This window comes from Artemia franciscana, chromosome 15 (assembly GCF_032884065.1).
Source record: "Artemia franciscana chromosome 15, ASM3288406v1, whole genome shotgun sequence".
Taxonomy (NCBI): domain Eukaryota; kingdom Metazoa; phylum Arthropoda; class Branchiopoda; order Anostraca; family Artemiidae; genus Artemia; species Artemia franciscana.
In genome coordinates, this window is record NC_088877.1 from 8,168,648 (window position 1) to 8,219,618 (window position 50,971).

The following is a 50,971-nucleotide window of genomic DNA, read 5'->3' on the forward strand; positions in this document are numbered from 1 at the left end:
CCAAATTTCATTATTAGCTCATATCTTCGATCGAATAAAGTGGGCAAATTCAAGAGCTCATGGGCACTTTCGTCATTGCTGAACCTGGGTCCAAGTATTATCTTAATAGCGTGTTTTTGACCATGTTTTAGTTCATCTGCCATGTAAGCTGTGTTCTGAGTTTGGGGACCCCAAACAGGACAGCAATACTCGAGAAAAGGCCTGATGCAGGTTGCATACACAAGCTGGAACTGATGATCAGAGAAGCCTAACTTGTACATACTTGTTAAACTCTGGATTGAGAAGTGACCATTGTGCACGATATTGTCTAAATGCAGCTTAAAGGAGCAGTCACTTGTAAATGTTACGCCTAGGATTGTTGCAGAGGAAACAATTGGAAACAGAGCATCTGGGGTAGTGATATCTCGCTTGAGTGAATTAAATTGTAAACTTTTTATTTCCGATCATTCACTTGTAGACTATTCGACTTACACTAGTTGATGAAGTCTTTGAAGATAGTTGGGTCAGACTCCTGCCTTGCTACTGCATTTTCGACTATATAGTTGAGAAGTGCAGACAAGTCATCAGCAAACTTGAAAAACTCTTCAAACTCTGCAAATATAGGGTTGATGACGACAAGAAATAAAAGAGCAGCTAATTTTGTTCCTTGGGGGTATCCACATGTTAGTTCTGACCACTCAGGGCAGGTATCTTCTGAAAACAAAGGGTAAACTGATTGTCGTCTCCCCTGTAAAAATTCTCTCACTAATAGTAGTATGTGTGTTTTAGCTCCCATTTCTTTCAGATTATCTAATGCGGTCATGTGTTCGATAAGGTCGAATGCTTTTCAGTTGTCTGCCAGAAATAAGTCGACAGTACTAATAGAAGTGTCAACCACTGGAGGATTAAGTGATAAATTTGCACTAGATATGTTGCCGTGCTACTGCTTCGTATGCAACCATATTGGTACGGATCGATCACATTATCAACTTGTTCTAGCAAAGAACGGTAGATAAGACCCTTAGCTACTTTTGCTAAGTTAGGAGTTATCGATATTAGTTTCAGTTGGTCACGGCACTGGGATGTCTTGACTTTCGGTATAACACAGACATATGCAGCTTTTCGAATCCTCGGAAATGATTGTTCTGAGAAACTTTGGTTTATCACTGATGTGATAGGCTTGGCTAGGAAAGGTGAGTACACTTTCAGTAATTTCACGGGGAGTTCACCTGGGTATAAGGCACAGTGGTTATGTAGTCGTCCGATCGCATAGTGAACTGCCATTTCTGACACCTCTACGATTTCATCTGTACTACTGTTGTTAATGATGTCACACATTTTTTCATCACTTACGGTTGGCTGGGTAGTACAAATCTGAGTAAAGGTTCGTTGACTTCCAAGGCTTTATAAGACTACCATAGGAATATTGATTCGTTTTTTTTCCTTTCTTTTTCCCACTAAGCCGTTTTACTGAGTCATGCCGGCTGTGAGAATATAACTTGAGGAGTGGTGCTGTTTTTCCCGTACAGATCTTTTTTGGGAAGCTCGGATGGTTGAAAAGACTTTGTTTCTTATCTTGTTTGCGTTCAGTGTGTCTCCTGTAGCATGGAGTTTACATCGTTCTTTGATAAATTTTTATATTACTATCTAACCACGGCTTATCCGTCTCACATATCGTGCGTTCTTTAACTGGAAAACATTCATGGTACATTTGCTGCAGAATCGAGTATAATGTCTCGACCTTTTTTTCAATGTTTGTTATAACACAATGTGGATCGAAGTCAAAGTTGGCAAACCACCTGCCAAATGCATGGACAGATCTTTCACTGATGGGTCTGTAAACTACTTTAACCTTTTTTGGTATCGGTATATGATTTCTGCTCTTTGGTTTTCACCAGAAAACGTTGCGTTTGGACTTAGCAAGTGGTCCTGGGGAAACTGCTTGTTCATAAGATACCTCAAGAGTCGTTAGTATGAGGTCTAGTGTGCTTCCACTTTCATGAGTGTGAATATCGACCACTTGTTTTAGATCCAACACACGTAAAATCCACTTTTTGTCAGTTAAGTTGAAGTCTCTAGCTACGATGAAAGCTGGATTACTGAATTGTTTCCGAAAGTTTTCAAATTGATGCTGCAGAAACGCTACTAATTCACGTTTGTTACGAGCACCTTATGGATAGTATACTACTGCTAAAATGATACAGGAGTAAATTCTTGGTAACCCTCTTGGTCTGTATGACTGCTTGATTGTTTCATGACGGGAATCTGAAGGATTATTAAGTTTTCTGCATGGCAAGTCTTCATGGCAATAGATGTCTTTTCCACCTCCACATCGTGTGTCGTCTCTGTCACGCCTGGTACTGAAGAAGTTCAGATAGCCTTTTATAGCGCCTGTTTCAGTAGTAATATCCCAACATTCTGTTATTACTGCTAGTGATGTCGAGTTGATACGTAAGACAATTTCTAACTCGTCTACTTTATTCGTCAGTGATCTGGAATTGTAAAGAATCAGGCTTGGAAAATTTGTTTCGGCAATTAGAGTGGCAGGTTCTAGCACAGGAGGGGGGTTTTCCGAGTTGTTCGAAGCTCCGTTGCTGTAGTGGGGCTTCAATGTTGGTATAGGTTCTGAGGAATTTATAGTAACTAAGTATGTCTCATAATGCTTGTTCTTTGACTTTTTTGTTCCGCTGTCATTACGAACTATACGGATTATTGGAATACTGTGATTACCGTTATAAAGTACAAGGCGCTCTCTGCGTTCTCGAACCCTTCTACCTGTGCAGTTGCCGTGCCATATCTTTTTCCTTTTTGGCTTAAACCGAACAGTCGTAACATCTTCGTATGGTCTATACAGTTGGTATACGATAAGAATTTTAATAATATATTGTGCCAGCGGTCCAGATTTTAAACGCTTACTTTTTAGAATGCTTTTCAGGCTAATGTTAGCTTCTTTTGTTGCCATTTTTCGATATATTTGTAGCAACACAATCACTGCATAAGTGGTTGGAATTATCGTAACTTGAAAGAGGTATATCTCAAACACAAACAAGCTAAACTAAAGTAGCATGATATGCTAGCCTCAACTGCAACCTGATGGACCTTTCCTCAAAAGCTGCGGAGAACTCTCAAACCCAGAACCATAGTCATTCGACCAATGGTATATATTGTACGATATAGCCATCTCAAGACTTAGATTGAAAGGAAAAGGGGAAAAGGGTGAGTGGGGATGGTTTCCCCTCAGCTACTGCTGACTCTTAAAAGGTGAAATAGAACTTTCGATTTTCATTCGAATCAGCAAAAGATAATATGACTACCCCTAGAAGACAAATATTATATGTTAACAATGGGCAACTTGCATAAATAATTGTCCTTGCATTAGAGCATGTGGGGGGTTTTGTCTACCCAAGAAACATGGTGATTTGACCTTTAGACTATTTTGAACAGATATATATCTCAAAATGTTTATTAAATGAAACTGAAGAAATGAGGGTATGTCTGTTTGTGAGGGGGGGGGGGGTAGTTATTTGTCATCCAATCACTTTTGACTTTAAAAAAGGACACTACAGATTCTGATTTCCAATTGAATCAGCCCCTACAAACTTTTTAGGACTACTCGTTCCATAAAAATATGAAATGCCCCCGGAGCATAACTTACAACCCCTGCTTTATGTTTTTAGGGGTTATGTGGATTGAGACATTGTTACACTATCTGGGGACTATTCTGAAAAAAGAAATACTATCTAAAAATTTTGATCTAGTAAATTTTCAGAAGGGGATGGGCTAGTTGCCGTCCAATAATTTTGACAGTTAAAAAAGACACTGGAAATTCCTGTTTTCATTTCTTTTAACTCCATCCAGAGTTTATTCAAACACACATTCGAAAATAACTTTATATAGGCCTACTCATGGGGCACAGCTTAAAAACCTTTTTACCTGGTTTCTAGGGGTTGTTTTAATCATTGTCACTGTTACATGATCTTTGGACTATTTTCAACAAAATGGCTATCTCAAAATTTCAGTGATGAAAACAAAAGTCTGGTGAAAAATAAGGTTTTCCTTAAAGAAACAACCTCGTTTTTTTAAATTATTTTCGTTATTTATGAAAACTTTTTAAATAAATCAGTTTCCTTTAAACTGAATCACATTTTGTTCTTAATTAGTTTTCAAAAGTTTGTTCTTCATTATAACTTTAACATAAAATTCATTAATCAAATATTTTAATATATTCTATATAGTCTATTGGTTAAGATGGCTGAAGTTTATCCAGTTGGCCTGACTTCAATTTCTAGTATGGGAATTTTTTTTATAATGGCAATTCAATTATAAGTTATAATTACTTATTATCGTCTAGCGGTGAGGATGACTGACTTTTATCGAATTGGACCGAGTTTGGTTTTTGGTATGGGAAATTTTTACTTCTAAATATTTCTTAAGGAATGTGATTAAAATAAAGTTGTATTATACTGTCATTTCTAGAGATAAGTATGTGGTGCATGATCATCTAAATAATGATTCCTTTTAATATAATTTTGTTCTTTAGAGTAATCAGTTCGGTTAGACTTCTTTCTTAAATGTAAGATTGACCAAAAAAGCATTTATAATTATTATTTCTCATGTTCATTAAAGCTTTTTTATTGTTTACATATTCAGGTAGTTTTTTTAGTATTTCCTACATAAATTTGTAATCTTGTCATTTGATAGTCAATTCCATGAACTTTTTTAAATTTTAAGCTTGATCTGGGTGTATTATCAAGGAGTAATGTGTGTATATTCCAGTGATTACTATTTAGACAGCTTTGTTCGATATTGCTAGTATTATTGTAATTCTAGGAACAGGTGTGATAATTTATAAGTTCAACTTCTTCATTATCCTTCTAAGAATAAAATGTTACACATATTGTCAATTGAAATCTACAAAAATCTCTATAATTTATTCGACTTTCCAAATCTTTAACTATTTAGCTCCATTTGCGTTCCTTGAGATATTAACTGACAGGAAATTTTCTAGAATCAGTTTCACACATGAGCTATTATCTTGTTCATCATATTTAAATATATACGCTGGAACATGTTAAGCTTCTCGCATATTTTAATTTATTTATAAATAAATTTGAAATACCAATATTCCGTTCTTTCTTCAAATTCTCTCTACAAGTTTTCATCTGGAATGAGTTGTTTATTTTTATCAACATCCTTTTCATTGATTTCTATTTGATTATCAAAATAATTTTACAATCACTTTTACAAAATACTTCGCTTCATCATAATTTCCAGCACTTGAAATGCGTTTTGATTTTAGACATTTTTTTTTAGATTGAATAGCATCTTTATTTTGTACGCTATTAAATTGAAGCTTTAAATCGGAAATAATTTTAATCCTATTTTATTTCATTTTCTAAATTTACTTTTAATTCAAGTTTAATATTTTATTGATACTGATTTTTGTCTTTTGCTTTTTACATTTCATGACCATTGAATATGGTGAATGTAAATTGATATTTTATTGTTAAGAAGATTATTGATTGTATTGATTATTTCAAATTTTGGCCAATAATCTTTAAATTTTGATCTTTGGTAAATGACCGCAATTCTTTAATTGTGTAACGCGATAGTTTATTCTTTATCTTGACAAATTTGGATTTATGTTGTAAACGACTTTTAATTACATCTGCAATGTCAGCCATTTATTAACAGCTGATTAGATTAAGGAACATTCTAAATATAAAAAAAATAGTCTAGCTTGAGCAATTTTATTGCCTTTTACATACGGTTGCCTGAATCAAAACTAAAATCAAAAAAGTCTTACAAAGTCAAAATAGGTATGCTTTACACCATCTAGCGTATCATACATTTAAAACAAGACATTTTTACGTTCATAGTGTCAATGATAAGTGGAAAGCAGATTTGGTTTATATTCAGGAGTATAAAAGTGAAAATGATATTTTTTATAGATTACATTTTTTAGTTAAAGCAGAATGATCCCTTTTAGCCAAAAAATGGAATCACATCTTTGTGAATAATGTTTATTTCTGCTAAAGTAATAGAATATGTCGGTAGCTTTCCTCTGAGAAATCAAACATTTTCATAATCAAACCTTCCTCAGACTTGGGAACTGGAAATTTTTATCAACCATTTATAGCGACATTTATTATGCAATCCACTATCATATTCGGTTGTTCGAAGGAGCCCTGGGTGCTATGTTGTCATAGAGTTTCACAAAGAATACGAGTTAATAACGAGTTAATACGAGTTAATACGAGCAAAAGAATGAGACATGAATAGGTTAATTTTCTGTTTTAAAAATCTAAAAAGATTGCGTTGAAAATATTGAAAACCAAATATTGAGAATTCGGTAACTATTCGGGGATGGCTTTTTTCTAATATAACTGTCCCTTATTTTTGCTATATAATAAAATAATTCAATATTTTAGGTTGCAAAAGCAAAAGTCAATTTTTCATTTTTAGTGAATTAAGGCTCAAAGTGTGTTTCCAATATTTGTTTGTGCAGTTAAAATTAGAATATTTAAACAAAGAGCTTAGAGTTCAGATTCCTAGTTCTTTGTTAGCATCAGCAGTAGATTGGAGCTGGGAGTTCAAAACTTGTGTTAACTGAGTTTGAGTTTAGCGGCGAACACAGTCTTCTTGCTCTAGAAGGGCAGAAGCTTCTTCCAATGACCCCTGGAGACGTTGGCACGACGTTCATAATATTTGCGCAATCGTTGCATTACTTCAATATATTCTCGGGTTTTCTTGATTGTTGTTTAGTCTCTAGACACATGGAATTGATCCATATTGGTCACAAAATAAAGGTCTGTAGGAGGGCATGGAAAGAAAAATGCAAATTAACCATCTTTATACGGCTAGAAATATCGTGTCAAATTGTCTAGTTTACTTAAATGTTCAATTCCATTACAATATTATAAAAAGAAAAAATTACAATAATTTTTTGATTCAATAAGGATTATTGAAACTCCAAAAACAGGTATCTCAATCCAAACAGAATTATAAGCTTCCTAGTTAGGAACCTGTTGGAGTTCTTATGGCCTTGAACACCTGCTTTAGCTTATGCTCTCAGAGCTCTCAAATTAGCATTCCGAAGAAGTTTAATTTAAGCATCGTCTTTTTATCTGAATGGCGCTTGAACCCGTTCTCTTATTCCGAGGCGATGGATAAAATTTGCCTATTCTGGGTTTATAAGTTGACTATTCAAGCTTTCAGTTTTGACGTTGGTATAGGACAATTGACCTTGAGGAATCTTCAAATGCATTGGGTTTGTATTGATACGGATTTTTATTTCAAATCTCGGTTTTCATGAAATGCAGCAAGAGAAACAAGATGATGTGTGTCTATCCAACCCTGTATTGCAAAATGATACTGCTCCATTATTTATACACGTTATTTTAGTTTTTCATCTTTTCGCTCTATTGGCCACAGTCTCGCTTATAGGATTTTTATTCAATAGTTTCATCTATTTTTATAGTGTGTTTTGCCATTATTGGTCAATTTGTCTTAAACACTTTCATAAGTTATTTGTATACGGAACTTTTAACCACTTCTTTAAATTTTTAACAAATTAAGCCTCATAGCTTTAAATCGCGTGTCTTTTGAGCAATAAAAGGGGCGTTTTGAGGTGTCCAATGACTTAAATAATGTCGAAGACCTTTTAAGGTATAACCTTCCATCAGACATTTTTATGAAAATTAAGGAAACTGCCGTCAAATCTTTTCATCATGATTTTCATCTGTCAAAGGTTTGATCGGCCTACAAGTTTAATAGACTTTAGATTGAGAATAATGAGGATTCGGATGATATTTATCCTCGCTTTTGGCTGGGTTCTGCCATTAAAAATTTGTCATCTAAACCTCTTAGTAGTCAACAAGAGGCAACTATCTTCAATGTTTCTAAAGTTTGCTCTCACCACTGATTTCTTGTTTAAAAATAATCTCAAAGATGGAGTCAGGAATTATGGATTTTGTTCAGACCTATTTCAACATGTTACAGGGGGGGTGGTTTATTTATATGTTATGTTCTCGGGGGTTTATTTTTATGAATGTTGCTGGGAGTTTTTCTTGAGTCTGGGGAGCTTAAACGTCGGTATAATATAAGTGATCTTCAAATCAAAATTATTTCATGGGAACTTAATAGTGGAGATATTACGATGGAAGGACTTTGTTGACAATCCTCAATGATCTGCGAGACAAAATCATCTTAGCGATGTTCGGGTCTCCTAAATTGTGTAGATTCCCTTGAGAGGGTGCCTAAGGCCACAGGAACTGTACCTGGTGCCTGGGTTCATAAACAAAGATGACTAGTAAACAATAATTTTATTTCAGTACTCGCATACAACTTTAGACAAGATAAATCCAACATAAGATTGTATTTGACTATATTGCATCGACGCAAGTGTAGAACTAACTTCCCATCTTGGCACCAACGCTTATTATATGAAGATAGGATTTCTAAATCCTGTCTTATTTGTGTAGTTCGTACTCCTCTAAAAGAGGTATTGTAGTTTTGCAATCCAACTGGTATTTCTTAACAATAGTATGTGGTTTGACCTCCACCAACAGAGCTATTCACCTTTCACAATAACTAGTATTTCTCGCTCCTACTTACTTGTCCCGTTTTAGAATTAACAAGTATTTTCTCATTCAGTTTGTTAGGGTCAAATAAACTAGTTGATTTCTTTTTGTAGAAATTCGATTCTTATGGGTTAGTTCAAAAAGGGACACTTTTGTTTGCTGTAACAAGAACAAAAAATAAATCGAAACCGTACCTAAAAGCACTTTCTCACGGAATAATGAATTTAACTTTAAAGCCTTTTTGAAATAACCCTATTTTGAAATTTTCTAAGGGGAAATGAACGAGGCATTCGGTCATGCATTTTATAGGGGGGATATTGTAGGTCTGTAGGTCACATATCACCTTTCAAACAAATACAAAGTAAAAACAATAGGGAAAATCTTTTCAAGACAGTGGAAATCAGTTATGTGAATATTTTGGCCGCATGTCCAAGGGCCGTCTTCAGCAAAATACGAAAACAAGAGAGAAAATATGTATATATAAATAAACATACATTAAGTTGTAAGAATTAAAACTAAATAGTACTATTTAAAAATTTTTTAAAAACAGCCCTAGCATTCTTACTTATACGAAGCTCAACCATGACTGAAAAAAAGAAAGAAGTGAGAATAAAAACTCATTCAAACTAAAGAGAAGGAAGTGATTAAATGCAATTTCTCAGAGCCAACCTTGACTTTTTAGCAGCCTGTCTCAAAGGCCTTTTCGTAGATGGTTCCTTACTATTATAAATCGATTTAGTAAAATATTTTGTTAGATCATTTTAAATCTAATTTGAGTATAAAGAATTATTCCTCGACCATGGTTGTGCCGAGGAAGAATGCGATTCCTCGGCACGCTTTCTTTTGGCATTATCTCTTTGAGCCGCAAGCCTGTTTTCACGTTGTTCTTGTGTTTCCTCGACATGATTTTCTTAGTAATTTCTCTTTGAGACGCAAGCCTGTTTTCTCGTTGTTCTTGTGATTCCTTGGCACGCTTTCTCTTGGTATTATCCCTTTGAACCGCGAGCCTGTTTTCACGTTGTTCCTGTGATTCCTCGACACGATTTTTTTGGTAATTTCTCTTTGATACCTAAGCCTGTTTTCACGTTGTTCTTTTGATTTCTTGGAACGCTTTCTTTTCTTGCTTTCTCTTTTAGCCGCAAGCCTTTTGGCATTAAGTCTTTGAGCCGCTTCCTCGGCTGTTACTTCTACAATTGTAAGTTTTATACTAAAATCTCTCTTTGAATTTACTCTTTGAGCAGCTTCCTCGGCTGCTTCCTCTGCCATTCTAGGATTTATACTGAAATTTCCTTTTTGAATCGCCCCCTTATATATATATAATGGCGTCATTTACAAAGAATTATATACTTATAATGACGTCATATGATACCTATAATGGCGTCATATAAAAACACCAGAAAACCCCAAAAAAAACAACACAGAAATACAAAAAAAAAACTAAATACAAAATAAGAAAAAAATTCATAAGAATTTCATTAAATTACACTATATTAAAATTGCAATAATTAAACTGCAATGAAATCAGATTTCATGAAAATTACAATAAAATATATTATATTTAAGCAATATAAGGAAGCTTTCATTTCAGTAATTTGAAAAAGCGAAAATTGAGGCTCTTTTTAAATCAAACAGTTCGTGGTAACGAACTGTAGTAAGGAGTGACCCGGCTCAATAGTAAACGAAACTCTAAAAAACGAAATTTCGATGCTAAAAGATATATCAAAAGAATTGGATTTTTATGCTGATTTTAAATATTTAAATTTCATCAAATTTAGTCTTTGTCATCAAGAGTTATGAGCCTGGAATATTTGCCTTATTTTGTAAAATAGGGGGAAACACCCCCTAAAAGTCATAGGATCTTAACGAAAATCACACCATCGCATTCAGCTTATCAGAAAACCCTATACAAAAAATTAAAAGTTCGAATCTACAAAAATGTGGGATTTCATATTCTTTGCCAGAAGACAAATCACGGGTGCGTGTTTGTTTGTTTGTTTTTTTTTCCCAGGGGTCATCGTATTGACCAAGTGGTCCTAGAGTGTTGCAAGAGGCCTCATTCTAACGGAAATGAAAAGTTCTAGTGCCCTCTCTAAGTGACCAAAAATAGTGGAGGGCACCTAGGCTCCCTCCCACGCTCATTTTTTCCCAAAGTCAACGGATCAAAATTTTGAGATAGTCATTTTGTTTCGCATAGTCGAAAACCATAGTAACTATGTCTTTACGGATGACTTACCCCCCACAGTACCTGGGGGAGGGGCTGCAAGTTAAAAACTTTGACCAATGTTTACATACAGTAATGGTTATTTGGAAGTGTACCGACGTTTTCAGGGGGATTTTTTGGTTTGGGTGTGGGTTTCAGGGGAGGGGGCTATATCGAAAGATCTCTCCTTGGAGGCAAATTTCATGGGGGAAGAGAAATTCAATGAAAAGGGCGCAGGATTTTCTAGCATTAATAAAAAAAACAATGAATTTATAAACATGAAAAAGTTTTTTTCAATTGAAAGTAAGGAGAAGCATTAAAACTCAAAACAGAGATTATATACGAACATAGATTATTGCGCATATGAGGGGTTCTAAAAACACTTTAGCATAAAGAGCGAGGTATTTAGGAGGACATAAATACTTCGCTCTTTATGCTAAATTATTTTAAGTAACTATTTATTCTACGGCCTTTCTGATTCAGGGGTCATTCTCAAAGAATTGGGACAAAACAAGATTTTGTGTGAAGAGCAAGGTATTAACGAGGGGACAAACCCCCTCACATATATAATCAAAAATATAAGAATATAGAAGTTTGTTACGTAAGTTAATTCTTAAGTTACGTATATTTTTTACTAATAGAAACGTTCGTTAAAAATTAAAAGTTCTAGTTGCCTTTTGAAGTAACCGAAAAATTGGAGGGCGACTAGGCCTCCTTCCCCACCCCTTATTTCTCAAAATCGTCTGATCAAATCTAAAAGAAAGCCATTTAGCCAAAATAAGAATTAATATACTAATTTCATTTTAATAATATATGTACGAAGAGCCAAAATCCGACATGCATTAATTCTAAAAACTTTCAGAAATTGAATAAAAAACAAGTTTTTTGAAATGAAAGTAAGGAGCGACATTAAAACTTAAAACGAACAGCTTTCCTCCTCAACACGCCGCTCCTTGCGCTAAAGTTTGATTCTTCCTCCCAACTCTACTTTTGAAAACAACAAAAAACTTTAGAGTAAAGAGTGGGGTGTCGAGGAGGACAAGCCCCTTTCATATACGAAGTAATTTCTATTCTTTTAAGTTTTAATGTTGCTCCTTACTTCCATTTCAAAAAACTTGTTATTTTTATTTAATTATGAGAAAGGGCCAGATTAGGAACTTCCAATTTACATCAACAAAATTGTGTCGAGGAATCACCATAGCAACGCGAAACCAGGCTTGCGGCTCAGAGTGAAATTACCCAAAGAAGCCGTGTTAATGTTTCACAGGAGCAACGAGTGTCCATCCGATGATTATAGATGAATCGAGATGTTTCAATTGGACCTATGTCTGAAATTTGTCCCTTTTGCAAAGCCTTGAAATTTAATGGCGAAACAAGGGGAATGTGTTGCGCCTCAAGACAAGTTAAACTTCCTCAACTGGCTGCACCACCAGAGCCATTGAAGACTTTACTCACTGAATATACGTCTGAATAGAAGCGTTTTTTTTCAAACGTCAGGAAATATAAACATGTTTCCAAATGACGTTGTTTGGTGCCCAAATCAAATATCAAGGTCATTTACTGCCTGCTTTCAAAGAGAATGGGTGAATTAATCATAGAGCTTGTTCACTTCTACCATTCTCAGGTGATCATTACAAATTTTTACAACTGTACTTCATCAGTGATAGCAATGCTGAATTGAATGCACGTTGCAGAATTTCTCCCGATGTTGAAAGAACTGTCGTTTCTCAGTTGCAGCATGTTAACGTTATTTCAATACCGTTTTGATATATTTTATTAGAAGAAATATTCAAGATAGATTTCATTTATGTTTTCAGTTCCAAATCGTTCAGGTTATTATGAAAACTGCAAAAAAATTATGTTGTCTTAATAAAAGTTTTAAAGCACCTAAAATTTATAATGAATCATTTTCTTTCTTTTGATTCAATAAACTCGTCAAATAATTTTATAGTTATCTTTATATTAAATTCTTATTATCTAATAAATTAATAACGTATGAAATTAATATTATTATTTAACCTGATTTCTATGAATGTGGTATTTGCTACTTTTTCTGATGAAAATGCAAACTTTTGTAACAAATATTTAAATGGTGAAGATATTTTAACCAGACCAATAAAATATATTGTAGAAGAACAAGGAAAAAAAACTCCGTATTGTTTTTGTTATGTTTATCTCAAAGGAAAAGTTATTGATGGAGTGGAAAAACAAGAGAAAAAAAATTATACAGATGCTGAAACTTGGTGTAAAAAGCTACCAAATGTAAAAGATCCAGGACTTCCGGCTGCAAATATCGAATCCCTTAATGGTCTCTATGAGTTCCGGAAACATTTAAAAAAAGAGAAATTATTAACAAAATATAATGCTAATAAGTTCTGGGTATCTGAACATAAGAATATTGAATCAAAAACTGAAGTAAAAAGGTGTTTAATCGCTTCCTGCAACAAAAGTTGTGTTCGAAAAACTGAAGATTGTAAACTAATCCGTTGCGTGGCATGTCAACTGCTCATAGGTTACAACCTTCCTGACAGTGAACAAAATTTATGCAATATGAAGGATTTAGAAAGTCTTAGCAGAAGAAAAACCCAGAAAACTCGTAGGAAGACAACAAAATTTACTACTAAACATACTACCCTACCGATTAGTACAACGACTACTACACCTACTACTGTATTTACTACCATACCCAAAGCCACACCAACTAAACCGACTACATTGACGACTATATCTTCTAGTACGCCTACTAACACGTCTATTACCACACCTACTACCGCATCTTCTGCTATTTCAAAGACTACGCCTACTACTAAATCTACTACACCGACTGCAACAACTGCTAGGACTTTAACTACCCCTTCTACTCCATCTACTACTACAACTAATGCTATATCTACTACTGCATCTACTATTAAACAGACTACAGAACTTACCAAACATATTACAACATCAACTATTACACAGACTACTAAACCCACTACTGCATCTAATACTGTCACTACAACCACACCTACTACAAGAGCTACTACCATGCTTACTACTACATTGAATACACCTACCACTACAACGACTATTGCCACACGTACCACCATATCTAATCCCATATATGTTACAACACCTACTACCATTCTTGCTACTACAATGTCTACACTTACTACCGAACCTAAGCCAGGTACAACACCAACTACGGTATTCAACATTGTATCTAGTACTAAACCAACTACTAAAACTACTAACCCACACATTACCACACCTACTACCATATTTACAATCACACCTACAACTAAACTGACTATTACACTTAACACACCGACTGCACCTTCTAGCATACCTATTAAACTGACTACCAAACTTACCACACATATTACCACATCAACTATTACACCGACTACTAAACCCGCTACTGCATCTAATACTGTAATTACGACCGCACCTACTACAAGAGCTACTACACCAACTACACCGACAACTACTTCTACAAATGCACCGACTAATACAACTGCTACTACCACTACTACCACAGCAACCACTACAATCACTACCACCAAACTTGCCACCACGTCTATTAAAACGGCTATGACTGTCCTTACTACTACATCGACTACACCTACTACCATAGCTACACCAACTACCACACTTAATGTTGTATCCAACACTGCTTCTACAGCTTCTACCCCGATTAGACCGGCTAATAAGCCTTCCACTACAACAACAACCACCACCTCTAATACCATATATAATACCACACATCTCACCACACATACTACCATGCTTACTACAACATTGAATCCACCTACCACTACAACGACTATTGCCAAACCTACCACCATATCTACTCCCATATATGTTACAACACCTACTACTATGCTTGCCACTACAATGTTTACATCTGCTACCGAACCTAAGCCAGGTACAACACCAACTACGGTATTCAACATTGTATTTACTACTAAACCGACTGCCAAAATTACTAACCCACACATTACCACACCTGCTACCATATTTACAACCATACCTACAACTAAACTGACTACTACACTTAACACACCGATTGCACCTTCTAGCATACCTTTTAAACTGACTACCAAACTTACCAGACATATTACCACATCAACTATTACACCGACTATTAAACCCGTTACTGCATCTAATACTGTAACTACGATCACACCTACTACAAGAGCTGCTACACCAACTACACCGGCAAATACTTCTACAATTGCACCGACTACTACAACTGCTGCTACCACGGTCACTACTACCACAGCAACCACCACACTCACTACCACCAAACCTGCCACCACGTCTATTAAAACGGCTATGACTGTCCTTACTACCACATCGACTACACCTACTACCTTAGCTACACCAACTACCACACTTAATGTTGTATCCAACACTGCTTCTACAGCTTCTACCCCGACTAGACCGGCTACTAAACCTTCCACTACAACAACAACCACCACCTCTGCTACCATATCTACTACCACACATCTTACCATACATACTACCATGCTTACTACTACATTGAATACACCTACCACTACTACGACTATTGCCTCACCTACCACCATATCTACTCCCATATATGTTACAACACCTACTACCATGCTTGCTACTACAAAGTCTACATCTATTACCGAACCTAAACCAGGTACTACACCAACTACGGTATTCAACACTGCATCTACTACTAAACCGACTGCCAAAACTACTAACCCACATATTATTACACCTACTACCATATTTACAACCACACCTACAACTAAACTGACCACTACACTAGAGACACCGACTGCACCTTCTAGCATACCTACTACCTCATCTACTACTGTATCAAATACAATACCTACTGCCACAACTGCTAGACCGACAGCACTGACTGCTGCACAGACTACTATACCCACTGGTACATCTACTACTAAAACTACTACTACACCTTCCAAAGACAAGAAAGTTAATCCCACAGAAAACGAAACAATCTTGAACAAGTGTATTAGCTCAGCAGAACTAGACACTTTTCAAAATTATCTTGATAAAGATATTTTAGGCACACATGATCCTGAATTTTTATCAAAAATAAGCAGAACTCGACATGACATACAGAGTGCTTTGGAATTCCTTCAAGAATTGGGTGGGTGCTTTCAAATATTTGATAACAAACACTACTTGGACAGCTTCCAGTTTAAACTCGGAAAAGCATTTAAATCAATTAATGACTACAGGAAATATCGATCAATGTTCAAAGAAACACGAAAATATTATGGTTGTCATATAATTTTATTTTATATTTCATTTATTATATGCGTTAATTTTCTTATTTTCTATTTCATGTTAGATTGGAGCTTCAAAAGCAAAAATAATAATATAATGTTGCCTAAACTTCCTATTTGAATGTGTTTGGCAGCACCACAATATTCCAAATTATCTACTGTTCAATTTTGGATTATACACAGCGTGTTCGAAATTTCGAACACTTTAGTAAGAAGTTAGAATCAGAGACACCTACAAACTTTCTTCTCCTTCTTAGACAATGTTTAGAGATGTTTTCCTAGAGATTGATCTTAGTCAGCTCGAAATATAGAAAAATGGAAGCACAAAACATGTGATTAAAATCTATATTTTGTGGATTTTTTGGTATTATTTTCTCTCAATGCACATCCCGTTTTGAGTATTGATTTAGTCTTCGAGCTGTGAGGACCTAAACTCGATTTAACTCTGAGCCTAATTGGATTGCGAGACTAGTGAAATTGTGTAAAGTAAGAGATTAAGAAATATTATTAATTTTGATGATTAAAAGATTGTACTCTGGAATTAAATTAAGTGACAATTTAAAGAACTTTTAATACGGGTTCAGTATTCACTTTGCAGGATATCCTCTCTGGCCATCATGAATAATGAAAGTTACAACTGAGGGTGACGGAGATTCCAAATACCTTGTTTTCGGCTACGGTCAGCATAGTGAATATATAGTCGCTGTGTCAAATATCATTTCCAAAAAGGCTAAATTTCAACAGGCCTCAAAAAATAAATCAAAAGGAGTATATAAAGCTTTCGCTAGAGCCGATGACCGATATATATCGTAGAAGTAAGACTTTTGCCACTATGAATCTTACTCTGGCTGACCCTGAACCTGCGACTTCAGGTCTACTTGGCCAAGTGGCTACGTTGCAGGCTGAGTTGGAAAAAACGAAGTTGAGTCTAAAAAATGATATAGCCCGTAAAGTAGCAGAAATGACTACTGGTGGTGGCTCTGTGGATACAATTGTCAGCAAAGTGTACGACTCTATTGCGGTTGAATATAATCCTAAATTTGAAAATCTTGAAAAGCTTGAAGATTATGACCAAGAAGTTCTGCTTAGTAGTCTCGTAATCCATGGAATGAAACAAAAGCCAGGTGTTAACCTGAATACCACTGTGATTGATTCGGTTAAGTAGAAGTTAGGTGTTAGTGATATAACGGATGGGCATATTACGAGCGTATTTCGATTCCGGCAGAATATGATCAGCGCTGATGGTTCTGGTAAAGTAACTCCCATAATGGTGAAGTTTCAGAGCAAAGATATTGTCCGAAGAGTCTTCAAAGAAACAGCAAAATTAGCCTGTACCGGTGTATACATCACTGAGGCGTTAACAAAGCGTCGAAGAGACATTTTGAATGTGGCGAGAGACAAATTTGGTGTGAAGTGTTTTTGGACAGACCATGATAATGTCCTTGTATAAAGGCCAAGCGACCCTTCTGTTCGAAGAATAAGGTCACTAGTTGATTGCATGTGATTTTGTTAATTTATTGTTTTTTCTTTTTATTTTTCAGATATTTTTTTATTTTGATTTTTATTGTTCGATAGTAACACCAATATTTACTATTTTTTGTTTTAATTGGTACTGATCTACTACGTTTACGGCTTAAACGACATAAACAAGACCTATTTGATATTGACAAATATTTATTATCTAATCTTATGGAAGGCAGTCTACTTTAAGTTTTCTCTCGGGTCGTTTTAGCATGCATATTAATGGACCTGTAGACATTAATAAAAGAATAAATGAGTACCTTGTGTGCACGTGGAACTGCCACATTACGTCATCTTATCATGATATTGTTCAGTTTATGTATGCAAATGATTCTATTTAGTTGCTTGCTTTATGTGAAACGTACTTGGGTAGGGATATTCTTTCTCGTTCTATAGTTTTCCAGGGTATTTTTTTAGAATCGAAAAACCGTTCAAAAATAGGCAGAGGAGGCCTGGCGTTTCTAGTAAGAGACTGTCTACAGTATAAGGTGTTTGATGATCTTAATGTTTGTCTAGAGGGTGAGTTTGAAAGCTTTTCTTTTGAAGTTAGATTTGAAGAAAATAATTTTTTCTTTTGTATTATTTATAGACCACCAAGTGCTATGTTTGATCGTTTTATATTTGGTTTTGATGATTTAATGCTGAATCTAAGAAATTCAGGTTTAGAATTTATGATAATGGGTGATTTTAATTATGATTTGAAAATACTAGCTGGTATGATCTTGATTTTTTAAATTTCATGTCATCTCACGATCTATACCCTGTGGTCACAGTTCCAACACGGATCACCGAGCATTCTACGACCTTTATTAACATACTTTCTTTTTTCGTCACGTCAAGTGGCAACGACATGTGCAGACGTTATAATTTCGCCTATCTCTGATCACCGGCCAGTCCTAGTTAGATTAGGACTTCACATAAAAAAAAACAAGTAGTGAAGTGTAATATACAAATCTGAGATCTGAAGCCAGCGAACGTTAAAATGTTTTTAGAAGAGCTAGGTGCTGTAAATTTGGAGATTACTATCATATACTGATACATGACGAACATAGACAAGGTAACCGATAGTACGTAACAGTGCTGTATCAATTAAAGCAATACCAAAACAAATTCCACTAATTGGTATCACAAGTCCACAATAAGACGTTCAAAATGGAACTATAAAGCAGCAAAGCCTTTCAAGACCCAAACCAAAAGCTGCGAAAAGCCATTGATATTGTGGACAAGACTCTGCAAATCTAACAGTGATCACTACACCAAAGACATGTGGTATGAAATCTGGAAGCCAAATCATGCCCAACTACCATTGTTCAATATGAGGCATGGTGTCCAGCATCCAGACAGGTATCGTTGGTTCTAAGAATGCAAGAGAAACATTTGCTATAACTAAAGCTCCAGAACAATATGCAATATAAGGATCATTCAATAATTTCCGGATTGATGTTCCCTTTTGATGTGGACGAGGCTTAAAATCGTCTCCTTGTACTCTATGGAATCCTGTTGGTCTCATTACTAGCTTAATCATACATCCATCAACCAAACAAACTAAAGAGAGTATATTGAACGGAAATTCTTTTCCACAGAATTAGTAAAGAAATGAACAAAAGAGTTTAAGGGAGGATAACCCATCGTTGGTAAAGAGTTTAAGGGAGGTAAAGTTCTTAGGTAGGATAACCTATCTTTGGCTTTTGAAAAGTTCAACACCACGCTGCACGGTATTTATAACTTGACATGCCCACTGAAAAGCATGAAAATGAGAAAAAAACTTTGGGTTGATGATGAGCTTTTGCGAATGATTGATATAAGAAATGCTTTGTATACAGCACACATCAATGAACCAAATGAGTTTAGTTCTGCAAAGTTTAAGGATCAACGTAATCTAGTTAACTCTACTAGACGAAAGAAAATGAGAAACTTTATGGTGAAGAATTTAAGAAAAATGCATCAAATCCTAAAGCCACTTGGAAAATTATTAATGAAGTGATCAGAGGTAGTCCTCCTCCACAACAGTATAGCCTAAATGTTGGTGGCGAAATAGTTCGAGATCTTGACAAAGTATGTGATTTGTTTGCTTATCATTTCTCGAAGATTGGTGAAACTGTTCAGAGTGAAGCAGCAGTGAACAATGAGTTGCTGATAGAAGAACCGACTTTTGAAGACCCAAAAGGTCATGATTTTGAAATGAAATTAGAACCCTGTGATTCTGTAGAAATAGAGAAGATTGTTTCTTCAATAAAATCAAACAGTGCTGGGACAGATGGCTTCAACCTACGAACTTTAAAATCAGTGCTTCTGAATATTCTTCCAGTACTAGTATTTTTGATAAATCTGTCAATGACAGAGGGTCAATTTCCCTGTTCGCTGAAAATGGCCAAAGTCATCCCGCTTCCAAAGTCTGGGACTCTAAGCGACGTTTCAAATTAGAGACCTATATCAATACTACCCATCATTTCAAAGCTATATGAAAAAATAGTGTACCAAAGACTATATGAGCATCTAACAAATTGCAGATTTCTGTCAGAAACTCAATTTGGATTTAGAAAAAGACATTCAACTGTGCGTGCCGTTTTAGATATAATTGATAAGGTAAACTGTACACTGGAAAAAATTATTTCGCATGACAATTTTCATTGTTTTTAAGAAAGCTTTTGATACTGTTGATTTTGAAATTTTGTTTGATTGATTGTCGAAGTTAGGTATTAGGAATAAGTGTTTGAGTTGGTTTGAGTCGTATTTGCGAGGTAGAAGTGTAAAAGTCGTAATAGATAATGAAGTTTCACAAGCTTACCCATTGAATTGCGGAGTGCCACAAGGTTCTTTCCTAGGTCCTCTTTTATTTTTAATTTATGTAGATAGTATGAGATTTTTTGTCCCTGGTTACTTAACATCTTTTGCTGATGACACTGCTATAACTGTTATTGCCAAATCATTGCCGGACTTGATAGACCGAGCAGTACTTTAAAGGGACTACATATGTTTGTTACACTCAGTAAACTTGCTGTTAATGCTTCAATAACAAGTTACATGGTTTTTAGAAGGACTGGTGAGCCCCAAGATTTACCTTCAGATATTAAGTACAATGGTGTTTCTTTAAAACAAGTCCAAGAAACACGTTACCTCAGGTTTCTTCTTGACTTCAAACTGAGTTGGAAGGTGCACAGTGACCTAGTTTTCTGCAAAGTGTCAAGGAGAGTCGGAATGCTGTGGCATCTAGAAAATGTGCTTCCTTTGAAAGTTTTAATGTCACTGTACCATACTTTAATAGCGTCGTATTTAAATTATGGTTGTTTAATCTGGGCTAGTGACTTTCAGTTTAATTACAGGAGAGTTTAAGTGCAACAGAATAAGTCACTTAGAATTCAATAAGTCACTGTGTCTATATATAAGAAGTTCAATATTTTGGATGTTGGAAAAATCAGAGACATGCAGATTGGTATTTTAGTATATCAGTGTCTACATAATTTAGGGCAAAATCGTTGCCGGACTTGATAGACCGAGCAAACAGTACTTTAAAGGGACTACATACGTTTGTTACACTCAGTAAACTTGCTGTTAATGCTTCAAAAACAAGTTACATGGTTTTTAGAAGGACTGGTGAGCCCCAAGATTTACCTTCAGATATTAAGTACAATGGTGTTTCTTTAAAACAAGTCCAAGAAACGCGTTACCTCAGGTTTCTTCTTGACTTCAAACTGAGTTGGAAGGCGCACAGTGACCTAGTTTTCTGCAAACTGTCAAGGGGAGTCCTAATACTGTGGCGTCTAGAAAATGTGCTTCCTTTGAAAGTTTTAATGTCACTGTACCATACTTTAATAGCGTCGTATTTAAATTATGGTTATTTAATCTGGGCTAGTGACTTTCAGTTTAATTACAGGAGAGTTTAAGTGCAACAGAATAAGTCAATTAAAATTCAATAAGTCACTGTGTCTATATATAAGAAGTTTGATATTTTGGATGTTGGAAAAATCAGAGACATGCAGATTGGTATTTTAGTATATCAGTGTCTACATAATTTAGGGCCTAATATTTTTAATGATTTTTTCTTAGCTTGGGTCCTTCCTATCATGATTATGACACACAAAATTCAAATAATCTTGTTCATGAGTTTCGGAATAATTCCTGGTCGGCTCATGTCATCAGATACATGGGACCGTGCGTCTGGAATCCATTCACACAGCAAGTTGAGGAATCAGAGAGTCTGCCTCAGCTGAAACGTCGCCTTAAGGCCCATCTTCTGAACAATTAGTAATGTTGAGTATTTTAGATTGAGAGAAGGGTATCTCCCCTCCTTTGTTAAATTGACCATTAGTTTTTGTTTTGTTTTCTTTTTTGTGTTTTTTTCTTTTTTTGTAGTTTATTTATCTTATTTATTTTTTTTTTTTGATGTAAGTGAAATATTTTAAAGAAATGGATCGTATTTGATGTCAGCTTTGTTTACAGGCCATTGCTGCTTATTTTTAGCTGATGAATGAAAGTTTATTGTATTGTATTTTGAATAAAATTACCTACCTACCTGCCTACTCAATGTTTCACCCACCCTCAAGCAAGCACTATGGCACATATGACCTTTTTCAGGCTTTTTTTTAAAATGTGGTTTACGCAAGAATCGATCATTTAAACTTAGTGTTTAAATTTATTAAACTTAATTTGTGGAACAATATACCACTTCCAATGATATCTTTCTTGTCAAGAGCATCATATCTAAGGGTTTTTCAAGATTTTGCCCTAAAAATAAATTAATAAACCACAAAATGATCATTGTTTATGTTTGCACAGCGGAAAGTTACCATTTCGTAACTAGATTGCGATGAAGGGCTGACGAAAAAAAACCTCTACCATATATCACACAAGTAACAAGTGACTCTTTTCGAGGACATCCTGAATGACATGACACTTAAGACTGAAAGCAAAAGTAACATCCCCGTACTTATCAAATTTCAAGCTTAAACTAGGGCATCGTAGCATCGATGAGTTTCAGCATTTCTTACCAACTGAGCGTTTTGCTTATGAAGAATAATATCTCGAAGTAAAAACAGATCATCGACCATAACGATTGCCACTTCGTGTACATTGACACGCTTCCTTTTGTTAAATTCTCTCTGACCCGGAAGCCTAAGCCCCCCTAAAGCAACACTTATGCAAGGTGTTAATTTTTAAATGTGTAAAACTTGTGGATATACAGCATTCTTCGTAGTCCCATTGTCTGTACATATAAATAGATCGTCCGTTTTACCGACTCTAGAACATGCAACATAAAATTGTCCATGGAAAACACAATCCGTAATAAAATCTATCCGTCATTTTTCTAATGATTGCAATTGAGCTTTGTTGATGGTGATTGCTAATTTTAATCGAATTGGGAATTGCAATCTTTTAAATTAAAAAGGCAGATCCGTTGGAATCAAGGGAATGCGAAAAATAAGAACAGGTTCACCCTCGGAAGGCCCTGTCAAGATTGTCGCCTCTATTACGCTGTTTTTTGTTTTTTACGTTCACTGTTTTTCTGGCAGGTCACGTGCCGTTGCAAAGCTTTGGTGGGTTAATATTTTGCAACAGTATTATTGGTACGCCTAGAGGTCCCCTTGAGATCCAGGGAATTTAAAAATTCTGATGGATAGTTAAACACTTCATTTGATTCCAGAACTGTGTCAACTGACGTGGAAATGACTGCTTGGTCTCGAATCTTGATCAGAATAATATTGTCGATTTCGTCGGTGTCTTTGTTCTTGGCTGCCAAAATTGCTTGTTCACTCAGCTATTTATGGTGTTTATAACTGGTTAGAATATTCAGAAATACCTTTTCAACCAGATCATTTTTTGACGTCACTAAACTACAGAATTCAGGAGGCAATTGTATACGTCCTAAAATTGAGTCAACTGGGAGCTTTCCGTTTCCAATTGCCAGCAATTAAGCTGAAAATATTTCAGCAGAGTGACCGCTTTGCAATCGGACACGCATACTTATAATTAATTTTAATTTCTTTAAGTGTACCCATAAATTAGAATTTTTAAGTCAAGCATTCATTTCGTCTGCAGGTGTGGATATAGGAATAACAGGTAATGTTCGCTTGAAATCTCCCACCAGCAATATTAGTACGCTGCCAAAGGGCTTGGAATTTCCTCGCAAATCTTGCAATGATCGGTCAAGAGCCTCGAGCGATCCAAAACATGTCGACTGACTTGTAAATGACTGCCTGGTCTGGAATCTTCGTCATAATAATATTTTTGATTTCATTGACGTTTTTGTTCTAGGCTCCCAGAATCGCTCATTTACTTAGACATTTATGATTTTTATAATTGCATAAAATATTCGGACATACTTTTTTAACCAAATCCTTTTTGACGGCACTAAATTTCAGAATTCAGGAGGCAGTTGTATACGTCCTGAAATTGAGTCAACAGGCAACTTTCTGTTTCCAATTGCCAGCAATTGAGCTGAGAATATATCAACAGAGTCATGGTTTTGCAATTGGACACGTATATTTATAGTTAATTTTAATGTCTAGCCTCGAGCAATTTTTTGTTTGCCATTGTTCACTCGTCCCAAACAATAAGTTTGCATTGCTTCAATACTTTACCCATCCCAGATGCTTTGGAAATTTTTCAGGTGGGAGTTTCTGTAGAGTGCATATTAAGAGGCAATTTCAAAGCGGAATGAGTAGTTCTTGCAAAAACCAGCAACGTTGCGGCTATTCCGGACGAAGCAAGGGCCAACGCTATGTCATATTGGATGGAATTGATGACGAAAATTGGAAATTCCTCATCTATTTTTGATTTTTTTCAGTTTTTTCCTTTTTTAGTTTCTATCAAGTTTTTTTTAGTTGTTTTTCAGTTGTTTTCTTTTTTAGTTTCTTTTTTTTCTTTTTCTTTTATGAGTTCTCTATTTTCTTTAGTTTTTCTTTATTATTTTTTAGTTTTTTTAGTTTTTCACCTAATTTAGGTTTTTAGTTTTTTCTATTTATTTTTTTTACTTTTAATTTATTTCTTTTTCTTTTTTTTTAGTTTTCGTCTTTTTGTACTTTATTTTGGTGGTTTTTTCTTTAGTTTTTTCTTTTTTAGTTTTTCTTTTTTATTTATTTAATTTTTGGGTTTTCTTTTTTTAGTTTTTTTCTCTTTTAGTTTTTTCTTTTTTCGATTCTTGTCCTTTATTTTCGTTTTTCTTTTTCTTTAGTTTTTGTCCTTATGTCTTTTTTTAGTTTTCCTTATTTTTAGTTTTTTCTTTTTTTGTTTTTTTCTTTTTTCGGTATCTTCTTTTCTTTAATTTTTTCTTTTTTAGTGTTTTTTAGTTAGTTTTAGTTGTTTTTCCCTTTTTTAGTTTTCCTTTAGTTTTTTTTCTTTTTTCAATGCTTTTCATAGAAGATAGTTTTTAATTCTTTTAAGTTTTTTTAGTTGTTTTCTTATATATTGACGTCATACTTAGTGACATATAAGTATAGTCATAATACTCAAAGACAGATATATGGCTATACTAATTTCGTCACGGCGGCTTCGCCGCCGGGTCCCGGAATGGCACGCGGCTGGCTTCTAGATATGGATTCTCATTGTCCCTTGTGTTCTAACTGCAGAGAGTATACATAACTGAGTCCTGGCGGCTTCGCTGCCGGGCCCCAGCACGGCACGTGGCAGGCTTCTATATGTGGATGCTCATTGTCCCTTGTGTTCTATTGCAGTGCCTTCAAAGATATTTGATTATGTAAGCAAGTCCAATTTCTAACAATGATTTCTACTAAGCTTCAAAGTTTTGGTTTTCTTTTTTAAGATTTTTGAATTTCTGTAATCCCTTGTTTCTTAATTTCAATTTTTTTCTTTTTCATTGTTTTTCTTTTTTTTTAGTTTTTTTTCTTTTTTATCTTTTTACTTTCTTGAGTGTTTACATTTTTAGTTTTTTTATAGTTTTTGTTTTTTATTTGTTTTGTTTTTCTTATTTATTTTTTAGTCTTTTCCAGAAAATGTCCCAGCAACACCTGTGCAAGGTACTAATTTTTAAATACGTAAAACTTGCAGATATACCAGGTTTTGCGTTGCTGTGGTGTTTCCTCCTGGTGTTTCCCCTTTGGTGACATTATAGGGAAATTATACACGCACTGCTTTTGTAATACTGCGAAATGTCTTTTTTTACTATTTCTATCAGCCACAAACCTGGTTTCTCGTTGCGAACACGACGTCATTAACAGATTTTTATCTTTTTTCAGCTTTTTAGTTTTTTTTATTTTGCGTTTTTTATAGTTTTTTTCTTATTTTTCACTTTAGTTTGTTTTTTACCTTTTTAGTTTTTTCTTTATTAGTTATTTTCTTCTTTATTTTTTTTCTTTTTTTATAGAAGATAGTTTAACAGACAGACAGACAGATAGTTAATTTTTATTTATATAGAAGATACAAGATAAGGGGCACCTTTATACTTTAATTTCAAAATAAATAATAATATTTCTTTGAACAGGGACTTAGGGGAATACTGAATAAATTCTTCATACTCAAATATAATTAAAAATGATCTAACAAAATATTTTACTAAACCGATTTATGATAGTACTGAACCAGCTACGAAAAGGCCTGTGAGACAGACTGCTAGAAAAGCAAGGTTGGCTCTGAGAAATTGCATTTAATCACTTTGTTCTCTTTAGTTTGAATGAGTTTATATTCGCACTTCATTCTTTTTGCCAGTCCTGTTTGAATTTTGTTAAAGCAATGATGCTAGGGCTCTTTTAAAGAATGTTCTTATATAACATTATTTAGTATTAATTCTTACAAATTAATGTAAGTTTAATTAATTAATTAATTAATTAATTAATTAACAAATTATTGTTAGTGATATAAATTGGAAACCGGTTTGTAATTGTAAGCAGCTTGGCCCATTTGTAAGTCCTACTTACAAACATGTTATAACAGGGGACTTGTCAATAATAAAGCAAGATGATCTTCAAATTATAATGAATAAAGGGGCTACTTTCCGTCTTTCTCATCATTTGAAACCATCCAGTGTTCTTGATGGCTTGGAAAATGATTTTGATTTATTTATTGATAAGTGGTGTAAGAAAGAGAATAAAAATAAAGAGAGTTTTCAAAGTTGGAAGAATTTAATTATTAGTAGAGTAAGAAATAAAATATATTCTAACTTAAAAAATAGTAACACTAAATCATTATTTTATAATGCGAAGATTAAACAAGCAATTGCTAATCTAAAGAATGAATTTGTAATTGTGCCAGTGGATAAAGCTAATAATAATTTGGCCATAATTTGTCAGAAGCTGTATTGTGATATCTTAAAAAGGGAGTTATGCACAACTAATGTTTACGAAAAGATAAATATAGAGGATGAGAATTTAATTGAAAAGACTGAAGAAATACTTTTTAAAAATTTTAATATTAAAATAAATGACAATGATAAAAAGTTCCCTTTCATATATTACTACTACTACTACTAATAACTCACTGCAGCACCAAGCCGCCTGAGGCCAACACAGCTACGCACGCTCCTCCTCCAACCTAATCTATTTAAAGCCTCCCTCTTTACACCCTCCCAGGAAGTTCCCATTTCCTTTAAATCCTTATTTATGACATCCTCCCAACCCAGACAAGGACGACCTGCTTTCCGTGTAGCCCCAGACGGTTGGCCAAAAAGGACAATCTTCGGTAATCTGTCATCCTTCATCCGTAGAACGTGGCCTAGCCATCTCAACCTTTCTTTCATTATAGCCCCAGAAAGCGGGATTGAACCACACTTTTCGTACAACCTACTGTTTGAAATACGGTCAGTCAGCCGGGTACCCAGAACAATCCGTAGGCAATTTCTCTGGAAAACATCTAGTAAATTTTCATCTGCTTTTCGGAGTGTCCATGCTTCAGAGCCATATTTGACCACTGTCATCACTGTAGCTTCCAATATTCTAATCTTGGTTTGTAGGCTTATCTTTCTATTCTTCCAAACTTTTTTTAACTGTGAAAAAACACCCTGAGCTTTAGCTATTCTACTTTTAACATCTTCACTGCTCCCACCATCTTTACTAATAATACTACCAAGGTAACTGAAGCTCCCAACCTGATCAATCTTTTCGTTACCTAAGGTCACCTGTTCATCTTCACTTATTCCTAACCTTAGTGACTTAGTCTTCTTAACATTAATTTTCAAGCCTATTTTAGCACCCTGAACTCGTAAAACCTCTAAAAATTCATTCATTTTGCTCACACTTTCATCTAATATGCTTAAATCATCAGCATAATCTAAGTCCAGGAGCGTTTTTCCTCCCCATTTGATTCCATGGTCTCCAATTGCCTTTCCTGTGCTCCTTAAGACGAAGTCCATCAAAATGATCCATATAAAGGGGGATAGAACACAACCCTGCTTAACTCCTGATTTAATACAAAACCAGTTGCTAACCTCATTTCCTACCTTAACCGCAGCAGTATTATTCTCGTACATAGCGCAAATCACTTTAATGTATTTTTCTGGTATACCATATAACGATAAGACCTTTGTTAACGCTGTTCTATCAACAGAATCGAAAGCTTGCTCATAATCGATAAAACTAAGGACCAAAGGTGTTTGACAACGAAGGGACTTCTCAATTATTAACCTAAGAGTGAAAACATGGTCGACACATCCTCTACCTTTTCTAAAACCGCATTGTTCTTCCCTTAAAACTTTGTCTACAGCATGTCTCAGTCTAAAAAGTATCATATTACTCAGTAATTTGCTACCTACAGAGACCAGACTAATGCCTCGATAATTCCGACATTCACTCTTGTCACCTTTCTTATACAGTGGTTTAATTAAGGTTTTCCTAAAATCATTGGGTACTTCCCCTTTTTCAAAAATCATGTTCATAATCTTCAGTAGCTTATTCCTAACCTCAGAGCCACCATATTTAAGGAACTCATTAATCATACTATCAGCACCTGGGGCCTTATTATTTTTTAATCCTTCTAGTACTGTCGCTAATTCTTCCTCACTAAACAAATCTTCCTTCACATCCAAGGTATCACAAACTTTTTCATTTTCATCTATATCTTTTCCTGCAACTGTATCTCGGTTTAGCACATTCTCAAAATGTTCCACCTATCTTTCTTTAACTTTTTCCTTATCACTAATTGTGTCCCCATTTCTATCTTTAACTGGGACTAGTCCGGATCGGCTACTCCCTTTCAATTTATTAACATGCCAGTATAATATTTTACTATTATGCCGTCTAGCCACATCTTCCAGATCCTCAGCAATTTTATCCATCGCCTCCATTTCACATCTCCTTAGTTCATATTTTAATGTTTTATATTTAATTTTAAATACATTTAATATTTAATATTTAATATTTAATATTAAATGTCAGCACCTGGGGCTTTATTATTTTTTAATCCTTCTAGTACTGTCGCTAATTCTTCCTCACCAAACAAATCTTTTATTTGTTTAATCCAATATGAATTTTAATCCATATTGGAGTGTTAATAATTCACTGCAGGTGATAGATTCTTTAACAATGGTTTCAGCTAAAAGAACTGAGTCTTTCGATTTTGCGACAATGTATACTAATTTATCACTTAATTTAGTGTTTGATAATTTAAAAACTGTTATAAAGAAATCTTTCCTCTTATCTAGTAAAAGGTTCTTAACAATAGACATTTATAATAAAAAAGCTATATGGACAAACTGCTTTAATACTACAGTTAACTTGAGATGTTACAGCTTGGATATGATTTTTGAGTTATTGGAATTTGTTTTATACAATACTTATATAAGATTTAGGGGTGATTTGTACAAGCAAATTATGGGAATTCCCATGGAGGGGAATGCCAGCCCATTTATAGCTGACTTGTTTTTAAGTCAACTAGAATATAAATATATGATGGATAAGAATAATCCAATTAATTTAAAACATGCTTTGTCAAATAATAAAAGATATTTAGATGATATTTTGGTCTTAAATTGTAAGGATTTCATTGATATTTCTAAAAATATATATCCATCAGAGCTTATTCTTGAGCCTAGTCATGGCGCTGGTCATGAAGATCATTTCTTAGATTTAAATATTAATATTTGTGATAATAATAAAATTAAGTTTTAAAATGTATAATAAAACGGATGATTTTGATTTTGAAGTGATTAGTTTCCCATTCCCTGAAAGTAATATACACTCAAATATCACATATTCAGCGTTTTTCTCACAGTTACTTCGTTATGCAAGGATTTGTAGTAATTATTTTGATTTTAAAAATAGATGTAAAATCTTAAGCCAAAAATTGATATCAAGAGGTTTTTCTGCAAATAAATTAACTTGGCAATTTAACAAATTTAGTTTTCATTATAACGAACTTTTAAATAAATATCAAAAGAATTATCTAGAAATACTTAAAGAAATTTTTAACTAATTTCGGAGGTTCGAGAAATGTTGTCACAGTGCCATTTATTTTGAATTGTGTTTCTAATTGAGCGGATTTTCTAAAAAATTAGCCACATGGTAAAGATGAATTCTATAATTGTTTAGTTCATTCAGGTTTTTTGCAATGTGTTAATATTTGTGATTTGGTAAAATTTATAATATTTAGTTTACCTATTGTTGCTAAAAGGAGGGATATATTAACAGGATAAGCTTGTTTTTGGTTTTACTTGGTTGTTTTACATTTGCTGTTTTTTTTCATAGGCATGTATTTTGGGGGTGATACCTGACGCGGGGATGCCATGGATATTCTGTGGTAGCCACAACACTGTTCTGGGTAGAGAATTTAGAGTGGCGAAACCCTATATAGGCCAGTGTATTCTCCTGATGAGCCCTTATGTTGGGTGTTGCCTCTGAATTATTTGACTATATTATTTTTTCTATTGTTTGGTAAATGACGACTTATACTTATTGACGACATAACTGCCTGTCCATGGATTATTCTTTATGGTTGATTTTGTGTGGCTATGCTGTTTGAACTATCTGATTGTATGGATGAGTAGGGTTAAGGCCTCATTCAAGTGCTGGTCTATATTAATCACTAATTTAGGAAAACAGTCTTCCTTTTATCCTTCTGTCTCCTTTTTTTTTTCTTTTTTTTTTGTGTTTGTGCTGTAGCATTGGTGATTTCTCTTACATTATATATATATATATATATATATATATATATATATATATATATATATATATATATATATATATATATATATATATATGTATATATATATATTCTCTCTTTTTCCCGTATTGTGCTGAAGACGGCTCTTGGACATAGGGCCAAAATATTCACAGAACTGATTTCCACTGTCTTGAAAAGATTTTCCCTATTGTTTCTAGTTTGTATTTGTTTGTTATGGAAAGGCAGTATTGTCTTCATCGCTATTTTCGTTTAGCCCATGGGGAGCAGTTGACCTATGATATCTTTTCTTTTATTAGTCTAGGTAAAAAACATGCAAATATTATCAATCAACAAAATTTTTTAGAATCCTGTAGGAATAAAAACCTTATTCCCAAGTCTTTAAGAAATAAATTACATCCAAATACCTGAAAAGAAGAACAATTCGCCCATACACTACAGTTAAAAACCTAAGTCCATATTATTAAGGACAAAAACAAACGACATATAATTTCTTCAGAGAGAAAATCGTTGGAAACTTTTTTGCTGGAAAACCTGACCACTGTTGATTCTCCTCAAGTTCTTAGATTAGAAAGGAATTTGTTTAGCCACGATTTTTTCTTGTCCAAGGAATGCCTCTATAAAAAAATTGGATTGAAAAAAAATTATTATGCGATAAGAATCCTATAAGAAATCCTATAAGAGAATCCTATAAGAAAGAATATCAGATATATTCTTTTTGGTAATGTATACTCCATTGCTTTTGTCAATAAAATAATTAACCGTAGAATAAAAAGACATTCTTGTAAAATCGAAGAAAATATTTCACAATGCAATGCTACTAATAAGCCCTCAAATACTGTCTATCTTCCGTATATCCCAAAGATCACAACAAAATTAAAAAAACATTTGCACAAAAAATAATCTGTACATAGTTTTTACTAATAATTTTAAAATCGTTAATTTCTTAAATTCCGGTAAAGATAAGACCCCAATTACTCGCCAAAGAGGGGTCTATCAAATACCCTGTGACTGTGGAAATTACAATATTGGCAGGACCCATCAGAATCTAGAAAAGTGGTTACAACAGCATTGAAAAGACAAAGACAAGGGATTAATTTCAAATAGATCCAAAAACTCCTTTGATTCTGCCTTAGGTCGGCACATATTTAATAATCCGTCCCACACCATACTTTTTGAAAAAGCTTAACTCCTCAGTAATGATTTGGAGATAGAACAGGTGGTTCGAGAATCAATCGAAATCAATCTCAAAATAAATAATAATAATTCTTTGAACAGAGACTTAGGAGAATATTCACTAAATTCTTTATATTCAAATTTAATTAAAAATGATCTAACAAAATATTTTACTAAGACGATTTATAATAGTACTGAGCCAGCTACGAAAAGGCCTTAGAGACAGGCTGCTATGTTGTATGTATAAGGTTGGCTATGAGAAATTCCATTTAATCACTTTGTTTTCTTTAGTTTGAATGAGTTGATATTCTCACTTCATTCTCTTGGTCAGTCCTGGTTGAACTTCGTTGAAGTAGGATGCTAGGGCTCTTTTTAAAAAATTTTAAAATAAAATTATTTAGTTTTGATTCTCACAATTTAATTTAAGTTTATTTATAAATACATATTTTCTCTCTTGTTCTCGTATTGTGGTGAAAACAGCCCTTGGACATAGGGCCGAAATATTCACAGAACTTATTTCTACTGTCTTGAACAGATTTTCCCTATTGTTTCTACTTTGCATTTGTTTGTTATGGAAAAGAAGTGTGGTCTTCGTCGCTATATCACCCTTCCCGCTGTAGTCTGAAATCCTTCAGACTAATCTCCTTTAAAATTTTATGTTTTCTTAAAATTCTTTACTGTTTATTAAACAATCTTTTTATAGTTCCATCACCACAAAATGATTATTTAACTTTTTTTAATTATACTCCTACACCTTACATTAAAATAAAGCACTTGATCAACAAATGGGTTTACACTTGAATACCTTATTTCAATTTTGTTTTTATTGTAATCAAATTTACTCTATTATAATTTAACTGTTTATTTATTTATTGTAAATTTCTCTCTGAGCCGGAAGCCTAAGCCCCCTAAAGCAACACGTATGCAAGGTGTTAATTTTTAACTGCGTAAAACTTGTGGATGCACAACATTCTTCGCAGTCCTATTGTCTGTGCATATAAATAGATCGTCCGTTTTACCGACTCCAGAACATGTAACATATAATTGTCCATGGAACACACAATCCGTAATAAGATCTATACGGCATTTTTCTAATGATTGCCCTTGAGCTTTGTTGATAATGATTGCAAATGCAAATTGAATATGGAATTGTAATCTTTAAATTGAAAAGGCAGATCAGTTGGACCCATGGGAATCCGAGGAATAAGAACTGCCTCACCCTCGGAAGGCCCTGTCAAGATTGTTGCCTCTATTACGTTTTCCATTATTTTTTCTATGGCAAGTTGCGTGCCGTTGCAAAGCTTTGGTGGGTTAATATTTTGCAACAGTATTATTGGTACGCCTAAATATATCCTTGAGATCCAGAGAATTTAAAAATTCTGATGGATAGTTAACGCCTTCATTTGATTCCAGAACTGTGTCGACTGACTTGTAAATGACTGCCTGGTCTCGAATCTTGGTCGGAACAATATTGTTGATTTCTTGGACATCTTTGTTCTTGGCTGCCAGAATTGCTTGTTCACTTAGCCATTAATGATTTTTATAACTGGTTAGAAAATTCAGAAATACCTTTTCAACCAGATCTCTTTTTGACGTCACTATACAGAATTCAGGAGGTAATTGTATACGACCTGCCATTGAGTCAACTGGAAGCTTTCCCTTACCAATTGCCAGCAACTGAGCTGAAAACATTTTAAGGTTTTTAATAGAAGATAATTTTTAATTCTTTTAATTTTTTTTGTTAGTTTTTTTATATATTGACATCATACTTAGTGACAGATAAGTATAGTCATAATACTTAGTGACAGATGTATAGATATACTAGCTGAGTCCCGGCGGCTTCGCCGCCGGGGCCCAGAACGGCAAAGGGTAGGCTTTTATGTATGGATTCGCATTTTCCCTTGTGTTCTAAATGCAGACAGTATACATAGCTGGGTACCAGCGGCTTCAACGCTGGGTCCCAACATGGCACGCGGCAGGCTTCTATATATGGATGCTCATTGTCCCTTGTGCTCTAACTGCAGACAGTACACATAACTGAGTCATAGCGGCTTCACCGCCGGGCCCCAGCATGGCACGTTGCAGGCTTCTATATATGGCTTCTCATTGTCCCGTTTGTTTTATTGCAGTGTTTTCAAAGATATTTGATTATTTAAGCAAGTCCAATTTCTAACAATGATTTCTACTAAGCTTCAAAGTTTTGTTTTTATTTTTTAAGGTTTTTTAATTTTTGTAATCCTTTGTTTTTTATTTTTATTTTTTTCTGTTTTATTGTTTTTCTTTTTTTAGTTTTTTGTCAGTTTCCTTTTTTTCTTTTTAGTTTCTTTAGTTGTTTAACTTTTTTTTAGTTTTTTATAGTTTTTTGTTTTTATTTGTTTCGTTTTACTTATTTATTTTTTAGTTTTTTTCCGGAACGTGCCCCAGTAACACCTGTGCAAGGTGCAATACATTTTTAAATACGTAAAACTTGCATATATACCTGGTTTTGCGTTGCTCGGGTGTTTCCTCCAGGTGTTTCCCCTTTGGTAAACTAAAAACTAAAGAAGAAAAAAACTAAAAAAAAAAATAAAAAGGTAAAAAGTAAAAACAAAAAAAAATGAAAAAAAGAAAAAACAACTAAAAAAGGTAAATAAAAAAATAGAAAAACTAAAAAAACAAGAAAATAAAAAAAGTAAAAAAGATGAAAATACATTAATGACGTCATGTTTGCGACGAGAAACCAGGCTTGCGGCTGATAGAAATGGTAAAAATAGAAGGCATTTCGCTGTATTAGAAAAGCAATGCGTGTATGGCAATTGGATACCACGCTCTACACGGTTACTGATCAAATCGAAAAAATTGCTCAAAAAAGTAGCTAAAGGATGCGTACCTCTACGTTTATCAAGGACGTCAAGGTCCAAAGCAGTTTTGCACACTTCTATCGCCTATTTGATTGCCTATTTCCCAAAAAACTTTGTAGCTATTTTTATCACTGTGTCTTTGTCTTTCGCTTTTGGTTGCTGTAAAAAGTTTAGCACAGGGCAAATGTAAATAGAATCCATCATTGCGTAACCAAATAGCTTTAAACTCTGATCTTGTAACGATTATCCTGCAGCAAATAGAATCTGTGGGAAGTGCGTATACTCGAATCACCTATCCCCAGCAATTTAAGGATTTAAAAATTCAGCCAGTACTACGGCATTTGACTTTCGAGATCACTCCCTTCTGCATAGTCAGTCTCTGAAAATCAGTCTCTGACTCAATGAATATCTTCAGCATCAAACTTATAATAAAGTGTTTACCTTTAAGTGAGGTCAGCCCACTTTCAAATCTGCACGGCACTCAACAGTGCACTTCACGCGCAGTTCCTATTCAAATAGTCCATAAAAGATAAATCTTTTTGACTAACGAAAACTTGGCAAAAAGCCACACAGGTTAAATATATCTGCACTCTCAATGTTATAATATATTCCAAAATTAATCCGGCTTAAAATTGAACTGTTGTAGACTGGTCGGATGGCAAATCAATAATGAAACTCCAAAAAATAGCTTTCTAAATCTGAACGATGTTACAATATTCGTTGTTAGGAACTAATTGGGACTTTTATTGCCTTGAGGCTCTGCTTGAGTGTTTGGTATAAAAACTTTCAAATAAGCCCTCCGAAGAAGTCCCATCATAAGAATTGATTTTTCTGAATGGGACTTGAACCTGTTCTCATTTACAGAAATGACGGATCAAATTAACCGATTCTGGGCTTAGAAGTTGACCATTTAAGCTTTCAATTTTGATGGTGCTATAGGACGATCCGCCATGAGGAATCTTCAGATGCATTGGCCACCTTTTCATAAGGCCACATATAAAAGTTCCTGTATCACAAATTACACGATTCTCTGAGAAAAAAGGAAATTAGAAATTAACAACTGGTGATAAACCCAACAGACATTGTATGAAAGCTTTCTTAAAAATAGTATAATGCACACCTAGGTATAGGGGGGATGGTCCTTGAGGTAACTTCTGTATGATCGCTTTTTTTAGTTTTTTTTCAATCCCGCAAGATCGTTCTAAAAGACTTAAAGGGCGTGGACCTAGCCAAATATCAAGAGCCCACAATTCAAACAGATTACCCTCACTCAAAGTTTTCTAAAAGCAACACATTGTCATTGCTTTCACTGCATGTAAATTCCAAACTCGTGAGTTTTTGCTTTTGTTTTGTTTAGACCTATTTCAACGTACCAGGCCGAACACATTTGTCAGATATAAAGTCAGTCCTATCATAACAAGCATAATGTGATTGATCATATTGACCAATTTCGGGTTTAGAAGTTGACCATTCAAACTTTAAATTTTGACGGTGCTATAGGAAGATCGGCCGTGAGGGATCTCCAAATGCATTAGGTCTGTATAGATACAGCTCTTTATTTAAGTATTTGCTTTCAAGTCAGACATCAAGAGAAACAAGATGATATGTATCTATCCAACCTGCGTTGCATGACGCTACTGCTCTCTTACCAAAAATTTAATCTTTTCGAATAGCCCGCAGGGGTAAATTTTATCACAAAGAATAACATGAGTGTAATTCTAGTATTAGTGGCAGTGAAGACCAAGTTTGGAAGGTAGTAAGATTCTGCAAACGCTAGATAATCTTGACTGAAATGTGGTCTTGCTCATAATATCATTTATGCGGGTCTTCTATTATTATGTGATATACTGAAACGTACATATACGTGAGATATATTTCACCTTAGATTAAAATTTTGTGTGCTAGTATAAAGGGCTAACTGTTGGAATGGTGCATCAATCCAAGTATAAGTTAATCCGTTTTATTTCGACCGGTTTCTTCTTGAATATATTTCTAAAATTTTCCTGCAGCAGAGTCAGTGTTAAATCAACCAAGAACTAATCCTTGTAAACTCGCATGCTCAGAAATGTATACACCTGAGTTCACCGATTCATAAACAAGGCTGATAAAACCCAGTATGCCTATTAGAGGTCCTCAACACCGCATTAATAAGGTATAACTTTCAATATCAATTGTGGAAAATAATGTGCAAAAACATTTCCTAAAATACATTATTACATCCTGAAAGCAGATTAGGACTTTTGTAATTATTAATCCTACTCTATAAAATAAAGTTTCTTATCTTTAGATAACAGGTATTTTTCTAAGAGCTTAACAAATTTGAGTCTTACTATTCTTTACATTGTAAATCATTCAATGAATAATAGTGATTGTTTTTCTCTCTTTTTGTTTTAAATTTTTAAAGGGTTTAATTTGTTTCTTGGTGTGACTGAAAAATTCAAAATTTCATGTTATAAGTTAACATGAATTTCTGTGCAGCAATGAAGAGTACCTTCATTACAAAAATAAATCTGTAAAAATCTGAGTTAATCCCTAAAGGTTAAAAAATAGGTCCCAAAACCACATGATGCAATAAACCTGTAATCGTCTATGAAACTGTAACGAGGATGCTTAAAGATAAATCGCCAACGAGGTAATAAGGACATATAAAACGTCTAATTTAGGAGAGTATTATTTGTAAGTAAAATTATAGCAATGTAGATGAGACGTGAAGGATCCCTGTGGAATCTTGTTGTGAGTAGTAGGACGTGATCAATGGCTTTAATTTGAAATAAGAACAAGGAAAAGCTCTGAAAATTCTCAAACAAAAAAAGTATAATCTAGTCTATCGTATATAGCATCTAAAAATTCTCATGTCCCATATCAATTCTGTTTATTCGAATTTAAATGTAAGAAAGTACGAAGATACATTAAGGTTTAAACTACAAAAGCACTTCGATTTGATACACAAGATTTCACCTTTGCTGGTTCGATAATGAAGTTATTATGAAGTTGGTTACCCTGGTAAATGAATATTCTTTTATGTTGGTTTTAAAGATAAATTTCACAGACAGGTGTTTGGTTTACCTATGAAGGCATCATATTTTCGTTTTTGGAAAATCTTTTTGTGGATATTATTGAAACCACCGTTTCTAGACAATCCCCTTGTTTTTGAGGCCGATCCATGTATGATGTCGTTTGCATTTATAAATACGGTTTAAATATCTTAGAACTAAAAAATGTAATAAATATCAAATCTACATATCTATAAATAAGTTGTTTATTTATAGATACGTAGATTACGTAACTAATATGGCACGTAAATGATATGGCGCGCAACGACTTTCGCGCGCGGAAAGTCGTTTCTCGGGCTTGGGGGGGCGTGAAGTGCCAAACCAACAGTTAGTTTAAGATAGATTTTATTTTTGTTTTCAGTTTCCGATCGTTCAGGTTATTATGAAAACTACAAAAAATTTATGTTGTCTGAATAATAGTTTTACAGCACCTAAAAATTTATAATAAATCATTTTCTTTCTTTTGATTCAATGAACTCGTCAAGTAATTTTATAGTTATCTATTTATTAAATACTTATCATTAAAAAAATTATTTATATATGAAATCTATATTATTATTTAACGTGATTTCTATGAATGCGGTATTTGCTAATTTTTATGATGACAATGCAAACTATTGTAACAGCTATGGAGAAAATCTTTTAACCAGACCAATAAAATATATTGTAGAAGAACAAGGAAAACAAATTCCGTATTGTTATGTTTTTAAAAGAGAAAGAAGTATTAAAAAAGAACCAATTAAAGAAACTTATTAAGATGATGAAACTTGGTGTAAAACAATACAAGATGTAACAGATCCAGGACTCCAAGCCGCAGTAAATATTGAATCAATTAAAGGTCTGTATGAGTTCCGAAAACAATTAAAAGGAGAGAAATTATTATCTTATAATACTAATCATTTCTGGGTATCTTAACATAAAAATACAGAAGGAAAAATCGAAGTGGAAAGGTGTTCAGTCGCTACCTGCGACAAAATTTGTTTGCTACAAAATACAAAAAAAAAGATTCTAAACGAAAGCGTCTCGTGACATGTCAACTGCTCGTAGGTTACAACCTTCCCGACAGTGAACAAAATTTATGCAATATGAAGGATTTAGAAAGTCTTAGGAAAGAAACTATTAGGAAGACAAAAAAATTTACTACTAAACATACTACCCCACCGATTAGTACAACGACTACAAAACCTACTACTGTATTTGCTACCATACCCTATACCACACCAACTAAACCGACTACATTGACGACTATATCTTCTAGTACACCTATTACCACACCTACTATTGCATTTACTGCTATTTCAAAGACTAAACCTACTAGTAAATCTACTAGACCGACTACAACGAATGCTAGGACTTTAACTACCCCTTTTACTCCATCTACTACTACACCTAATGCTATATCTACTACTGCATCTATTAATAAACCGACTACCAAATTTACCACATATATTACCACATCAACTATTACACCGACTGCTAAACCCACTACTGCATCTAATACTGTAGCTACAACCACACCTACTACAAGAGCTACTACCATGCTTACTACCACATTGAATACACCTACCACTACAACGACTATTGCCACGGCTACCACCATATCCACTCCCATATATGTTACAACACCTACTACCATGCTTGCTACTACAACATCTACACCTACTACCGAAACTAAGCCAGGTACTACACCAACTAAGGTATTCAACATTGTACCTGCTACTAAACCGACTACCAAAACTACTAACCCACACATTACCACACCTACTACCATATTTACAACCACACCTACAGCTAAATTGACTACTACACTTAACACACCGACTGCACCTTCTAAAATACCTACTACTTCATCTACTATTGTTTCAAATATAATACCTACTGCAACAACTGCTGGACCGATAACACCGACTGCTTTACAGACTACTATACCTACTAGTACATCTACTACTAAAACTACTACTACACCTTCCAAAGACAAGAAAGTTAATCCCACAGAAAGCAAAACAATCTTGAACAAGTTTAATAGCTCAGCAGAACTAGACACTTTTCAAAATTATCTTGATAAAGATATTTTAGGCACATATGATCCTGAATTTTTATTAAAAATAAGCTGAAATCGACATGACATACAGAGTGCTTTGAAACTCCTTCAAGAATTGGGTGGGTGCTTTCAAATATTTGGTAACAAACAACACTTGTACAGCTTCGACTTTAAACTCGGAAAAGCATTTATATCAATTAATGACTACAAGATATATCGATCAATGTTCATAAAAACACGAAGCTATTATGGTTGTCATATAGTTTTCTTTTATATTTCAATTACTATAAGTGCTAGTTTTTAAATATCGATCAATGTTCAAAGAAACACGAAAATATTATGGTTGTCATACAGTTTTCTTTTATATTTCAATTACTTTAAGTGCTAGTTTTTTTATTTTCTATTTCATGTTAGATCGGAGCTTCAAAAGCAGCAATAATAATCTATTGTTGACCTAAATTTCCTATTTGACTGTGTTTGGCTACAACACAAAATTCTAAATTATCTACTGTTCAAGTTTGGATTATGCATAGCGTGTTCGAAGTTTCAAAGGCTATAGTAAGAAATTAGAATCAGAGGCACCTACAATCTTTCTTCTCCTTGTTAGGCAATGCTTAGAGATGTTTTCCTAGAGAATGATCTTAGTCAGCTCGAAATACAGAGAAAAGGGAGCACAAAAAATGTGATTTAATTCTATATTTTGTTGATTTTTTTAGTATTATCTTTTCTCAATTCACATCCCGTGACATTCAATGTTTGACCCACCCTCAAGCAAGCATTCTCGCACATATGACCTTTTTCGGGCTTTTTTAGTCGTCATTTACGCAAGAATCGATCATTTAAACTTATTGTTTAAACTTATTAAACTTAATGTGTGGAACAATATACCACTTCCAATTATATCTTTTTTGTCAAGAGTATTATATCTAAGGGCTTTTTCAAGCTTTTACCCTAAAAAAAAATTAATAAACTAAAAATTAATCATTGTTTATATTTACACAGCGGGAAGTTACCATTTCGTAACTAGATTGCAATGAAGGGCTGACAAAAGACAACCACTACCAAACACTATCACACACCTGATAGTAGGGGAAAGATACGGAAAAAAATGGTCGAACCAGGAAAAAATTGGTACAGAAATTATTTTTGCACCACTGTGTTCAGAAAAGAGAGCTCTACAACATATCAAAAATCTAAATCTCCATCCCGTTGCGAAATTCCCTTTTTTCACGTTTTTTGCGCCTATTTTTTAGATATTTCCAGAATCCGAGAATGTGGAACCGTGAAAAGAAAAGTAGTTTATTGATGGTTTCCCTTTTAAGAAACGATTGTTTTTGTGCTCTTTTATTAGACAGAAACATCACGTTTAATCATTTAATTCTTTTTTATGTTTTGTTTTTGTTTTTGTATGAAGTAAAAAAAAAAAAAAAAAATCAAGCGACACACGATCACGGGGTATTTTTCGAAGAGGAGCACGAATTTTTCGGTTCAGAATGAGGGTTTTCGTTGTAACATTCACCGACAGCTCACTTATTCCCAGTTCTCTTTTTTAGATGGCTGAGACCGCAGTTTTATGTCCCCTTTGTGAAGGTTCAATAGACACCTCAGAATCGTCGGTACTGGCAGAAAAAGGAGCTACGGCGATCAATGAAGCTAGCAAAACGAGAGGTACCAGCATCTCTGTCGAGGCAGGGAACCAAGTCCATGTTGCTTGCAGAAAGACTTTCACAAACAAAATATACCTGTCGAAAATTGAGAATGAGAGACGAAGAACCTTGCAAGAAAAGACGGAAGCAGAAACAGTGGTACTCCGATCACGGACTCCAAGTTTCAACTTCCAAGAGAGTTGCTTTTTCTGCACTACAAGGATAAATCTCCACACTACCCACAGAAAAGGACACGAGTGGTACAAGGTTCGGACTAAAGACTTTGAAGAGAGTATAAAGGCAGTGTGCAAAAGCCGTGATGATGATTGGTCAAATAACGTTTTCCACCGAATATGTGCAGTGTCAGACCAGCACGCAGTTGACGCCATTTATCACGCAGCCTGTTCTTCTATGTTTCCATTAAATAAGAGCATTCCAGCCAGATTTGCGACGCAAGAACTTTTTGGAATACTCCAAGATACTGAGCCAGATAAAAAAGTCCAAAAAGGGGGAGACCAGGTCACGATGAAAAGATATCAGGCGTTTTTGAAGCTGGCTACTTTTTTTGAAGAAAATGACGAAGAACAGTATACAGTCAGTGAACTTGTTGTTAGAATGGGAGAGCTTTTGAATGGGACAGATCTTGAACCGTACTGTAACAAGTACTTGAAGAGCAAGCTTCTGGAATATTTCAGTGACCAGCTAGTATTTGCAACTATTGACGGTAAGGCTGACGTGGTGACATTCAAAGAAAAAGCATCAGCGATACTCCAGAATTTTTATTACTTGGACAAAACCGATAGCGAAGAGAGTGAGAAAATCAACCTTATTAGAGCAGCAGCAAAGATTATCAAAAGTGATATCAAAGGACTGCCAGCACAGAAGGAATCATAAATAACCGCAAAGCAGATTTCTTCTGGAGAACAGCTGGAAGGCTCTCTACCTGATAGCCTAATGGTGTTCTTAGATGAAATATTCGTTGGAACCGATATTTCCTCCAAAGTGCTTGCCATTGGCAATTCCATCGTTCAAGCAGCTCGCCCGCGTGCCCTCATTTGTCAACGCAACTAGGCTTAGCAGTGCAACTGGATCACCATTTCAAGTCCAGATTTCTTATTGACACTTTACACAGCCATGGATTCTGCTCCTCCTATGCTGAAGTCCAGAAATTTAAACACTGTGCATCAGTCCATGATGAATCTAGCCTTGCAGGAGTTACCTCCGCACATGCTGTGCAGCATATAGCTGATAATGCAGATCAAGATGTTTGCACAATGGACGGAAGAAACACTTTCCATGGGATGGCTCTGCTAGCAACAGTCACGCCTCCTCTCATTAACAGCCGATCGCCCATTCCGAGAGTTGAAGTTTCATTATATGAAGTAGCCCAAAAAGGAAAAATTCCCATCTACCCTTACCGCTTAAGTGAGACAGTGCTTTCAAAGGTGCAATATGAGAAGATCCCTGGCAAAAATGTCAACGACCCGTATGCCTCACTCGATCAGCTCTGGTTAGCTACCGGGTTCCTGAATGTCCCAAGGCCGAGCTGGAATGGATTCATGCAGTCAGTTTTCTCTAACCAAATACATCATGAAACGGGAAACCTTCGCAGCAAGGCAAGCGTCTTGTTTTTGCCCATGATTGACCTCCCGTCTAGCAACGAATCCTGCCTTTACTCAACCTTGCGCTTTGTAGCTTCGCAAGGCAGAACCTACGGATTCACACCCGTTCTCATGTTTGACCAGCCGCTCTGGTGGAAGTCTATGAAGATCCTCAAGTACGACACGACGAATGAGCTGAGTAGTATTGTTCTCAAGTTAGGCGGTTTTCATTTGATGATGAGTTTCGTCGGATGCATAGGACACCTCATGGAAGGTTCTGGTCTGAAAGAGGTTCTGGAATTGGTATACGCGACCAGTGCAGTGCCGCACATTCTTTCTGGAAAAGCGATTTCTAGAGCTGTTCGAGCTCACATTCTCGTGAGCTCGGTCATATATGCTCATCTCCTTGAAGAAGAGCAAGCGACGTTGACGTCTCTAGACATGTCTACTGTCTTCGCTAACGTACTGGATGGATACCTCCCACCCGAAGATCTCAGTCATGATCCCCAGCTCAAGCAACTTGAAAACTTTCTCAAGCAGAGACGCCAAGACCTGCTGACTCAGAGAACTGCGAAGCTCTGGTTTCAGTATCTTGACATGGTTGAGATACTGCTTAAGTTCATACGTGCCGAGCGACTAGGCCTGTGGGATTTGCACCTACAATCTGCAGTAGACATGCTTCCGTTTCTAGCAGCATCTGGACATAGCCTCTATGTCAAGTCGATCTGGATATACCAGAAAGAGATGGCTAAGCTTCAAACTAGTCACCCACCAATCTTCGAAGCATTTGAACAGGGAGGTCACACCATTAGAAGATCAGAGCGACGCTGGGCTGGGCTCTCGGCAGATCTTGTGATCGAGCAGGAGTATATGAGAAGTCTGAAAACATCGGGCGGTCTTACAACTGGAGGTGGGATGACAGAACAGCAGAGAGCCATTTGGGTTCTGTCAAGACCAGCATGCCTGGGGATCAACCTCTTGATGCAAAATTTGACAAAAATTGGTCACTCGACAAGTGAGCAGCACCTCGACATGAGTTCCAGTAGAAAGGAGCGTGACTTCGACGATACCCAGAAGCTCGTCGGATACTTCAGAGAATCTTCTTCGTTCAGAGGTGACAATCAGCTTAGAAACATTGCCAACGGCATAACTTCTTCCCAAGATGTTAATGTTGACGCGGCTGATGTGGCTGGAAAGTTGATTCTAAGTAAGATGACGGGAAAAACCTTGAAGGAGCAAGTCTTCAAGAAAAAAGACCAAGTGACCCTAATGAATGCCAAAAAGGCGGGGTCTTCTGTGGTAGCGCACATAGATCCGGCGCTCCTTTTCCAGCGGTTTATAATAGTAGCCCAACGAACTGACCTCCGACAAGAATACTTCCAGTACGAACTTTGTACGATTCCTCCTTCTCTTTTCGAAAGCGATGGCCTTATGAGAAAAGCAAATAAGCCAGAGCTTGCAAAAGCGATCTTTCTGGCTTGCGGGATTGAGACTCAGTCACCCTCAAGACCTGCTTCTGCGTGTAACATCGTCTTGGATGGTGGTTCTCTTCTACATCGAGTTCCATGGAAGGTAGGGTCAACCTTCAAGGTCATCTTTGCTTCATACGTCCATTACGTACAAGCAAGGTACCCTAGTGCGATCGTCGTGTTTGACGGATATGAAGGTGGTCCAGCAATCAAAGATGCTACCCATTTACGTCGAGCAAGGATGGTTGGCCGCCAAGTCTTTTTCACCGAAGACATGACCCTCTGCATGAAGAAAGAAGAGTTTCTTTCACGTAAGACAAACAAAGGACGTTTCCTGAAGCTGCTCGGCAACCATTTGGAAGCCGTTGGTTTCCGAATTTTCCACTCGGAAAGAGACGCCGACGTTCTGATTGTAGAAAAAGCCGTAGAAGCTGCTAGTCTTACAGACAAAATCGTGGTTGCTGATGATACTGACATCTTGGTTCTTCTGATCAGTCGATCAGATTCGCGTTCCGGGCGTTTATATTTCTCGCCTGAAGCTAAGTTTGGCGGTACTAGTTCAGCTTGGGATATTAGTGAGATGAAGCAGAAGCTAGGAACAGATGTCAGCAATCTGATACCGTTCTGTCATGCCGTGCTGGGTTGTGACACAACATCTCACCTTTACGGAATAGGAAAGGGCAAAGCCGTTCAGCTGGTACTTTCCAACAAGAGTTTCAGGGACAGCGCTGCTATATTTGGCGACAAGCTCGCATCGCTTGACGATATTGTGGTAGCAGGAGAGCGAGCATTGTTGATACTGTACGGTTGCCCTGATGTTTCGAACCTGGACACTGCCAGAAAGCTAATCTGTCACAGAAAAGTGAGAACTGCCACCACTTTCGTGCATCCACAAGAACTGCCACCGACTCAGGCAGCAGCGAAGTACCACTCGCTACGTGTCTACTGCCAAGTTCAAATCTGGCTCGGGAACCCAGTAGACCCTTTACGCCTGGGATGGAAACTGCAGGATAACGAAGTTTTTGCGCCAATAAAAACAGATCTCCCTGCCGCTCCGTCTCAGCTGCTGAAAATTATCAAATGCTCGTGTCGTATTGACGGCTGTGATAGTGAAAAGTGTACCTGTAAGAAAAACGGACTTGAGTGTACTATAGCCTGCCGTACCTGTAAGGGAAGCTCGTGCAACAATTCGAAGTTTCAAGAAGAAGAACTTAGTGAAAAAGAATAACAGTTAACTGTGATGATGAAAAATCTAGTTCCTATATTTTGATGATATGCAATTTTTATATATTTGAAAACTAAGATAAAAGCTTTTCTCTGAACTCATTAAGTTAGAACCTACCTTGTCTCATGGTGTTTGGCGCTGAGGTGTTTCGTCATTCCTGTTTATTGTTGTTTAGTCTTTTTTTTTTCTAAGCCTTTCGTTTACATAGCCAAATAGACTACAACGCTGGTAAGTTTTTTTTCCCCAAAGACACAGTTTTTTTCCCCATTTTTGTTTTTTTGCTGATAAATATTTTTCTTTTGGTCAGGTAACGAAATGAGTATCAGAAATGAATTCAGAGCCAAAAGCTGATCTAAAAAGATGTGTAAAACATTATAGTTTACGTTTTTAATTTTTTTTTCCCGGTTTTTGAGAAAATAAATAAAAAACATTAAAAAAAAACAATTTCGCATCGAGCTAGAGATTTAGATTTTTGATATGTTGTTTAGCATTTTTTTCCGGTCCGGATAGTGAAGAAACCATTTCTGTACCAATTTTTTCCTGGTCAAAACTTATTTTTCTCCTACTATGACAAGTTGAGAACATCCTGAATGACATGAAATTTAGTACTGAAAGCACAAGTAGCATACCTGTACTTATCAAATTTCAAGTCTCAGCTAGGGCATCGTAGCATCGATGAGTTTCAGCAATTCTTACCAGCTGAGTTTTTCGCTTATGAAAAATAATATCTCGAGATAAAAACTGATCACCAACCAAAACGATTGCCACTTCGTGTACATCACCAGGCTTCCTTTTGGTAATTTCTTTCTGAGCCGGAAGCCTAAGCCCTCCCTAAAGAAACACTTATGCAAGGTGTTAATTTTTAACCGCGTAAAACTTGTGGATATACAACATTCTCCGTAGTCCTATTGTCTGTGCATATAAATTACAAATAAGGAATTGCAATCTTTTAAATTGAAAAGGTAGATCCGTTGGAATCATGGGAATGCGAGGAATATGAACAGCCTCAACCTCGGAAGGCCCGGTCAAGATTGTTGCCTCTATTACGTTTTCCCATGTTTTTTTATGACAAGACGCGTGCCGTTGCCAAGCTTTGGTGGGTCATCTCGCCTGGATCATTTAAAACTCCAGTTTACCTACGAATATCAAATCTTACAGCTCCATCACGTCTATATAATAATCTTTCATGCACATAACCGCGGATTTGAGAGCTTTTGAGAATACACGTGCCATTTGTTTAGCGAAACTAAGGGATCTGCCAGTTTCAGTAGCATAGAGAATCATTGCTATTGTTCTGTTGGCATAAACTTTAATAAATATCCTTTGAGCAAACAAAGCTGCTTTGCCATTTGCCTAAACTTCTTCAAGTAATCGATTTCTCTCTTTTCTAACGTTACTCTGATATGTTTTCCAAAATTATGTGTTTCCCATGGCTGATCCTGATAATCGTTCAAGGGTTCGATTCTGTAGAAGAAAACTTCTTGGTAGTCGCGTCGACATTTGGAAGTAGTCATCCTTCGGATAATGGAAATTTTTTTTACAAATCTCTCAAGAAGAGGTTCGTTTAGCAGGGAAACACTCCAAACATAGCATCAGATAAGCCAGCTCGACTTGCCACCAGAATCCAGGCTCGGGAAGGAGAAAGAAACAAGCATGGTCCTTTGGTTAAGGTCCAAAGTCAGAAATATGAGGATCCTGCACGTATAATCGAATCAAGCGATTGGCTAATTAAAGTACGGTTATCTTGTTTTGCACTGGGATCGACGGTATAAAAGGATTATTGCGCCTTTGGAAAAGCTTTAGATGCTCTGTTGGGTGCTTTGGGTGCTTAACGTCTTCATCGCTTGGAATGTGAAGATGAAATGAGTGGACAAGAAAAGACGTTTAAAAAGTGGGCAAATGACATCTTTCAGGCTGCTTGTGAAGCAATCCACATAAAGTTACCGACACAAGTTTTGGTTACTATTGATGCAGAGTCAGTCCAAGAGCCTGTTTAATGAAATATGAAATTGGTTTCTGCAGATGATTCTGGAGAACCTCACTTCACAGAGTTCAAATATAAATTCAAAAAAGGAGTCGACATTCAGGGAATTATCATTTTAATAATCCTGTTTTGGATGATATTCTTGGATTTAATATTGGTATTTCGTGTAGAGAGAGAGAGAGAGAGAGAGAGCTTGAGCAGGGTTATAGTCAAACCCCCGACGTGTAGCAGTTTTCTTTATCCTGGCTGTGGAAATACGAAAACAAACAATATAAACGTTAATTCTATGGAGGGCATGCTGAAATTACATGCCCATCCAGAAGTTGAAGATAAAGTCTTCAGTGGATGGCAAAGATCAAAAGATCTCGAGAGTCGTGTTAGATGTGGAGGGTTTATGTGGTGGTTTAGTCATAACCAACTGTCATGTACTGACCGAGGCCAACTACATCACAGAGGAAAAAGACTACGTTGAATATCGATGGAACACATCAATTATTTCAGAAAATGAAGATTGAAGTAGTGGAATAACAGAATTCTAAAAGACAGTAAAATGTTCCTGTTTTATTTGATTTTTTCCTCTGCTTTGTGTTTTATGCTCTATAAAGTTTTGTTGTTAGAAGATTATGAAATCTCGATAAATAATGAAAACTTTGAAGATTTTCAACATCTTCAAATTTTGAAGATGTTGGAATAATTGGTGGATGAGGGGCGGGGGGTCGGAATTTCAGAAGAAGATGTTCAAATAATGTCAACGAAGCTACGGGTAGCAACAGTCTCATTTTATCCAAAAATATTATCAAGGACTGGTATCCTCCAGATGAACACTCTGAAGTGACAGAGGCCGTTTTTAACAGCAGTATTTCCAGGGGCCTGTATTTCCAAAGAGGTCCCTTAGGTTTCCAGAATAGTATTTGTACGGGTGATTCTTGGGGACCCCTCGTGGTCCTCGCACAGGTGACCTTACAGGTTGGTGTCAAATCAATGAGGTGGTGTAATGACCTTAAAACATGCTTTAACAGGGATTTGGCGTCTTACCCACACCGGCATACAAGTGTAACTAAGGTGATATGTTTTATTAAGGACTCTATAGAGATTTTGCCAGAACGATGAAACTAGATCAGCAATTTTTTTAAGTTGACATCCTTCAAGATCAATCAAGTTCAGTGAAAAGGATTAAAATTAGCTTATTACTTCTCTTTTGGCAAGTTAAATTAATCAAACATGTTCACTCACTCTCTCTCTCTCTCTCTCTCTCTCTCTCTCTCTCTCTCTCTCTCTCTCTCTCTCTCTCTCTCTCTCTCTCTGTTTAAGAATGATCAAGCTTCACAGATAACTCCTCTCATGACCTATATTTGAAATTCAGTTAATGTTTCATTAATTTCAGGAGAGCTAGAAAGATGGACGTTAGAACAAGTTAATAATATTGAAATTGATATGAGAGGAATACCCTTTTCTGGTTTATGCAAGCAGACTGCACGTGCATCTGATCCGGCTGAAATTCAGCAGACAATAGAGGAAACTACCCCAGAGAAAGCTAAGTAAGTCACCAAGAAGTCTTGCACTGGGAGAGATAATGGTAAGTTATTATGGTCTCAGATCCCAGCTGCAGAGAAGGGGAGATTGATGTCAAGCACACATTTTTTTTTTGTTCTGTTCATATTGGCCTGGAAAATCCTTTTAATTTACTTAACATAAATTATACTTTCACTTACCTTGTTTGAGTTACTTTGGAAGTTGAACCATTTTAAACTTACAGGTGATCACTTATAAGTGAGAATCTTATTATTCTCACTCATAAGTGAATAAGAACCATCTGTACTGCTAGTAGTTGCCACAGGTTCAATCTCTGGCTTGCTGCCCATAACATTTTTTATGAGTTCAAAATACTCCCATTTAACTTGGCACTCCCCACTCCTTTTGACCTTCATTTTTTAGCTTGAAGTTTTTTCAAACATTTTCGTATTTGCACTTCTACTGAACAGCTGGGACTTTTTAGCGAGATTTTCTGAGATGTGCTTCCAAAACTTGTCATCCATATACTTGTTTGTCTTTTCTTGCTCTTGGTATGTATTCAGCTAGGCAGCCACGGCTGTGCTGTCTCACTTTTGTGTGTATTGCTCATCAAATTTATCCTTTCCTAGAATAAAGATATAGAAAAAGTTAGTGACAAACACATTTCAGATAAGATGGCATCAGGAAGGATATTTAGTCAGGGGTAGCTACGGGTAACATAAAATTTAATTTCCAGCAGCAATGATATATTGGTTTTTTCCGTTTCTTTTTAATTTTGGTGAACAGATCTGCTCAGCTCTACTCTACTTAGAAGGCACAGTTTAACAAAAGCCTCTGTTCCAAATGCACTTACTTTTTGAGTTGAAGCTGTTTAGGTAAGATTACCCTTTCGGTATACAAATGACGCATGAAAATCTAAATTCTTTTCTGTTTCAAATGCCCTTCTATCCGGAGTCATGATTTAATTAAAACTTGCTCAAGAAGACGGAGGCTTTTAGGCCTATTTCAAATTAACTCTTGATAAGACCTTTTAGTCCTTTTTGTTGCTATCACAAGAGCCAAAAGCTGTTTTTAAATTTAATCAGGAAGTCTTTTCACTTTTATATTTTGATTTTCATTTTTAAAAGCAATTAGTGCTGGTCAAAATAGTAATAAAAAAAATTATAGATGCAGATTGAACTCATTTAACTTAGTTAAGTAGCCAAGTGATAAGTAATTTTACTAAGGTTTTGTCACATTGAAACCTTGCTGTTCACATGGATATCTGGAAATATCGGATAGGATTAAACAAATAGTAAATGTAAATATGATCAATTGATTTAGGTGTAGGACATTGTTCAATTTTAGCCTTGTCATATCAGATTTCACTTATAGAATTGGTGATTAATTAGCTTTATAAGCTTTCAAAAAAATAACCCAAGTCGCATATACTGTTATTTTCATTACTGTCCCATAAATAATGCATTTTAATAAGAAAATTTTATTGTAAGAAAGATATCAAAAAATTGTTTGCAGGGTTTGTATTTACTTAAAAGAAACAAATATGCACATTCTAGGCTTCACTTTGGGATATTCTAGTCCTACAATAATAAAAACCTAGAATTTATGGTTTGTTTTTAAGTTTTGATATGCATCTGTCCGTGTTTGTCTGTTTTTGTGAGTGCTACTTCGCTGAAGATTTTTTTTTACAATAGCTTTATATGTTAAAGGAATTCCCTGGTAACGAAGTCCTGGCTCATAAATCAATTATCAAATGTTCAACTGAAGACATTTTTTAAGTTTTTATGCAATAAGATTCTCACTTATAAGT

General features: G+C 35.4%; 2 protein-coding genes across 2 annotated transcripts; both read left to right on the forward strand.

The window, feature by feature from the left end:
* Positions 1–12,786: 12,786 nt before the first annotated feature.
* Positions 12,787–16,374, forward strand: LOC136036004 (mucin-2-like). Its single transcript, XM_065717921.1, has one exon. The coding sequence runs from the start codon at positions 12,790–12,792 to the stop codon at positions 16,150–16,152; it is 3,363 nt and encodes a 1,120-aa protein (XP_065573993.1). The 5' UTR covers positions 12,787–12,789; the 3' UTR covers positions 16,153–16,374.
* A 22,394-nt stretch (positions 16,375–38,768) lies between these two features.
* LOC136036661 (mucin-2-like) lies at positions 38,769–39,797 on the forward strand. Its single transcript, XM_065718963.1, has one exon. It carries the CDS (start codon positions 38,769–38,771, stop codon positions 39,795–39,797), a length of 1,029 nt encoding a protein of 342 aa, XP_065575035.1.
* Positions 39,798–50,971: the final 11,174 nt, after the last annotated feature.

Excerpts from the sequence above, each read along its gene's own strand:
- LOC136036004 (XM_065717921.1), top strand. The coding sequence starts at position 12,790 with ATGAATGTGGTATTTGCTACTTTTTCTGATGAAAATGCAAACTTTTGT.
- LOC136036661 (XM_065718963.1), top strand. The coding sequence starts at position 38,769 with ATGAAGGATTTAGAAAGTCTTAGGAAAGAAACTATTAGGAAGACAAAA.